The 72,089-nt window shown below is 45.3% G+C and overlaps 1 protein-coding gene across 2 annotated transcripts; it reads left to right on the top strand.

The window, feature by feature from the left end:
• The first annotated feature begins 52,308 nt into the window (after positions 1-52,308).
• Positions 52,309-69,167, top strand: LOC144753822 (uncharacterized). 2 transcript variants are annotated; one of them, XM_078641387.1, is made up of 5 exons: positions 52,309-52,547; positions 57,478-57,513; positions 63,716-64,153; positions 68,156-68,371; positions 68,857-69,167. In XM_078641387.1, the coding sequence occupies exons 3-5, from the start codon at positions 63,716-63,718 to the stop codon at positions 69,139-69,141; spliced, it is 939 nt and encodes a 312-aa protein (XP_078497513.1). In that variant the 5' UTR covers positions 52,309-52,547; positions 57,478-57,513; the 3' UTR covers positions 69,142-69,167. The 2 variants fall into 2 exon arrangements, with proteins under 2 accessions (XP_078497513.1, XP_078497512.1); XM_078641386.1 differs by lacking the exons at positions 52,309-52,547; positions 57,478-57,513 and having other exon boundaries at positions 63,534-64,153.
• The last annotated feature ends 2,922 nt before the right edge of the window (positions 69,168-72,089 follow it).

Genomic DNA, 72,089 nt, shown 5'->3' with positions numbered 1-72,089 from the left:
GGGACTCACGTCTGAGCATACCCAGCCCACTCGGGGTGAAAATTACAAAAAACACAGTTGATGGACAGAATGTAGAACAATGTCATAAATTCACCCCAGTACAAGGATCTGGGCCTAAATCCATCGTTTTTTTCACTCCACACCACCCTGGGTTAGACACTGGCTATATGCAAATCACCTCTGACCCTTTGCCTCATGGGAAAAGTCCAGTCCGAACTGCCAAGCCCTGTCTTTCCCAGACCGGAATCAAGCATCCAAGGACCGGTTTCTGGCTATCAGCCTTCATTCAGCCTGGATAGCTTGACTCCAGTGGTGTGGAGAGCCTGGGACTCACGTCTGAGCATACCCAGCCCACTCGGGGTGAAAATTACAAAAAACACAGTTGATGGACAGAATGTAGAACAATGTCATACATTCACCCCAGTACAAGGATCTGGGCCTAAATCCATCGTTTTTTTCACTCCACACCACCCTGGGTTAGACACTGGCTATATGCAAATCAGCTCTGACCCTTTGCCTCATGGGAAAAGTCCAGTCCGAACTGCCAAGCCCTGTCTTTCCCAGACCGGAATCAAGCATCCAAGGACCGGTTTCTGGCTATCAGCCTTCATTCAGCCTGGATAGCTTGACTCCAGTGGTGTGGAGAGCCTGGGACTCACGTCTGAGCATACCCAGCCCACTCGGGGTGAAAATTACAAAAAACACAGTTGATGGACAGAATGTAGAACAATGTCATACATTCACCCCAGTACAAGGATCTGGGCCTAAATCCATCGTTTTTTTCACTGTGTGACATTGATCCACATTGATCCACATTCTGTCCATCATTGTTGTGTTTGCAGGTACCGCTCTAAGTGTACTGGGGATGCTCAGACGTGAGTCCCAGGCACTCCACACCACTGGAATCAAGCTAGCCGGGCTGATGAGAGGTGTTACCTCGAAACCGGGCCGGTCCTCGGATGCTTGTTTCCGTTCTGGGAAGGACATGGCTTTTGTAGTTCGGACTGGACTGTTCCCAAGGGGCACAGGGTCAGCGCTGATTTGCATATCGCCATTGTCTAACCCAGGGTGGTGTGGAGTGGAAAAACGATGGATTTGGTCCCAGATCTTTGGACTGGGGGTGAATGTGTGACATTGATCCACATTCTGTCCATCATTGTTGTGTTTGCAGGTACCGCTCTAAGTGTACTGGGGATGCTCAGACGTGAGTCCCAGGCACTCCACACCACTGGAATCAAGCTAGCCGGGCTGATGAGAGGTGTTACCTCGAAACCGGTCCGGTCCTCGGATGCTTGTTTCCGTTCTGGGAAGGACATGGCTTTTGTAGTTCGGACTGGACTGTTCCCATGGAGCACAGGGTCAGCGCTGATTTTCATATCGCCATTGTCTAACCCAGGGTGGTGTGGAGTGGAAAAACGATGGATTTGGGCCCAGATCTTTGGACTGGGGTGAATGTGTGACATTGATCCACATTCTGTCCATCATTGTTGTGTTTGCAGGTACCGCTCTAAGTGTACTGGGGATGCTCAGAAGTGAGTCCCAGGCACTCCACACCACTGGAATCAAGCTAGCCGGGCTGATGGGAGGTGTTACCTCGAAACCGGGCCGGTCCTCGGATGCTTGTTTCCGTTCTGGGAAGGACATGGCTTTTGTAGTTCGGACTGGACTGTTCCCATGGGGCACAGGGTCAGCGCTGATTTGCATATCGCCATTGTCTAACCCAGGGTGGTGTGGAGTGGAAAAACGATGGATTTGGGCCCAGATCTTTGGACTGGGGTGAATGTGTGACATTGATCCACATTCTGTCCATCATTGTTGTGTTTGCAGGTACCGCTCTAAGTGTACTGGGGATGCTCAGACGTGAGTCCCAGGCACTCCACACCACTGGAATCAAGCTAGCCGGGCTGATGAGAGGTGTTACTTCGAAACCGGCCCGGTCCTCGGATGCTTGTTTCCGTTCTGGGAAGGACATGGCTTTTGTAGTTCGGACTGGACTGTTCCCATGGGGCACAGGGTCAGCGCTGATTTGCATATCGCCATTGTCTAACCCAGGGTGGTGTGGAGTGGAAAAACGATGGATTTGGGCCCAGATCTTTGGACTGGGGTGAATGTGTGACATTGATCCACATTCTGTCCATCATTGTTGTGTTTGCAGGTACCGCTTTAAGTGTACTGGGGATGCTCAGACGTGAGTCCCAGGCACTCCACACCACTGGAATCAAGCTAGCCGGGCTGATGAGAGGTGTTACCTCGAAACCGGGCCGGTCCTCGGATGCTTGTTTCCGTTCTGGGAAGGACATGGCTTTTGTAGTTCGGACTGGACTGTTCCCATGGGGCACAGGGTCAGCGCTGATTTGCACATCGCCATTGTCTAACCCAGGGTGGTGTGGAGTGGAAAAACGATGGATTTGGGCCCAGATCTTTGGACTGGGGTGAATGTGTGACATTGATCCACATTCTGTCCATCATTGTTGTGTTTGCAGGTACCGCTCTAAGTGTACTGGGGATGCTCAGACGTGAGTCCCAGGCACTCCACACCACTGGAATCAAGCTAGCCGGGCTGATGAGAGATCTTACCTCGAAACCGGGCCGGTCCTCGGATGCTTTTTTCCGTTCTGGGAAGGACATGGCTTTTGTAGTTTGGACTGGACTGTTCCCATGGGGCACAGGGTCAGCGCTGATTTGCATATCGCCATTGTCTAACCCAGGGTGGTGTGGAGTGGAAAAACGATGGATTTGGGCCCAGATCTTTGGACTGGGGTGAATGTGTGACATTGATCCACATTCTGTCCATCATTGTTGTGTTTGCAGGTACCGCTCTAAGTGTACTGGGGATGCTCAGACGTGAGTCCCAGGCACTCCACACCACTGGAATCAAGCTAGCCGGGCTGATGAGAGGTGTTACCTCGAAACCGGGCCGGTCCTCGGATGCTTGTTTCCGTTCTGGGAAGGACATGGCTTTTGTAGTTCGGACTGGACTGTTCCCATGGGGCACAGGGTCAGCGCTGATTTGCATATCGCCATTGTCTAACCCAGGGTGGTGTGGAGTGGAAAAACGATGGATTTGGGCCCAGATCTTTGGACTGGGGTGAATGTGTGATATTGATCCACATTCTGTCCATCATTGTTGTGTTTGCAGGTACCGCTCTAAGTGTACTGGGGATGCTCAGACGTGAGTCACAGGCACTCCACACCACTGGAATCAAGCTAGCCGGGCTGATGAGAGGTGTTACCTCGAAACCGGGCCGGTCCTCGGATGCTTGTTTCCGTTCTGGGAAGGACATGGCTTTTGTAGTTCGGACTGGACTGTTCCCAAGGGGCACAGGGTCAGCGCTGATTTGCATATCGCCATTGTCTAACCCAGGGTGGTGTGGAGTGGAAAAACGATGGATTTGGGCCCAGATCTTTGGACTTGGGTGAATGTGTGACATTGATCCACATTCTGTCCATCATTGTTGTGTTTGCAGGTACCGCTCTAAGTGTACTGGGGATGCTCAGACGTGAGTCCCAGGCACTCCACACCACTGGAATCAAGCTAGCCGGGCTGATGAGAGGTGTTACCTCGAAACCGGGCCGGTCCTCGGATGCTTGTTTCCGTTCTGGGAAGGACATGGCTTTTGTAGTTCGGACTGGACTGTTCCCAAGGGGCACAGGGTCAGCGCTGATTTGCATATCGCCATTGTCTAACCCAGGGTGGTGTGGAGTGGAAAAACGATGGATTTGGTCCCAGATCTTTGGACTGGGGGTGAATGTGTGACATTGATCCACATTCTGTCCATCATTGTTGTGTTTGCAGGTACCGCTCTAAGTGTACTGGGGATGCTCAGACGTGAGTCCCAGGCACTCCACACCACTGGAATCAAGCTAGCCGGGCTGATGAGAGGTGTTACCTCGAAACCGGGCCGGTCCTCGGATGCTTGTTTCCGTTCTGGGGAGGACATGGCTTTTGTAGTTCGGACTGGACTGTTCCCATGGGGCACAGGGTCAGCGCTGATTTGCATATCGCCATTGTCTAACCCAGGGTGGTGTGGAGTGGAAAAACGATGGATTTGGGCCCAGATCTTTGGACTGGGGTGAATGTGTGACATTGATCCACATTCTGTCCATCATTGTTGTGTTTGCAGGTACCGCTCTAAGTGTACTGGGGATGCTCAGACGTGAGTCCCAGGCACTCCACACCACTGGAATCAAGCTAGCCGGGCTGATGAGAGGTGTTACCTCGAAACCGGGCCGGTCCTCGGATGCTTGTTTCCGTTCTGGGAAGGACATGGCTTTTGTAGTTCGGGCTGGACTGTTCCCATGGGGCACAGGGTCAGCGCTGATTTGCATATCGCCATTGTCTAACCCAGGGTGGTGTGGAGTGGAAAAACGATGGATTTGGGCCCAGATCTTTGGAATGGGGTGAATGTGTGACATTGATCCACATTCTGTCCATCATTGTTGTGTTTGCAGGTACCGCTCTAAGTGTACTGGGGATGCTCAGACGTGAGTCCCAGGCACTCCACACCACTGGAATCAAGCTAGCCGGGCTGATGAGAGGTGTTACCTCGAAACCGGGCCGGTCCTCGGATGCTTGTTTCCGTTCTGGGAAGGACATGGCTTTTGTAGTTCGGACTGGACTGTTCCCATGGGGCACAGGGTCAGCGCTGATTTGCACATCGCCATTGTCTAACCCAGGGTGGTGTGGAGTGGAAAAACGATGGATTTGGGCCCAGATCTTTGGACTGGGGTGAATGTGTGACATTGATCCACATTCTGTCCATCATTGTTGTGTTTGCAGGTACCGCTCTAAGTGTACTGGGGATGCTCAGACGTGAGTCCCAGGCACTCCACACCACTGGAATCAAGCTAGCGGGGCTGATGAGAGATCTTACCTCGAAACCGGGCCGGTCCTCGGATGCTTGTTTCCGTTCTGGGAAGGACATGGCTTTTGTAGTTCGGACTGGACTGTTCCCATGGGGCACAGGGTCAGCGCTGATTTGCATATCGCCATTGTCTAACCCAGGGTGGTGTGGAGTGGAAAAACGATGGATTTGGGCCCAGATCTTTGGACTGGGGTGAATGTGTGACATTGATCCACATTCTGTCCATCATTGTTGTGTTTGCAGGAAGAGCAGAGCAAACATCCTTCGTGAAGATAGCGACATTGTCAGCGTAGGCTAGTGTTTTATAAGCCGCACCATTAACAGTAGCCGCCTGAATCCATAGATTATTGTCCAATTTACTCAAGAAAGGGTCAATATAAATTGAAAATAAAAGCGGAGAACAGGGGCACCCTTGGCGGGTTCCTCTGCTAATAGAGAGGGAACGCAACTCTTGTCCAGAGATACGGACAGAGGCCTTTGGGGAGACATATAAGGCTTGTATGGCTGTAATAAACTCTTGTGGGAATCCCTTAGTTTTTAGCAACTGCCATAAAAAGCCCCAGGAGACCCTGTTGAACGCCTTTTCGGCGTCTAACAGGATCATAGCCAAAGGTTGTTTACAGACCTGAGCCCAATCGAATAATGCTATTGCCCGTTTGTCATGGGTCACGGCCAGGTACAAAGCCGTGCTGGCGAATGGAGACCAGGGGAGCAATTACCTTTCCTAACCTGAGTGTATGGGGTATTAGTATATAAGTCAAAATTAAAATTCAAGTGAATATTAAAATCCCTGCATAGAATTTTGCGAGAGGGCCACAAAGCAAGTTCGATGCTCAAGAAATTTAGAATAGAAGGGTTGTTGAGATTGGAGCCATACAGAGAACATATAGTGTATGGTGACCCCCTAATTAGTATGTCAGCAATTACCCAACTACCTAAATTATCCACCATCACTTGCTTAGTGATACAAATGCCTTGCCTGGCCATTATAGCTACACCCCTGGTAGTTGTAGCTTGCCGAGAACAAGCAATCAGATCGAGACCAACTTCCTTTACCAGGCACAGTTGTTCCAAGAGACGTGAGTTTCCTGCAGGCATAGTAAATCCATATCCACGTGCCTAATAAGTTTAGCTAAAATGGCCCTCTTCCTTCTGTCATTTAATACATAACAGTTTAGAGAACACATTCGAATAAAGTTATGCCTACCCATCATCCTTTAAAGCTGTCCAGACCAGCCCAATGAACCTCAAGCACATCGGTCCGATGTCTCTAATCAAGGTAACGCCTAGGATGTAATTAGCCAAGTAATGCTTAAAGAACATTTTTTATTGTTTGCCATAACTGTTTTTGAAAGAAGCAATTTGTACCCACACCACCCCTTGTACCCCCCTAACTCTCCCCTTACCCTTGAACCCTTCCCACCCCTGAACCCACCCCTGCCTACCCCCATCATCAGAGGCATGAGGAACAACGGTCCCTGGTGATGCTGAGCTGGGAACCCCACTCTCTCACCACTGCACACTAAGTGTACTCCAAAATATCTTGCAAGAGCATTGAAGAGCGACTATATGAAGAGAGAAGAAGGAAAAAGGAAAGACAGAGATATTGAACCTGGAAAGGCCCAAAGAGCCCAAGTCTTACAGAAAGCAAAAAGGAAGCGGGAAACCCACTAACCCAAAATTAATTGCAAAGTTAATTAGAGCAAAAAGTCAATCAGATCTCAAAATATAGATGCTCTACTGTCCACTAGCAGCTCTGAGAGTTAAATCAGGGATTTTGTCCTGTCTCCATAGAAAGTAGGTACTCTTTAGCCTGAACCTCTGATTGAAAAAAGTGAGTTTGCCCTTTTTATATCACTTTTAATTTGGCCGGGTTCAAGAGAAACATCTGAGCACCCTTCACCTGGAATTCTGGCATCAATTGTCGAAGGTGCCATCGCAGTTCAAATGTCTTCTGACAGAAGTCAGGGCGCAAGAAGAAATTACAGCCTTTCCCGGATCTTTTGCGGTCGGGCCTGGCCAAATCATACAGGAATTCCCGGAACAAAAAGTTAGTCAGGGAAATCAAGATGGCACAAGGGCGATTGTCGGATTGACCCCCAGAGCTACGTTGGTTAAATGGAAAGCGATGCGCCCTTTGAATTTGGGTCTTCCAATCCCATTGATTTTTTTTTTTATAAATTATTATTATTTTTTTTTTTACAACCCAGCACATTGTTTTAAACGAGCACAATACACAGTAATATACAATCTATTCACTTACAAAGAAGAAAGAGAAGAGAAAAAAAAAAGAGAAAAAAACATAATACATATGCAGCCTATGTAATTCATATTCGAAAACAATTGACATCAGATACCAATAAACATAAACCAAAAAACGGTTCCCCAAATTCTCATCCAATTTTCTGTTCTCCAAATGTATCCTATCCTATCCCACTACGCCAATCTGCTATTGGTTTCCAGATACGCAACCCTCTTTCCCTTCCCCTCCTGCCTTTCCTTGCATAAATTGGCTTTTCCAAATTATATGTGGACAATAAGTTAGCCAGCCATACTTGTAGTGTAGGAGGGTTAGGGTCTAGCCATGCCCTAGCAATACACAGTCTATATACTGCCATAGCCAAGAAGACAAACTCTTGATACCCTTCCCCTTCTTCTGGTACTATTCCTAAGAGTATATGTACTGGCTTAAGTTTTAGCTTAATCTTTAATGAAATCGTTAAGAAGTGTTCCAGGTTTCTTAGCAATGTATATAACTGTGGACATAGCGCAAACATATGTATTATGTCCGCATCTTCTGAATTACAACGCGGGCAGGTTATGCTTTCCGTTCCTCCCCATTTTGCTATCCTTGCAGGTGTGTAGTAGAGGGAATATATAGTTTTGTAATGCTGCGACTGTAGAGATGCCGAGCAAAGAATTGTGCGTCCTAAGTCCAAAGAGTCCTGAAACCACCCTGAATCCCCTTCTAATTTTTCTACCCACTTCTCGCTAAATTTATCCAAATCGTCCTGCATACCACACACAAAACTGGCGTATAGGCTTCTTATTGAACAATCTCCCCCTACTCTTATCTTTTCCATAATCTCAACTTTGTTATACCCAACCAGCCCGCCTTGTTTGTTTCCCAAAAAAACTCCTAATCTGCAAATACTTAAAGAAATCCTTATTGTTCAACCCAAACTTAATACTCAATTCCAAAAAAGTGTCTAAGCCCTCCAGCCCCCTGAGATCTCCAATACATACTACTCCCTTTTGCATCCATCTCTCCATTGTTATGTCTCCAAACACCTCATCTGGGAATGACCTGTTTTTGAACAACCTCGTGTATCGGTTAAACCTTCCTAATCCCATTTTTTTCATAAATGCCATCCATATCTTAACGCCTGCCTCCACCGTCTTATATCCAGTCCTTTTAAAGTGCCCGTATTCTACACAGGCTATGAAACAGTTTTCCACCTCTTCACCAAGTACAGCCTTATAGATTCTGGAGGAGCAATCCCTTACCCTTGGATCTTCTCCCCCCCTATTAAGCTTTGCAGATATTGAATAGCCGCAGCCCAATAATACAATTTGAAATCGGATGCCCCCCAACCGCCTCTTTCTCTGGGAAGTGTCATGTACCGATAAGCCCTGCGTGTTTTGCCATGAGCCCAGATACATTTATTAAGGATTCTTTCCAGTGCTGAAAACCATTTTGCTTAAAAAAATAGCGGGATTGCCCTAAAATAATACAAAAATTTTGGGAGTATGAGCATTTTATTACATTTGTACACCCATCCAAGGACAGGTGTAGATTATTGAGTCGTTCCAAATCCGATTTTACTTTCGCCAATAGGGGGCCCACGTTATTCTGCACTACTACTTCCAAATCCGCGGTTATTTCCACCCCCAAATATACTGCAGATTTTACCACTCTTGAATCTACTCCATATTGTACATATCGATTGCATACTATTTGGGTCTTGGCTTTGTTTAAGCTATAACCGGAGACTCGTCCAAAAATTTCGGCCTCCCTCTCTACTTCAACCATCGCCTCCTCCGGATATGGGGTTAAGATAGCCACATCGTCCGCATAAGCCAGTGTTTTAACTTCACATCCATTCAGGCTTATCTTAGGTATCCCATAATTCAGTTCAAGCCGACGCAGAAAGGGATCCAAATATAGTGCGAATAAAAGAGGTGACGATGGACAGCCCTGCCTTGTTCCTCTTTCAATACTGATTCCTGATGAGTGCCCCCTACACACCCTAATTCTAGCAGTAGGATTTTTATACAGCGTCTGCATTGCTTTGATGTATTTCTTGCCAATGCCATTCCACCTCAATACCCCCCATAAGTACTCCCAGGAGACTCTATCAAAGGCTTTTTCAGCATCTAAAAAAATTGCTGCCATAGAGTCTCCTGGGATACTGGCTGCATCAAAGAAAGTTAGTACCTGCCTCGTATGTTGCGTGGTCCCCTTGCCTGGTATGAACCCATGTTGGGAGTTGACAACTAGCTTTTCAATAACTACTGCCAACCTTCTAGCCAAAATTTTAGAGTAAATTTTCACGTCCGTGTTCATTAACGTAATTGGCCTGTATGATCCTGTTTGATTTGCAGGTTTCCCTTTTTTGAGGGTCACCACTACATCCGCCCCCCCCCCAAGAATCAGGAATTGCTTCCACCGTTTGTGCCTTACTCATAACATCAAACATATCCTTACCTAACACACCGAAGAATACTTTATAAAATTCCACAGGTAGCTGATCAGGACCAGTAGCTTTACCAGGAGGGAGAAGGTTTAGTGCCTCCGTGAACTCCTCTTTCTTAAACGGCTCCTCTAGCTTCTCCTTACTTTCTGGAGAGATGCCTACTGGAACTACACTCCTCAAATACCTCGCTGCTTCTTGAGAGTCCCCCTCCGTATTTTCTTTATATAGGGATGCGTAGAACAGCCTAAAAGTTTCCGGATCCCATCAGCCCCTACTACTCGATTTCCATGCTGGTCTGTCATCTCCAAAATGTCAGCTGCAGCCACTCGCTGTCTAGTACGTGTAGCCAACAGGTGCCCAACTTTTTCACTAAATTCATATATCCCCTCTTTTTTAGCCAGATATTTCCCCACCGCCTTCTTTGATATATACTCTATAGCTTCTGCCTTAAATGACACAATTTTCAGTAAGTATGGCTCAAGAGACAGCTGTTGAAGAATCGCCTCTCCCAATCCCCTCTCCGCCTCCAGGAGTTTCCTATTCAGTTCCATCATCCTATTTTTTTCCTTTGCCCTTGTAGATAACACATAACTCAAGGTCTCCCCCCTTACTCCAGCCTTAAAGGCGTCCCAAACCATCCCCGAGCTAGCTGTATCCCTATTAATATCCCAGTAGCTTTTAATCCAGGATCCCATATGCTCTTTATAACCCTCCTCCTGCAGTAATGCCCTTTCAAATGTCCACTCCCTTATTTCCCTCCTATCTTGGCCTATTTTAATAGTTAACACCAGAGGGCTATGATCTGAGAGTTAAATCAGGGATTTTGTCCTGTCTCCATAGAAAGTAGGTACTCTTTAGCCTGAACCTCTGATTGAAAAAAGTGAGTTTGCCCTTTTTATATCACTTTTAATTTGGCCGGGTTCAAGAGAAACATCTGAGCACCCTTCACCTGGAATTCTGGCATCAATTGTCGAAGGTGCCATCGCAGTTCAAATGTCTTCTGACAGAAGTCAGGGCGCACGAAGAAATTACAGCCTTTCCCGGCTCTTTTGCGGTCGGGCCTGGCCAAATCATACAGGAATTCCCGGAACAAAAAGTTAGTCAGGGAAATCAAGATGGCACAAGGGCGATTGTCGGATTGACCCCCAGAGCTACGTTGGTTAAATGGAAAGCGATGCGCCCTTTGAATTTGGGTCTTCCAATCCCATTGAGGGAGATCCGGGAAAGCTTCCTCAAAAAGTTAAATCACGAATTGGCGGATGTTAGAGCCTTCTTGGCCTTCAGCAATACCCAGAATTCTTAAATTATTGCGCCTCGCCCAGTTTTCCAGCTCAGTCAGTTTGAACAGAGTGTCCTCTCTAATCGATTGTATAGTTTCCACCTTAGATTTCTGCAAGACCAGATCGTCTTCAAGTTGGGAAATCCTAGTTTCTGCTTCTACTATTCTTGAGGAAAAGTCCGAACGTGTCTTAGCGATCCTTCGGATGGAGTTTAGTAGTTTCCTACAGGCCCCTTGTGTGCGGGAACTTTCAGCCCTTGACTTCTCCCTATGTGCCATCATCACCTGGTAGATAGTAAATAACGTGATTTACTCAGGACAAGTGATAGCTGTGGCACTGCTAACAGGCACTGCGCCGTCCATTGTGTTGTTTTTATCTCCCAAGCCTGGTGAGTAAGAATAATCCCAGGACATAGCTCCTGTGGTCACCTCAGTCAAGGTAGGACAAGCAGAGAATGCTCTCTTCTTTTTAACAGTCTCTGAACTCAACTGAGAATGATCAGCATCCCCCTCCCAATGAAAGCTACTAGTGTCACTTCCATCACCAGCCCAGTCCTTATCATGAATTTCATCTTTTGAGGAATTAGAAACATCAGATAGAGAAAATAATGTGTCAGCTGGGTCATCCTCCCTGTTAGAATCAAAGTCTTCCTTCTGGCCATTCAAAACTCTTGTTTTAATTGTATCCGAGCACTCTAGCGCTTGTATTCCAGCTGAGGGGACTGCATTAACCAGAATGGGGAGAGGGGTTGGCCTAACGGCTAAGGCGCTCAACCTCGGACCTGGGGATCTGGGTTCGAGTCTCGGCAACGACGCCAAAAAAAACTCTGTGATTCTGGGCAAATCACTTAATCTCCCCGTGCCTAAAATGAAGTGTGTCCTCATGTAACATAACTGGTGCTATGTAAAGCGCTCTGATAACTGATTCGGTTCAGTTCTAGTTCGCGCTATATAAAACTCTGCAAAAAAAAAAAATGCATCTTGTTTGCTGGATGGAAAGTGGGTCAATTTCTGGCCTTTCTGGGGAGACATTCAAAGTACAGCCAGAGTCTTCACCTGATACTACACGAGCAGACACTGAAGACTCTGCATTCTTGAGTGACGATTCACACACCGGCAGAAGCGTAGGTACAGAAGGGGACTCCCTACATGAGTCCCTACATGACATGAGTGGCCAGCGCCTCTGCACAGCCATCTGAGGTGAGAACAGGCGATTTTGATGGACCAGATCCTCTGACCCCGACGGGAGCATTGATCGGCGGCTTAACTTTCAGTGTCTGCGCTTTGAACAGCGCTGGGACAGTCTGATTTCCCCGGACAGCAATATGATTTTTGCCGGTCTCCGTCGCGGAAGCAGGCGCTGCTTGAAGGGTGCCGATCTCCCTGCCCTCTGCGCTGGTATCAGCTACAGGAGTCTTTGGCAGGGTTCCCGGGGCAGACGATGAACCGCGGCCCCTGACACTTTTGCTGGATGCCTTTGGCGGCAAAGTAGCTGACAGCGGCGTCCGTACCGCAGACTGTACAGCTGACGCAGCAGATGCAGAACTGACCCGGCACCGAGACGCTAGATAGCAGGGGAGCGGAATGCTCCACAACCAAGGCTGAAAACGCCAAATCATCCAGGTGAGCCAGCCAAGACAGCGTTAGTGAGTACCCGGCTTTTTTCAGTGCAGGTAATTCAGGCAACACAGTTCTTCATTGCAAGAGAGGCAGGTCAGCAGTGGGGAGTGAGGGAGCAGCTCATTCAACTGTCCATGCGGCCGCCATCTTGCCTCAACATGTCGCTCGAAGGTTCAGTATTTAGATGTTATCAGCTGGAGATAAACAGTACCTCCCCTCAAAAAACTCTGTAAGCCAATCCTTTTAGTACTTGGGAATGGGGTCTCATCCTCCACCCTTATCTCAGGTTCCGGTGAAAATATTGTGGTGTACCATTCTCTAACTTCGAATTGGTATTAATCCAGGCTGGAGAATTTGTGGCTACAACAGGAGGGTGTTGGAAATTAGCAGACACTGCTTTTGCAAGTTAAAAATTAAGTATTCTGTAACCTACTTGCGGTTAGATTACCCCCTCTTTTTGAACGAAAGAAGTATGGGTTATGATGACGGAACTAAGCACATGCCACTTTGTTTGCAATTAAGCATTCTGATAGTGTTATTGCTGTAGCTAGACATGTACTGCTTATTCAAAATGCTTTTATTTCGGCCATAGCCAATAAAAAGTGTCACAATAAAACAATATAAAAATATTTCCACATCCAACAATACATCCTTCATGACGAGTTTCCGCTCAGTGCATTTTACATATGTGTCATTTACTGCTTATTCAAAAACGAGTTTTAATGCGACAGCAGGTTTTTAGTTCTAGGAGTGTTGTATTATTCATGGCTAGGTCCAGCAATGATTATGGTAATGCTACCAGGGAACATTTTAAATTCCGTATGTTTAGGAAGATATGATGAATTCAATTGATTTCAGTGATTTAATTTGTATATTGCATTTGAACTGCTTTAAAGATGATACTTCAAAAGGAATTATAGATGATTTTGGTGAAGGAATTTATATATTGTATTGGTATTATTCTGAAGACGATGTTGAGTGTGTATATTTCTATAAGATGTATGTTTTAAACATAAAATGTATTTTTCTACTTCTACAAACATCTGTAATGGCTATTTAGTAAACAAAAAGATTGAAACTTCGGTGAACCAGAAGAAAGACTATCATAATAAAAGAGCACTACAGTGTGTTATAGGTGTGGGTATACAGATCATCTTTGGAAATGTAAAATCTGTCTAGCTCTTAGGGTCTGTCATAGCTGAAAAAAATGGTCATTTGTTCGAGTCTGTAGAACTGTGTTACCCTTGGTGATTACAGGTCTCTAATAAGGCTTCAGACAGTTATTTTAACCCCATGTTAATGTTCAGCATATGTGATGAGCAGAGAAAGATAAAGATGTCGTTTCTTGTATGATTTGATAGAAAGGAAGTCGTAGTCCTTGTTTATTCATGTGCAGAGTGTATCATTCTTAGTAACGCAAAAGTGGAAAATGTTTGTCTGATGTAAACCCTGGTGGTTACACAATCCACAATATGAATTTGCTTTGTTATTTTTCGGGAAATCTGGACTTTAAACATGAGCACACACACGGGTAACTATATGCCTCAGCGAAAGAGTAGTCTGTTGGGGTATCCCCATCAAGATGAATTCGACATTAGTGGTTCGTCACTCCCCGTCCACACTATAAGTAAAGAGAAGGTGTTTTCAGATCAAAGTCCATTTAGCATCTGAGCCAAATAACATTTTACTTCTTTTCTTTCTGATTTCACATTATATTGGTCCGTCCTTCTTTTGTCAGAAATGAATAATACAATTTCTTCTTTATAAGTATCTGAATCTCCATTAGAATTGTTTTCATCGTCAATCCTTATCTCATTTATTTTCTTCATACCTTTTCTTAACCTACAGCACTTTGTGTGATAACCTCTTTTCCCCATTATTCTTACACTTCATTTTCCATCCCAAACAACTTTTACTGTTGGCCATGTGTCTAATTTCTCCTCATTTGTAACACTGGCCCACATTTTGACCATTCTGATTGATGTTATATGTCTCACTATTTATTTGTTTTTCACTATGCTTAGCACATCTCTATTTAAATTAGACTTTCTAATTTCTATCACCCATGCTAATCCATGTGAAGACTTTTATTGCCAATATTATTTAATTCACTAAAGTGTCATCTCTCACCCATAACTCTTCTTTTACTTTCACATTGTCACATCCTAAAATAAATTGATCAAGCAACCTTTCCTCCAAGCTGGTACCAAATTTGCATGACGACACCAATTTCCTAAAATCAGCTATATAATCTTCTACCAACTCTCCTTTCCTTTGAATTCTCTTTTCAAAATGAAATCTTTCTAAAATCATAGCCAATTTTGGTAATTAATGACTATACTATTTGTTTTTGCATATCTCGTTCATTCAAATCTTTTGATTTCTAATCTAATAATTATGGTAAATGGTCAAATACGTCTTGGCCTTCAGGAACTAGACAATGTAACAGACGAGAACATTTCCTTTCTGCACTTAAACTGGCACCACACACTCTGGCATATTGTGAAAAATATTTTTTTTAATTTTTCCTATCTTATTTTAGCTTACTCAGAAGATATTAATAAAATGGTGGCACTGTTACAATTTTCATATTTCTACTAACTAACAACAGCAAACAAATTTGTAAGAAAAAAGTTTACAAACACAGTACGCAAACGTACAAGAGCTGCTATCAACGCTATCCGATTGATGCTCGAATATAAATGTCACCCACTTCCAAATTGATATCCAGGAGTGCAGGTTCTGAAAATATTGCTTCTGCTTTCACAACATGATGTTTCAATTCTTGTGTTTCTATTTCTTGAAGTGGAAGTCACATTGCCTGTGTTGTAATACCAATATAAAAGTATTTAAATATTAATTATGTCTACCTCCAAGAGATGTTTCCTTCTAATGGTGAGTCTCTGATCTTTCAGATTATATTGGTGAATAATATGACTTAAATGTGTACTTGAATACAAGAAAAACAAAAAACCTTTCCCACAATGTACTGTCAGTATTAGCATGGCATTTTCTTCCCAATGCACGAAAAGTATGTGTTAGACCTGGCACCATTGGCGGGGGTCTTCCTTCCATTTTTTGTTGCAGTGCCTCATGTGTTTTGCTGGTGTTAGTTGCTCAGAGCACTGTGCCACTGCCAATCAGTGCCACAGTGCAAGTGCTCCCTATGAAAAGTGTATATGTGATTGGATTCCATGATTGGCTTATTTGGGTTACTGTCAGAATCCAGTAAAGTGCACCAGGAGTGCCAGGTTCTGTAACTCCAAATGCTGCTAGTGGGCTTGCAGCACTGGTTGTGCCACCCACAGAAGCAGCCTTGTAAAATGTGTCTAGGTCTGCCACTGCAGAACATGCGTGCAGTCTGGTACTGTCATGCTGACTGGGCAAGTGCACTCACTTGCCAGTCCCTAAACCTTCCCTTTACTTCATTTGAGTCACCCCTAAGGTAGGCCCAAGGGCAGGGTGCATTGTAAGCATAAGGTAGGACATGCCCTGATGTGTGTGGCATGTCCTAATAGTGAATAACAGCCATTTTCGTGTTTCACTATTGTAAGGCTACCTGTTCTCATAGGCCAGAATGGGCTGTTGGAATTGTTACATCATACATTTCTAACAGACTCAGGGAACATGGTAGAAAGTCAAGTTTAGTATGCCTGGACTCAGAATAATAAAATACATCTTTTAGTAAAGTTTATTTTAATATCCTGTGTTTGCAAATACCACTTTTAGGAAGCTGGAATTTGCTTGCCTAACCATTTCAGCCCGCCTCTGCTAGGATGTGTATCTGCTGTCTGGTTTGTGTGTGTGACAGGGCCCGGGAAATTCCAGGAGACAGGCTGGGGCTGCCAGGTGGTGAAGAGAGAGATTACACCAGGATAGGTGGGAGGAGTGCCCCTGGGCTCTGAATAGGGCTGTGCTCTGCCACCACAATGCTGGCTCCACCTCCTCCGGAGCGTCTGATGTCTCTGCCCTGCACCTTGTAAAGAGAGAGGGTAGACTATCAACAGAGTACTCCTGGACTGTACTTGTCATCCACAATGCTGGGTCCCCCTCCTGGTGAGTGTCTGATGTCCCTGCCCTGCACACTGAAAGAAGAAGCCAGAGTCGGCAAAACAAAGTGCTCAAGGACTGGACTGGATTAGGCAAAGGCCCCCCTGGCATGAAAGAGCAAAGGATTTTGAGTATAAAGATCCTATTTGACCACGACGAACCTCTGCCCGACAAGAAGGACCTGGAAGAAGCTGTGAGGAGGAGTACTGTCCCTGACCTGGTGGATTGGCCAGCAGTGGGTGCCTTGCTGAAGAAGGAGAGGAAAATACTTAAAGAGACTTTGCAGAACTTGTGCATTCTAACTAATCTCCAAGGGCTTGTGGGTGAGCTTGCCCCATGAATGGAGTCCCAGGATTATTGGACTCCTCCTGCCTTCGCTGTCTGCTGTTGACCTTTGGCCTGGCTTATCGCTGGAAAGCTGCGATCCCCAGTGCGCCTCGCCCCCCCTTCTTGCCGTGACGCTGGTGCCTGGCCGCCCCCGCATCATGTGAGCCGCTCAAGCTTCGAGCCGCGCTGTGCACGTCCCGCTGGGCCGCCCGCACTCCGCCTTACTTTGCCCTTACGAGCCGCACTGCTCGCATCGCTGCTCTCCCCCACCCCTGGAAGCGAACCAGAGTGCCTCCCTGATCGCGGGACGACCCGTATGCCTGAAGCGTACACGCCCCCTCGTACCGCACTTGCAGTCACCGGGGCCACGCTGCACGGCAAGAGCCGGCCTGTACGGCTCGTACCGGCTGCCTTGTGCCGCGCCACCCGCCTTCTCCAGCAGCCTCCGACCCGAAGGTACGCCTCGTATGCCGTGACCGTGACCAGCAACCCGCATCGCTTGCCCCACTCCTTGAGGTCCGCCCGCTCTTTGCCGCACACTGAGACGCTGCCAGAGCCGGGGCCGGCCTTGTGAGGAGCTGCCAGCATCTTGAGGGTGCCTGCACATCCGAGCACCGCCTACAAGCTGGACTCCCACACAAAAGGTACTGTTGATACAACGCGTACTACAGAGCGTGTGCCACGGGCCCGAGAGCCCGCAACCTTTGCGTAAATACTTTTTGTGACATTGTTTCCACATTGGGAGTCGGGCAAGAGTGCGCAACACGCATAGAAACAATGAACTACGCGTCTTAACCAGGAACCGTATTTTGATTGCTAAAAGAGTATTGTGGCCTAATTTACAACGTTACTTGGGTCTTGTATTAAGTCTGCTTAACTATAAATATAAAGTACCTATTTTTGATATAAACTAGACTGGTGTCCTTTTGTGGTGGATCATTGAATCACTGTATGTTGTCATAAATGCTTAACCCATAACGAACTGAAGTTTAGCCTTGTCTGCTCGCGCCACACTGCCTAGAGGGTGAGCAGGGGTTATTTTTAGGAGCAAGTCCCTTGCCCTGACTGGAGGAGAAAGTCCCTGCTTGTCACAAGTACTTACCTGTGCCAACCAGAGACCCCCAAATCTAACAGTATGTACCCCGAAAAAGAACATTTTTACATAATCAACATCAACCTGATGACTGTGTCTCCTTGTCAAGCCTTTGTTTATGTTCCATTTGGGATGCTGTTATACAATTAAATGAGTGCTGATGAATGAACACATTAATGCTAATCCTGTGGGTGCGTTCGGTGTTGCATTCCAATCCTGCGTAAGCCCTCCAAGCTGGGTTATAGCATTGGCACCTTGTGTGGCATTCTAGTCTTACATATGTGCTCCATGTTTTCTGCGTATGTGCACGCTAACTAGTAAACATGCTCAGAGCATATATCCATAAATGTCATTAAAAAAAAATACTAATAATAATTACCTTTCAGACTCTAGGTGCGCCCGCCTACAAACTATTCATGGAGTGAAGTACTCTTGCCTCATACTCCCCCCAACACCTGTCAGGCGTACCAGGAAGCATTTTGTTTTATTTATGTGGGGTTAAATACCACCCTGTTATTGTCTTTATTAAGGATTCTGCTTGGGATATTCACCTGTCTTGATCCCTCTCTCGTCTCAACTCATCTCATAATCCGATCTCTCTTGTATTGGGGGCGTAGGTTGCATCGTTTTCAAGTTGTAGATCCCACTACTTGTTCCCTGGTACGTCTACCTTCACACCTCATCACAGATGCCCTGATTTCTTGGTGTATCACCCAACACCTTATTTGTTGATACGGGAATCATTTGGATTCTGTTAGCCCATGTGCTTGTTTCCGGTTTTCAAAGGACCTATTAAAACATTAATAAAACATATCCTATTTCTTTCTGCAATCACAATCGTTGCGTATCTGGAAGGCTCCATCATTGCTCACTGGCCCAAACTGGGGACTATTTTGTATAGGTATGAGTAGGGACGGAATACACATGATATACCTTGGCAGTCCCCCCCTGTCACATGTGGTAAACAAACTTTTAGTGACTTGGGAGCTGTGCTTTTGGACAGCAACATTTAAGTTCTATAGAGATTATCCTACCACTGCGTGATCCACATGGACCCAGTGCTTATCAGAGCCCGTGTATAACTATTCCCCCACAATCCACAGCTGTGCTGCCTTATAGTAATCTGCCCACTTGGAAATCCTAGTCTTCCCTGTCTCTCATGGCTGTCCTGAATTTACTTAAGGCTCTCAGGGTTTACCTTGCCAATCAAAGTGCAGCAGGCTTTTCTCAATGTCATTGAATGCATGTTTCCCTCTTTTGAATGGCTAGGCCTAGAATACATAGAGCAGCTTGACATTTTAATCACTGCCATCCAATCATCCACCGCCTTAGGTTGTATTGTATGCTTTCAATGAAAGTGGGTATACGCTGAATAAAGCCTATGGATTGATCACGTCTAATCCCCATATATTTGATCGAGTCATTGGTAATTGTGAAAGGCATATAATACTTGTTATCAGTTCTATCCATCTCAGGAAGATTTGTAGGCTAGAATTTATATTTATCATTAATCTTGTACTCCGATACCATCTCAACTCTTCCAGTGTCTCCAGCAGTGGAGCCTATGACAATATTTGGTCTCACAAGGAAAACAACGAATCATCAATGAATAGGGACGCTTTGTGCTCCCTGTTTCCAACAAGGATGCGCCTAGTAGTTATCTCTGATCTCACTGTGATTGCAAAAGGTTCGGTGACCATGACAAACAGCAGGGGGGATAACGGAGGCCTGACCTTGTACCGCTTCAAGGTGAGTGGGCAATAGAGAAACTTGTACCATAACTCTTCTTTTAAACGTGGGGGTAACTCGCTAACACCATATCCATAAATGGCCATCCAACCTAAACCTATCATCAGCTTCTAACATAAAAGATCATCTTTCAACGCTGCGTTCACTTTCTTTCGCTTAATTTTTTAGACAAGGTAAACAAGCCTGCGGAGATTATCAGACATCTGTGTCCCTCAGGGCGAACGCTGGTTGGTCTTCATGTAAAGGGGGAAAGCAGTAATGCAGAACATCTGTTTGCCATGATCTTCATGTAGATAATGAAGTCTGCATTTAGCAGTGTGAAAGCTCTGTAGGTGGAGGGCTGGGAATGCTCCTTCCCTGATTTGGGGATAACCATGATTTTTGGACTATCCCTGGAGAGGGCCACCATTCCAGTCGTAGGGACTAAGCAAACACCTCAGTCATAACTGGGCGTCAATTTGGAAGATAAGGTCCTATGAAATTCTGTGCTTAAAGCATTGGGTCTAGAGCTGTGTTTACTTTCATGCCTTATTATGGCCTTTGCAGTAATGTAATGTAATGTAAAGTAAACTTGTATAGCACACAGCTGCCCCAGCGAAGGGGTGTCCCGGCGTTAGCGGCAGGTTCAGTAGAGAGCGAGGGGCTAGACCGTAGGGAACAGGAGAGTTGTGATGGCCCTGCGGAAAGGTAACAGGCAGTCTAAGCGGCGGATCTGGACAGGAAGAGAGTTGCACAGTTTTGCGGCAAGACAGCGAAAGGACCGGCCTCCTGCTCTGAGGTGTTTCACATGAGGGACAGTAGCCAAGAATTGCTCAGCGGAGCGTAGCTGGCGTGCAGGTACATAGGGGACCAATAATTGGACAAAATCTCAGGAGATGAAAGTTTTAGTATTTCGAAGGACAGGCAGAGTGCCTTGAATTCGATCCTCTTAGGAACGGGTAGCCAGTGGAGGCGTCGTAAAGCACTTGTCGTAGAGCAGGTTCTTGGGAGCCTGAGCAGGACTCGGGCAGTGGCATTCTGGACTCGCTGAAGGAGATTTACTTCCGCCTTATTGGCGCCTAACATTAGGGAGTTAGCATATTCCAGTCTGGACAAAATAGTCGCCTGTACTATCACCTGACGTGTGGATGGGTCAAAGAAGCCCAATATGGTCCTTAGACCACGTAGGAGTCCAAAGCAGGTACCCACGATCTTTTTGGTATGCTCCTGGAACCCAAGAGTGGAGTCGATCCAAATCCCTACGTTCTTCACCACTGACTTAGGGGTGAGGGCACTGCCCAAGGACACTGGCCACCAGTGCGTGCTCCAGAGTCCCTTGTCTTTCCCCACCAACAGCACTTCTGACTTGTTGGCGTTAAGTTGAAGGCAGTTGGTGGTCATCCCGCGTGCAACTGCCTCTAGTCCGTTCCGGAACTGTGTGGCGCCCCGAGAATGGTCATCGGAGAGGGCCACCACCAGCTGCGTGTCGTCAGCATACGACACCATGGTCATGCCATGGTCCCGCGCCACTCCTGCCAAGGGTTGGACATAGAGGTTGAACAGGACAGGGCTTAATGCAGAGCCCTGGGGGACTCCCTGCTTGATGAAATGGGCGGGAGAGAGGAGGGGGGGGTGGAGACCCGGAAGGCTCTGTCACAAGTCCAGTGTCAGGCCGGTCACCCCCGCCTCCTCTAAGCGACACAGGAGGATCTGATGGGAGACCGTGTCAAACGCGGTGCTGAGATCGAGCAGTATTAGCGCCGCAGTTTGTCCCTCATCCAGTATGGTCCGCAGATGTTTACTCACCGCTAGAAGTGCGGTCTCGGTACTATGACCGGGGCGGAAACCATTCTGGGAACGGTCTAAGATACCGCTGTTGTTTAGGAAGGCCGAAAGGGTGTCATTAGTGTGGGCCTCTGCGATTTTAGCGGCCCAAGGTAGAAGAGAGATCGGTCGAAAATTTTCCGGCTTAGTGGGGTCCAGTGAAGGTTTCTTTAGCAAGGGGACCACCCTAGCTTGCTTCCATGACGAAGGCACCACCGCCGTAGTGAAAGAGAAATTAATTATCTGGCACAGAGGCCTGAGAAGTATCGGTAAGCAGTCTCTGAATTGGGCAGGCCTTATAGGGTCCAGAGGGGGACCTGATTTGATCTTTGTGCTCAATGTCAGAAGCTCTTCTAGAGAGATATGGGGTATTGCTACTAGGGTGGTAGTAGGAAGGGATGTGAGTGGAGCCACAATATCCACCGGACATGTGGGGGTAGGATTTATAAATGACTTCTACCTTCTGAACAAAGAAGGTGGCCAAATCCTCGCATTGCTGCCTGGACGTGATCACCGAAGAGTAGGGATCTCTCCTATTTTTGAATTGGTTGATTATTTTAAAAATGCTTTTCGCCAGGTTTTTGCTGGACTTGATCTTGTTAGTGAGGTAGGCCGCTCGTGCCAGATGTATGGCCTTGTGGTATCGTTTAATCTCGTCCTGGTACAGCTTTTTAGCTCCAGGGTCGTATTCCTTTCTCCAAGCCCATTCTAGCTTTTTGCACGTTCTACGCAGGGTGGCTAGAGAGTCGTTGTACCAGGGATTGGAGCTCGAACAACGACCTTTGGACCATTTAGCAGGGATAAGTGTATCTAGGGCCTGTGTTATCCAATCACAGAGTCCTTTATACGATTTATCTGGGTCAGTGTCTAAAATAGGAGGACAGGAAGCCAGGCAGGCGAGTAGGTCCTTTAGTTTGAGTTTATGCCAGCATCGTCTGAAAGAGGCTTTAAGATAAGCTCTGCCCGCTGACTCGGGAAGCAGGAGGGAGATGGAGACTAGGAGGCGATCGGACCAACATATAGGGCTAGGTGTTTTGACCGTGAGAGTAGAGATGTTGGAAAAAACTGGGTCAAGTAAGTGTCCAGCGGTGTGGGTAGGGCCCACTACCAGCTGACTTAGTTGACAGGAGGCGAAGTCAGCGAGCAAGCTGCTGATTTAAGGGTCGGAGGGATGGTCACAGTGCAAGTTAAGGTCACCAATGAGAGTAAAAGTAGCGCTGTCAGTGCTAGGGAACTCACAACCTCCATAATGACTGACTTGAATTCCGAGGTCGGTCCTGGGGGGCAGCAGTCCAGCAGACCTGTGATGGAGGAATGTGCACTAAAGGAGATTACGAAGCGGGCGCATTTGCACCCGCTACATCCTACTTAATGAAAGTGCAGTGAAAGTGGGACTTAAAAATAACAGCTATGCCCCTGCCTCTAGTTTCCCTGTTAAGAGTCCGAATACTGAACCCCGGGGGAGAGCAAGGCCTGGTTCAGCCACTGTGCCATCAGTTAGCCAAGATTCCGTTATGAAGAACACGTCAGGAGATTCATCCTCAATGAGGTTGTGGATCTCCATATAGTGTCTCACCAGCGAACGGACATTGAGGTGTAAAATTTTCATGGTGACTCTAGGTGGGACAGGGGGCGGTGAGGGGCAGGAGTTATAGCCACACGTGCGACAACAAAAAGGCCCTTCCTCTGCAGCCCCTAAGAGCAGACTGCATGGGCTCATCTGTTGGCTAATGGTTCTCCAGAGCTCCCTGGTATAGAACGGCACCCCTGGATGGAGACCGCCAGCATGTCTGGCGTCTGGCGACGTCCAGGCGCGGACGGGCGCAGACTGGCTTGGCTTTGGTGCGCCGCCGGTGCTCCCGCACCATGGGCAGCAAAGTAGTGTGTTCTGGAGCAGGGGGAGGTAGAGACTAGAATGCCACCCTGTCAAAATGGCGGTCGCGAGATAGCGACCGGAAGTGGGTGAGAAACCACGCCGACCGGGTCAGGGCAGTACTCCCTCCACAGCAATCAGCCCTAAAGGCTGTGGTGGACCGGGGAGGTGCAGAGACCACGTAGTCACCGCGGGTAAGTACACTCAAAATACAATTAGAATAACGCAGCGTAGGTGCAGTCAAAATTCAGATGTTATTTGTCAGTGCACATCAGAACACAAATTTTTAAAAGCAGATAATTGCATTCATGGGGTTCCACCCCATGCACTGTAGACAGTTAGTCCAGAAATGAGAGCATGTGCACCCTCATCTCCTCTTTCTAATATTAAACTTTTCATTCAAAGAGCAGACCCTACCTAATGTATGTGATTATTATGATCATAGTTTTTCCCTATTCTTCAGGCTGAGCATATTTTAGCAACAGCTTGGCTTTGTGTTTGTTTGCCATTAAGATATGAGCTTTATTACCTATATAATACCAAAGGCCAGGAGTGTTATTTCGGATTTATTGCCCAACTATTAGCCTTTTATGGTGTTCTCTCTTTTAACATATGACCTAGAACCAGATTCCTTATACGCAAGTCCCCTTTCTTATAAGTCTGCATAAAAACTGGCTTGTACTAAGACCCTTTCTTGTTTTACAGTGGCTACAATGGCTATCAGGTGGCTCCTAACCACCAACTTCAAGGTACCTCACCGCTTCAGGAGTTTCATGGAGATTGTTAGACTGCATACAGTCATTGATGGCTTTATCTCCCTTTATCCCCACCTTGTATAATATATCTGCCTCAAATCAAAAGTAGCTTTATTCGGGGGCGTGGCTTGGATGCCGCGCAAGATGGCCGGCTAGGTGCTGAGCTCCGCCGCACCGTATCGCCTCAGAGCAGCTTTCCCGATGTGAAGGGGGCTGTTCCTACACCTCTTTGCCGGATTTCTTAACCGGAACACGAGGAGAGCAAACGGAGTGGCTTTGCGGCTTCCAGAGTGCCGCCCTTCATCTAATTTCGCGACGTGACTGTCGCGCCTCACTGAACCGCCATCTTCGACGCTCCTCACGCTACCGGACCTCTGCCTCCACAAACCGCCAGGATACATTTCTTTCACCATGTATTATCCTGCATCAACGGACTTTGGGGTGAGCAACCGGGACTTTCAATAACTTTTTCCTTAGCCTTTATTGCTCTGTCTATTCTGTGGAGTGGCTGCTTGGAAGCTGCGTCATGGCGCCACCTGTGCGAGATTCGCCATTTTAGGCGCTCCGTCTCTTCAGCGCTGCAGACTCTCCTACCTTATGCGCCCTCCTCCTCACCGACAGTGCACCAGTGCCTCTCATAATGGATTCCTAATGAATAAATGCTTTATATCATCAAGCCTCAGGTGCCCCACGATATCGCGCCTTATAATACGCCATCCCCAGCATTTCTATACATGGCTGCCATTTTAAGCGTTCTGTCTATTTGGCGCCGCTAGCGTATCAACCATTCAATCCACTGGCGCTGTTCTAATGCAACTTTCAAGTGCATCCTGAGGAAAATAATTTTCATTTCGTCCGCCTCATGTTGCTGCATCTTCAAGTACTTTGTTTTTCAATATATACACTCCCGGTTTTCATGACACGCACAATCATTGTGCCCACTGGCGGTGTCTTAGTGAACCCTGCTATGGTCTCCTAGGGCTTTCAACGCTGCTACTTCTCTTCCTGTTGGAGTTACTCATACTACTATATTTCTGGAGCATCTTGTAGTACAATATTATTGACCTAATTTATGCTGGAATGACCTTCTGAGACACATTTACTTTGATTACAGAAGCGTGTACCTTCCGCACACTTTTGTCTTCTTCTCAGAGACTTGAGATTAGTTATTCGACTAGAGTGCAAACTTCCTATGGTAAGGTTACGTAAACCTAAGTTTGTTTTCACTCCTTCTGTGATTACCCCGGTGACCTCTTCAACTGTTGCGTCTACATCTATTCAATCTACCAAGATGGCGACTTCTTCTTCTCAGCGATCCCCTTCGGGACAATCTTCATCTAATAGATCCTCCCCTCCTAATACATCCAGTAAACGACCTAAACAAGATTCTCCTACTCTAGATAACTCCTCTTCTTCATCCTCCATTGATCTAATTTTGGAAGAAATTCGTGCAATGCGCCCTTTCATCGAAGAGACGAGTAAGGATATGCAACTTTTAAAAGATAAATGGGAGACCATGGATGCACGACTCTCTTCAGTTGAACAACAGATCCCTGAAGTTCAGTCCAACACGCAACGCATTGTAGCATTAGAAAAGACTGTCCTTTCTCTACAGGAACATACGGAGGATTTGGAAAATCGCAACAGAAGAAACAACCTTCGTATTTATGGTTTACCAGAGAATCTTGAGGGTGACGAGCCAGTGACTTTCTTTACCTCCTTCCTCCCGAAACTTCTAGACATGCCCCTTTCTACGTCCATCAGTATTCAAAGAGCTCATAGACTGGGAGCACGAACAACTTCATCTACAAAACCTCGTGGTGTTATTATTCTCTTTTTGAAGTTCACAGATCTTCTCTCGATTCTTTCAACAGCAAGGACCAAGAGGCAAATAACTTTGCTGGGTCAACGAGTCTACTTATCTCAAGACGTATCTAATGCTACTGCCTCCAGGCGTAAGGAATTTCTAGCTCTCCGCCCTTCTTTGCGCTCCCTTGGAGCACGATATGGCTTGTTCCATCCTTGTACCTTCAGAGTTACTCATCGGAATAAGACATGGTCTTTTCAAGATCCTGGTGAACTACGAAACTTCCTCCTTCTGCAGAGTGAGGAAGGAATGGAAGCCTCTCCCTCAAACAGTGGCTGAAATGTTTTGTTGTATTTGTATAATGATCTCTAGTTGTTTTCTCTAGTCTCATTTACTCTTATCTAATTCTTTTCTTCGTCTTTCCATTCTTTGCTTACTACCCAAGTTTCCCGTTGTAACCTTGTCCTTCTTACTTTTCTTGTGTCCCCTCCAACATGTTCTAAACTGCTCTTCTTATCTTTCACTTCTTTTTTCTTATATCCTGTCTTTGGTTATATGCTTTGTGTCACAGGTTCCGTGATGTACTAATTATTTTCTTTCTTCCCCCATGCAGATATGTATCGGTTGTTCCCTTCATCATCATGTTCCACCCTTTGTACTTTTTGTGAGGTCTTGGTGCGGTTGTGCTTCTGTTCCTGGTCTACCCGTCTTGTAACGCATCACCACCTCCCCACTTCCCCTTTGTGTATTTCCCCCTTCAGGTATGTCTCTTACAGTCATCTTTATGGATTTGTACTGTCTTCTATGCCTTCTTTCTTTTCTTCCTTCTCCTTCCTTTGCTGCTCCTCTTTCCTTTCCCTTTGTCTTTTTCCTTTCCCTTTCCTTTTTTCTCCTCCTTCCTCCTATTCTTCCTTCTAATCTTTTAATTGTTTGCTTATTTTCTCCTTCCTTAAAGTTTGACTTATTGCTTGTACAGTATATTTTTGCATTTTTCAATTTTGAACAGTTTACTATGTTTTCATCTTCAAAGTTGTTTCATGGAATGTGAAAGGATTTAACCATCCTATTAAGCGGCAAAGAGTACTTTCACACCTCTCCTCTTACAATCCTGATATTGTTCTCATTCAAGAAACCCATCTTTCAGATATTGAATCTATGAAGCTAAAAAGACTATGGGTTGGTACTGTCTTGTTTTCTCCAGCGTCTCATAAAAAGAATGGTGTTGCTATTTTGATTCAGAAACGTCTCAAATGTAAAGTACTTCTTGAAGAAAAGGATGATGAGGGTCGTTGGATTCTAGCTAAATTACTTATCAATGCTATCCCAAGTACTCTGTTCAATGTTTATGGCCCTACATGCTTTGACTCCTCTTTTTGGCCCTCGATTACTGCAAAATGCATCCAATACAAAGACGATTCTTTCCTATTAGGCGGAGACTGTACTCAGATTATCTACCCTTTTTTAGATCGTAAGTCCTCTGTTCGTTTCACCCCTCACAAGCCCCATAAACAGTTTCTTGATACTATTACTCAAGTTCATCTTGTAGATTCATGGAGACTCACTCACGACACTATAGATTTTTCTTTTTTCTCTCCTCCACATGCTTCTTTCTCTCGTTTAGACTACATCTTTCTTTCCTCTTCTTTATCTCAAAATCTTTTATCCTCTTCTATTGAACCCATTGTTATCTCTGATCATGCTCCTATTATTACTGTATTTGATCTTCTTCCTCCTACTCCTAAATCCTCTCGCTGGCGTTTTAATTCTTCTCTTCTCGCTGATCCTCTTTTTTCTTCCTCTTTTCGTTCTTTCACTTCTGAATTTTTCCAACTTAACTCTGATCCTGATACCCCTCCCCATGTTCTTTGGGATTCTTTCAAGGCCACAGCCCGCGGATTTATTATCGACTTTGTCTCTAAAAAGAAGAAAAAATTCCTTCAAAAACGTAAAGTTGCCCTTGCGCATATTAAGTCATTAGAACATCAATTCTACACTTCCTCTCCAAATCATATGTCTCCTGACCTTCTTCGAGCTAAAATTGCTTTTAACAAACTTACTACGGATTCAGCTTCTTCTTTTCTTCTTCGAAGTAGTGCACGGTACTATGGAGGTCGTAATAAATCGGGCAAATTACTTGATAATTATCTAAAATCGCGTAAAGAACGGACTATCATAGACTCTATCTATTCCCCTTCTAATGTCCTTTTACATACAGACGCAGACATTTTGGACCAATTTCAATCTTTTTTATGAATCCTTATACTCTCCTGAAAATCCCCCTACCCCAGATCTCCTCCAATCCTATTTTGAGAACCTGCCTAAACCAGATACTTCCCAACTTAATTTTTCGGACATTGATACTGATCTCACCATTTCTGAATTATCCACTGCTTTGTCTTCTCTAACCAAAGGCAAGACTCCTGGGCCTGATGGCTTTCCAGTTGAATTTTATTTACACTTTTCCGACCTCCTCCTACCCAAACTTCTCTTTCTTTTTCAGTCTTTTTGTTCTGCCGGTCTGGCCCAAGGCTCATTCCAAGATGCTACAATATGCCTTATCCCTAAAGAGGGTCGAGATCCCAAATTTTGTAAGAATTATCGGCCAATATCTCTAGTTAATGTAGACTATAAGATCTTTGCAAAATTATTAGCTCTTCGCCTTGACCCACTCATGCCACATCTCATTGGGAAAGAGCAATGTGGTTTTGTTAAGGGCCGCCTCACCTCAGACAACTCCAGACTCCTCCTTAATGTTTTAAGTAAGGCCCCCTCTCTGTCTATTCCCATTGCAGCTATTTCGGTTGATGGTGAGAAAACCTTTGATCGGGTTGACTGGTCCTTTCTGATGGCTTCACTGAAATGGCATGGCTTTGGTCCTAAATTTATTTCTTATATTTCTTTAATATATTCTATGCCCAAGGCTTCAGTTCTCGTCAACGGTCAACTTACTCCCCCTTTTACACTTAAACGTGGAGTTCGTCAGGGCTGTCCTCTTTCATCTCTCTTATTTATTTTAGCTCTCGAACCCTTCATATCTTCTATTCGTAACAATCCCTCCATCTCTGGCTTCCCATACGGTGATCATCATCTTAAATTATCTGCTTACGCGGATGACATACTTTTATTTATTTCAGATCCTGTTGCCTCTGTCCCTTCTTTATTAGATGAATTTGAGAAATTTTCCCTGGTTTCAGGATATAAAATAAATTCGGATAAGACGGAGATTCTTCCTCTAACTAAATTTTGCCTTCCACATTTCTTTACTTCCACTGGCTTTGCTTGGAATTCTAAGAAAATAAAATATCTTGGTGTTCTTTTCTCTAACTCTATCTCATCCTCTATCCAACTTAATATGAATGCAGTCATCTCTAGAATAGATTCTTTACTCTCCTCTTGGAACCCTCTATTTCTTACCTGGTGGGGTCGTCTTGATTCCATCAAGATGATGATTGCTCCGATCTTAATCTATTTACTGTCCATGCTCCCAATCCATATCCCAGCGCTCTACTTCCGTCGTATTGACTCTGTTTTATCTAAGTTTCTCTGGAAGCAGAAAAAGGCTCGTATATCTCTCTCAGCCCTTCGTAAGTCTAAATTAAATGGTGGGGTTAACTTTCCGGACTTCCGTCTTTATCATAAGTCCTTCTCACTTCGCCAAGCTTCTCGCTGGTTATCACAGGATATCTCCCCTTTTTCTCCCCTTTGGCTCTCTGTTGAGCATGAATTATTACTCCCTTACTCTTTTCAGGAGGTCATTCGCTTCACTGCTAAGGCTCCATGTCTTAATCCCCTCTTATTTAAACACACTTCTTCTCTTTTACGGCCCTTGGTATCCACAGCTTCTGTTTCTCGGGAATCCTTCTTATTATTACCCATTTGGTATAACTCACTTATTTTAATACGCAATAGACCTATTGCCTGTCCTTCGTGGAGATCGAAGGGTATTATCTGGGTTCACCATCTTTTTGATGGTTCATCTCCTTGCTCCTTTCCTCAATTTCAATCCCAATTTCACTGTCCTTCCTCGTTCGCAAAGAAATATTTCATTCTTATGGAAATCGTTCTTGATCGATACTACTCTCTTATTCCTGATGTACTGCCCGGTTCGTCTTCCTCTCTACTTACCATTCTTTCTAATACCCCTAAAGCTTCCCTTATTTACCGATACTTCTCAGCTCCTGATCCTGATCGTCCCAAATCGAAACTGGAGCTTTCTTGGGAAAAAGACTTAGGTCACTCCTGGCCGACTTCTCTTTGGGACTAACTCTGGGCTAAATCCTTGAAGACTTCCCGTGCTGCATCTCTAACTCAATCCCTATTTTTCTTTTATCATAGACTTTACCTTTCTCCCCTTTCTCTCTCTCGTTTTCTATCCTCTTCTACGGCTAACTGTTGGACCTGTAATGCCCCCAATGCTGATCTTTTTCATCTCTTCTTCCTCTGTCCCTCAGTTCGACTTTTCTGGACACAGATATGGTCTCGTGTTTCCGGTATCTTTGATCTCTCTATTCCTTTTTCTACCTCTTTAGTGTTTCTGGGTAGCCTTTCAGAATCCTTGGACCTCCCTCCACATTCACATGGTCTTTTTGACCTTATGCTAGCCCTTGCACTACAACATATTGTTTCGAATTGGAAATCTCTGACCAAACTTTCCTTAATTTGCTGGTGGAACCTACTATGTCATTCACATAGACTTGATGTTGCTTTCGCGTCCTCCTGCAAACCCTCTTGAAATGTTGAACTCTATTGGTTGCCTCTCACCCTATATTTGGATCAGTCCACCAAAAAGAAATACTCTCCATTTTCCTCTGACAATTTCAAACCCCCTTGAACATTCGTACTCTTGCTTGCAGCTACAGGTTTTTAAATTTCACTAATGCAGTTTCTATTCTTTATTCATGTTTTTCCTAATGTTCATATTTCATATATTCGCTAGATAAGTGTGTATTTACTGTACTTTATTGCCAACATTCATTATGCTTATTTCTGTTTCATTTTTGGATTGTATTATCATGGTTTTATTCCCCTCCCTTCCCGTCTCCTCCCCCCCCTCAAAATTCAAAAATGCTTTGCTTTTTCATTGTGCCATCGGCTGCTTATGTTTTATCTCTCTCATAATTTACCTTTTCCTATTGCTTTGCTGATGTCACCTTATTGTATTGACAATTTTACCTTAAATAAAGCTTTCAAACACAAAAAAAAAGTAGCTTTATTCGGGTTCAAAATTCAGAATCCATAAAAGCACAACATTATATCTGTCTAATCTCGAGTCTCTCTTTGTAATGGGGACCACCTCACCATCCACCGTTAGCCACATATACCACTGAAATAGTGACTATTTCCTCTTCCCTGTCCTTGTTTTCTATGTTGCTGGACAGTAAATCATTGTGATCCTCTAATATTCGTGATATACAGAATAATAAAAACAAAACTATTTTTCCCAGTCATCTTTCATTCTCCATATGTGTACAACTCAGTGAGTAGTTCCTTGATTTCCTCTGGGGCATCCCTTGTCAGGCTTCTTAATAAATGTGTTTTATCTGGTCTCCATTCCCAAACTGGAGCCTCCATCTAGTACCAAAGAACCCTTAAATCCTGCAACCGAACGTGGAGTTTTTCCCTGAAACTGTTTCTGATTCTGACTGGGGGGGTGAAAAGGGCTAATCTCGCTCCCCAACTTCCCCTCTGCTATGGTATACTTTCTTTCCCTATTCGGTTGATTCAAATCCCACAAATTAAAAATAGTAGTATATCAAGAAAGTCACACCCGCGGCCTTAGACTGCAGTGATGCATGTATGCTGATGGACCCTAGTTAGAATCTGAACCTCCGTGAGCCTGCCTAACGTGTGTTTCCTGCAGTACCACAGTGTCTGCATTTGGATATTAAGTAATTATGGCCCAGGTGTACGAAGTCATTTAGCATCTCTTAATGGACCAAATTGCATCTGCGGGCTGTTAAGAAATGCTAAATGGGCTTTCCATACGTACAAAAGGGGAAATGCGGTCGCAAAATGCAATTTCTACCGATTCCCAAAATATGAAATCTCAAATAGGGATTTCCTATTTGCCATTTCACCCAATGCACATAGCATTTCCTAAATGTGAAATGGGCATTTAGGAATTGCTATTACCATCTGATTCACTTTGATGGTAACCAAGTGCAATTTCCAAAAATGCACCTAAAATACATTTTTGCCACAGAGCGCCCACTTGCCTTGAGGGCATTTGGGCACTATACACGAGCACCATTTTTTTAACGCTTTGTTTAAGGGGACTTAAGGCCCATAGGTATAAATTATATTGCATTTACGAATTTGGGATTTCCTATTACGAAATCGCAAATTTGGAAATTCAAATCCATTCTTACCTTTGGGTCTTAGGCCCATACGAACGAATGGGTTTGCATTTTCTAAATAGCGATTTCCTAATAGAGATTGCTACTCTGTAAGAATCGCTATTAGGAAATTGCTATTTTAGTATATACCATTTTGCATTTCCTAAATAGCAATTTCTTAGGATTCGCTATTTCGGAAATGCAAAAAGGAACATTTGTACATATGGGTCTTAGTATCCTGTTGGCTCGTGGTACATGTAGAATGTTATCCTGTTACTATGCTCTGTTTCCTCTTAAGTCTGCTTGTGAACCTTCCCCCCCTGCATCTCCGAATACAGAATCAACATTGTAAAAATTACAAAGAGGAAAACAAGACTAAAAGGAAAAGCACAAAAACGAAATCAGTCATCGCTTAGGCTCATTGTCTGCAGGAAGGTTCAAGCCCCATTCATGGCCCTGGCACAGGATTGATTAATGTTACCCTGTTGACTACTGATGTCCCCCTCTATTGGGAAGCATCTGGATATCCGCAGCCAGGGACTGCAATTGTACCTCATGCAGTAGGTGAAATCACATTGTTCCAGTGATCATCCTATGAACCTTGGCTCTCAGTGCCTTCTTCGAAAGAATGTCGCGAGGCGCCACCTACTGATTTCTAAAGGACTGGCATCAAATGACAGGAAAAAAACCAATTTCACCTGCAAATAATTTCTTGAAGCATCAGAATGTGTTGCTGTGGGCTCTTTCTTTCTGGCCTCACCATGTCTCTCCATCATCTTCAGCCACTTTGCCTTACCAAGGCATCACTGGCAGGTCCATTCCAGTGGTAGGTGAGGCTCCCCTCTACACAGAGCCTCCCAGAGCTGCTCCCACGGTTCTCTCACCCATTTCCTGGAGAGGGCAGCTGAAGATGCCCCTCTGTATCACCAATTCTGCGTTGCCTCATTTCATCTCTATTGTGGGCATGCCTGTAGATATCTCTTTTTCACCATTTAGTGCATAAAAGGCACCTTAGCTCATAGGGATGCGAGAGGGGAATCTCTGCACGTGTCCACTGGTCCTTTGCTGTAGAAAGGTTATCTCGATTGACTCTGAACCCCTTTCCCCAGCCTTAGCTGATGCCATTGTCCACCTTAGTGACCCACTTTTACCAATAGCATTACCAGGTAGGGCCAGTGGGCACAGCCTCAAAGGTTGGCGCCTGCCATTTTCTCCACTTTCATTTTGAAACAGATTGCCACACTCTGCAGATCTTTCCCCTGCATCGCTCATAGAAACTAAGAATGCTCTTCCTTTTCAAATCTATAACTCATTCATAAATAATTTGCTCCAAGAGAATATGTGCATTTGCATGATTACTCATGTAACCTCTGAGGACTTGTCATCAAGCTCATTGCTCTCTTTCCCAAGGTTTATTGGGTTGGTCTAATCCTCTTCTCTCAACCTATACAGCTTTGCCTGACTCGAACATTTCTGTCACCCCATCTATAAAGTTGCAATGTCTATCTTCGATTATTTGGGCGTCAAGCCATGCAAGTTCTCCCTCTTTGTGCCTCAAGTTGCTTGTCACTCCTACCACTCATTCATGTGCCTCTACTCCTCCCTATCCACTGTATTTTTTAACCTGCTAGGTTGGCTCGCGTGTTATTTTAGGTCAACTGTTGGTCTTCACTATGTCAATGCCCACGTATTTAGCACCGCAACCTTGCATGGGTGTCTCCTTCCTTTTTAAGTTGACAACAGTTATGCTTCATTACATGCCCTGCCAGCTCAGAGCTTTGTAACCATGTTTCACACTCACCCTGCTATTACAACCCCCTGTGATCCTTTCTTGAATTTTTATCCGATATGTCGCTAGCCTTGCTTACTGTAAGTCTGCCACTCCCTTATTGCCTCTATCTGCTGCTTCGAATTTATTTGTGTACCTGTTGCCCTTGTAAATCCCTACCCTGACTGTACTGTGCTCGGAAGCCTATTTTGGGTGTAGTTCCTGTTACATAAGTAAATAATTAACCTCTTTTACTGTGAAAACTGTATCCTGTGGGTTAACCCAAGCTCCTCTTTACTTCAATAAACGCGCAAAACTTTGGGCTCCAAAGAATGCTCCAATTATGTTGCATCCACGGTTCTACCATTTAGTCAATGCATGGCTTCTTGGCAGTATGGGTTTAACAAGTAGAATGTCTTACCGGTTCTTTTTATAATATGTGAGAGCTATCCTTGTAATCTAAGGGGTCTCCTGCCCCGTAGAACAGTGGGCCGCAACAGTACCTTCAAAACCACATGGCTTTTTATTTTAAGAATTCTGCCTAAATCTTGCTATACACTTAACATACTAATATTCCCTCTGAGCAGAACTACGTTCTATGGTAACAATGGTTTATAACGTTATTCTGTATATAAAAGGAATACATAATTAAAAATAGAGGGAAGAAAATGTAAAAAAAGAGTAATGACCAAGCTTAGTAAAAAAATAGAATAGTGTATATTCCTTAGAATCTGTTTGAAGAAAACAAATATGAAGCAAAGTAAATGGATCTCCACTGTACAGAAAATCAAGGTTGATTCTACTAAAGTTTTTACTGTTGTTTAAATAACAAAAGCCAACTATAAAAAGCCCTTTCACCAATACTAAGCAAACTAATTAAAAGACAGAAAACAAAAATAATGCATCTAGAAGATACGTCCCAATACATGTAAGTTTAAATTCCCTCCTTGTCCTCAAACAGAATTTGACATTCAACACAAGTATGATACCTAATACTCAATACAGTAAAATAAAAAATATTTTAGAGGTCTTGCCTCTTCCTTTAATCCTTTGGTTCAAATATACACTCTTACCATAAAAGACATGAACTCTAAGGCTATTACAAGAAACCTTAGTATTTTGATGGATTTTTTTGCTCTTTTCAACGATTTCAAGATCTATCTGAATAGATCAAAAATTGTAGAGATTTTGTATATGACTTCACAACAAAGATGAATAATATCAATTGATAATACAGTTGATATGTTTGTTGGAAACTCTAGGAAGTATATATCTTACAACAGCTTCTAGATGTACCTTTGCCTCAAGTATGGTTACTAATATGATACTTAATAAGCTTGATCTTTTCTATTTTAGCGGCCTTGATGTCCTTCCAGGGAAGGATGTATTTGCTACCTCTTTGGTTGCCACAGAAAGTTTTTTTAATGAATTATACACTGCAGAGAAGTAGGCACTAGAGTCTTTTCCGTCCAAGATGAGGAAAATCTAATTATCAAAACCCAGTCTCGGCCTAAAGGCAGGATTGTGAATATAACGAATAATGTCAAGAAACTTAAGGCCTGCTTACGATGCCAGTCAGACCAACCGTCTGACAGCCGCGGCTGAGGCCTGGTTTTGACCAGCCAGACCGGGAAAGTTCCCCTCCACCGTTTTACGATGCTGCAGCTGCTATCACAGCGGTCTCATCTATGGCAGTGCACATACCTCCACATACTGCAAGTGCGTGCAAAATCACAGGAAACGTGTTATGTACACACATGCATGATATATGTGGGGATATGCTTTGTGCACCTTGTACCCCGTTGCTGGAGTGTGGTGATCTGTGAACAAAAAAGTCAATGGAGATACATGCCACCTACATACTTAATTGCATTCCGGTGCCCACAGGGTCATATTCTCGGGGTTCAGCTGCTGCGGTGTAAGGGGGACCTTGAGAAAGGGATCCTCCCCGTAGACTGCTGGGAAGAAGCTGATTTGGGTGAGTATGCACCCCAAAGCCATTGTTTCTGATGTCTCTAGGCAGGCGGTCGGACCGCCACAGTTGGATCATCAAATACACATCGTAATCTGGACGGCCGTTGGAGATCCCTGTACTGCTTTATGGATGCTGTTTTCCTCCGACCGCCATGTCGGTAGTCAGAGAAAGGCTGTCGGAGTCGGCAGTCTTTCAGCAGTCGATCTGAGTGCAGGAAACCTGCATCGTAATTTGGCAGTCGGATCCACTGCTTCCGACAAGACCACGGCGGTCGGACTGCCTCCGGCAGGACCGCGGAAGCTGATCCAACCAGCGTCATAATCAGGCCTTAAATGGAAAAAACAAGGATTCACAACCCTGGTCTTAACTACCAGCTGATCAGATCTCTGTTCTATAAAATTGCTTTAGTAAAGACTTCTCATTAGAAAAACTCTAAAAACCGAACAAACAATTTTAGAAAAAAAACACTTCAACTATTTAATGGTACTGTCAAACAATTTGTAACAGACAAATATGTTAAAGCTATGAATCGGACCATCTAGATTTCTCTATGACCTTTGATTGGCTTGATAGGCCCTCTCTCTGACAGAAATAGCTTGATTCAAAAGTATATCAGTGGAATTTCAAAGATGTTTGATTGAAATACATTATGACAGTTGGAGTGGAGTACTCTTGGGGGCATATAAAGGTATACCAAAAATAGAGACAAAAAGTGGCCTAAAACAGGGATGCCTTTTGGGACCACTACTCTTTTACCCCTATATGTATGATTTCCTCTCAGATTTTTAAAATATTAGAAAATTGCCTCCGAGGCTAGGTTCCTATGCTATAAATACACTGATGTATTCTAATGATGTGATAATTATTGACCAGCCCCAAAAAGACTACGACATGGGTTAGATGCAATATTTACTATTCTAAACACTTTAAAATAATATATTCACTTAAAAGCAAAATCAAGAGTTTAACAAAGAGATGGAAACAAGTTGCTTTTACCTGAAAATGTAAGAATGAAAAGTTGCAAAAGGTCCTTTGCTATATTTATCTCAGGATTTTTAATGTCTTAAAAGCTCTCTGATTTTCCACATATTGAACAATGGTGTGAAGGCTTTGGCTCAAAGTGGGGGCAGTAGTGGTGCTACATTCAGTGTACCAGTCTTATGGTAAAATACATTTTGTATCTCTTCTTCAAGTGTACAAAGCAAATATTCCTTACGATCCTGTAATATGGCATTGAGAATGTAGATATCTCACGCCTAACGTTTCTTAATAGGATTGAAGTGAAATATTAAAGAGTTCATGTAATTTGAATAAATGAACCCCAGTTAGAGGCACTCCGTGTGGAATTTGGGTCAAATGGTGCCTTTATGAAGCTTTTCTTGCAATTATCCATGGTGGCCATCGTATACATTCTGTGAAGGACAGCACATTGGGAGATTATTTAAGTATTGTATTTGTCATCAACACTACGATTTTTAAATACTACATGGAATGAAGGTCTTACAGTACACAAATGTGTAGGGACTCTGCAATCTACAAAAACCTTCAAGAATATGTGAAAATACAGACCAAATATGAGCCACACCTTTTTTTTATTTCTTATAAGAACGGTGTGCTGCTTTTAAAAGTTACAATAGGGAGATGGTCTGGTTAAAGTCAGCAGCAATGTGTATGTCCACTGTGCAAAGAAGGGATCAAGGATGAGGACATGGAATTTTCTATTGTCCAATGTTGAAAATGGCACGTAGTAAACTTCTTCGTCCTACTTTGGTTTCTAGGAATTTCTACACCAATAAAGATTTTGTTTGTTCTACACTCCTACAAATGCTAGAGAATGTTATTGCCTTTTTAACTGTTTTAAGTGTTTTCAAACATTTAGGATTGTCCTTTGACTGTTGCAATGCTTGTTTTTTAACGTAAATTATGAAGCTAGATTTGTAATAATTATGTGTTTTTTAACCTCAATTAGAGGTTTAGAATCAAATAATAAAGAATTGAATTTCAAAATGTAAATAGACTGGCTCCCACCTTTTATTTTAGCTCAGCTGTTGGTCTTCACAGCGTCAATGCCAACCTATGTTTGCATTACAGATTAGCGCCGGCCATGGCTGTCTACGTGAGTTTTTACTAACTTGTTTAAGGTGACAAAACTTATCTTTCATTACATGCCCTGACTTGTCAGAGCTTTGTAACCATGTTGCACACTCAGCTGTATAGTATTTTGTCACCCTGCTATTGCAGCTCACCGTGACCTTTTGTTGCATTTTTATCTGATATACTGTAAACATGCCACTCCCTCATTATGTCTGTTTTCCACTACACATTCTTGTGTGTACCTGTTGATACTGTACATTCCTCCTCTCATTGTACGGTGCTCGGAAACCTGTTTTGGGTGGAGTCAATAAATAAACTACCTTTCCTGTGGGTTAACCCTAACTCTCCTTTGCTTCCAGAAATGTGCACAGCTTTGGTTTCTAAAGAGTGGTAATCGCCTTGCATCCACAGTTCAATAATTGAGTGAAATCTGTATGCAGAGCTACAGTTCCTAGGAAGACATCCTGGAAGCATGGGGTGGCCAAGTGTAATTTCTTGCAAGCCTTTTTTAAAACACATGACAACTGTCTTTGCAGTCTCAGGAGTCTCCTGTCCCCTCAGCATATTGTAACAGTGGGCCACCAGTGAACAACAGTACCTTCAGAAATCCAATGGTGTTTCATTTTAACAATACTGCCGAAGTCTTTCTATACACATACAATACCTACATTATTTTCTTCTGGGCTGAGCTACATTGCGTGGGAACCACAGTCTGTCCTGAAGAAAAATGTCTCATGACACAAGGAGGGTCTAAAATGTTTTCATATCACACCCTACTTAACAAGCAAAGTGACGGTTTACCCTGAAGAGGTGTGGTCATAGAAATCGAATAATAGAATGCTGGCAGTTAGTGGTGTTTCTGTGCCTTTGCTAATACGAATGGGTTAAAAAATGCAAGGAACTTCATGTGTGATGAAGATCCAAGAGTATTGTTTCGAAAGATTTCAATGTGAGAGTGGGCAATATTCTTACGACCCTTTAAAACACAGCATTGTATGAGATAGTGGGACATTCTGGGAGACTTTACGAGCAATTATGAGACATCCAAAGACATTTGAGTTTATCCATACAGTCCTTCCAATATTCCTGCCCCCAGAAAGACCCTCCTTCCTTGACCAAAGCCACAACTCCATAACTCCTCTTAGCATTTGATTCTGCGGCTCCATTTGTACAAAGAACCTGTATATGTATGTAAATAACTCCCATTCATGTTCCCGACTTCAAAATGCGATGCACAGGTCTTTTATAGCAGAACCCAGGCTCACCATGTGCTAAATAGCTATATATAAAATAGCCTCGTCAAGCATCTAAGGAATCCATGTGCACATCTGATGCATTTGTCAACTCACTATTAAACTCAACTGAATCTAAATACACGACCATCCAAATCTATTGAATGCACACGCAATATATGGCCCTTGTCCAGCAACACTTTCGTATGTACTCTTAAAATCATACAGTATAGCAAACTAGTTATTAACTACCTAACTTTAATTGTCCTTGTACTGCAAAGCTAAAATTCAATCTCATCCACAAACTCTCGCATCTGGCAATACTTAGAAGCTGACAATGATCCTAAGTCCAAATAAAGGATGGTTTGGGGTGACATGTCCTTCACAGTTACAATTGACTAACCTTCTCCTGACCAACCAAATGTTCTCAAAATGCCTGTCAAGGCCGTTTGGCTAATGAAGCACACACCCAAACCCGCTCCATTGTGGTCTGTGGATCACAGCAATGGGAAATGCAATGTGATATACTTTTGTCGTTTTTACTGTGTTTGCACACTTCCATCCAAGTACATGATCATCAGCCAACACCATTCGTCCCCAACTAGACTTTTTTAAGGTGTGTGCATGCATACTGTATTTCTTATTCCTCTAACAATAATACATTCATATTTTGTAAACATTAATAAGGCGAAACCTCTTGATATTTAGCACATCCATGTAATTAATGAGCCTGGCTTCGGCTGGACCACATTGTCACCCATGTGTCAATCTAGTAATGACACAAGATTATAGGCCGCAAGCCCTAAAAGTGTGTTATATTCTTATTATACACATTCTTGGGGTGCTCTGTTTCTCACAACACCAGGCTTCTCACTAAGCCATCCCTGACTGAAACATAGCTAATTCCTGCTCCAAATAAAACTATTCAGGTTAAGGGCTCATGGCAGGCAGGTGTAGGGTGTCTCTCGTAGATTTAGAAATGGATTTCAAGGGAATCGCACATAATTTAATAATATTTGATTTATTATAATTGGTAATTGTGTTTGTGATGTTATTTCCTTATTGTTGCCTAGTTGTGCTGCCACTGCTGTCCAGCATTATTCACATTATAGTTGTTTATCTAGGAAGGCTTAAAATTAGCAGGTATTTCAAGTGCATTCTAGCAAATCCTGATAAAATGCCAGACCAATAATGTTCGGCTGGCTCCAGTGTGTATGATGTCTGGACAAGATCAGACTCCCAAGCATGTTCATTATATAGATTTTTTTCACAAGGTGTTCTCTGGAGCAGCCCTCTGGGACGACACGATCCTTGCTTGGCTAATATCTCTGTGCAAGAAAATGATTTGCATATTTTATTTGAAATTGAAAGTTCTTTGCGCAACAGAACTACTTGGTATGCAGTCCCATGATGCTAACGACACACTCGAACGGCTGCTCCGTCCCGCGTCTTGCTCAATAGCAAAGGTCCCAGATTGAGCGTATGGGTATGGCCTTTACCGCTAACCTTAGAGGCAAAGAGACAGCTGCATATGAGGAGGAGGAGAGGGAGAAGGAAAGGCTTCACATAACCAGCCTGGCCTCCCCTAACAAACATCAACCCTAGTAGTAATGTTCCGGATCTTGACAACACTGAGTCTGTGGTAAAATTTATACCATTGAGATCTGATGATTTTTGTAAGATGTGGTTCTAAATTGTCTTCAGTTAAATAATATCAACGGTACAAGTTCAAATTCATGTACGCTCTGGATTTATTTGCAGTGTATACGTTTCTCTTGGGAAAGGAGTAGTTAAAGGTAACTTCTCACACAGTTCTAGTCCTCATCTCGAAACGCACCAAAGCGCTTGCATGTCCTCTCTTCAGTGCCTGGAGCCTGGCTAAGTCAGGATAAAGGTGGGAGGAAGACCGCGTCTGCTCCTTGGGTATCACCCCAATATATGCATTGAAAATCTCTCTCGAAAAAGCACAAAGGGCAGCCGCTGCGGGTAGGCCACACCTGTTAGGGGGTCTAGTTTCGCCCCAGGTCTTGGTGTATTTGTGAGATGGGCTAATTCGTGCATTTAGGGACCCTTCACCAAGTCCTGCAGGCGGATGGACGACATCAATTTACTTTTTGACCTCTGTTACAGAAATTAGCATTTTTCGGTCCAGAAAGCTTTTCAATTGAAGTTGCCTTCACCACCATGGGTAGTTGGTGGACCAGCCTGAAGAGAATGAAGGTCTGTTCCTGTCCATATGCTCCCTCCAGATCAATCTCCCAGCCTGGGCCTAAACACACAGTACCCAGTGCCAACTAGAGGGCAGTGTCATTTGGTGGCAACACAAGAGCAGCCTGCCGAGATCTTTGTGTGCCCAGTGATTTTCAGGAGATAATAAAAACAGTGAGATAACTCTGGTGGTTAATGCACTTAGTAGGAAAGATCTGCGATTTGTCTGATCTCAGTTTTGACTCCTCTTACCATGGAGTTAATGTTCCTGCTGCAAGCACAACTTGTAATGTAGATCACAGATTTGTATTTTACGTAGCTAACTTGGTGCAATGCTGCTTTTGCCATAGAGATCCCGTTGTTACTTGTAGTTCATACGTTACAAACCTTCTAATATGGCATAATGAGCTATAAGCAGGCATCAAAGAGCTGCAGGGAAACTGCGAGGCATAGGACCATCTTTTTAGGTCTCGCCTGTCGATGCGCATGCGCATCGAGCAAGCGAGACTATAGGGGCTCATCCAGACTTTATCTAACTTGCAAGGAATCGTGGCGATTCCTTGCAGTGCCCGTGACTTTTAAGCTCAATGCGCATGTGCATTGAGCTTAAAAGCGCGTGCACAGCCGCCCGCATTCCTCCGACACCTTTGAAGTGAAACTTAGCTTCACTTCAAAGGCCCGGCTTGTTCACACCCACATGCCGGCTCATCCAGACTTTATCTAACTTGCAAGGAATCGTGGCGATTCCTTGCAGTGCCCGTGACTTTTAAGCTCAATGCGCATGTGCATTGAGCTTAAAAGCGCGTGCACAGCCGCCCGCATTCCTCCGACACCTTTGAAGTGAAACTTAGCTTCACTTCAAAGGCCCGGCTTGTTCACACCCACATGCCGCTCTGCCCCGCTCCGCCCCCTCCCCTGAGTCATCCTGCCTGCCCCTTCCCGCCGTGTCGCATTTCTCCTCCCCCCTCCCCTCTCCCCTCTCCCCTCTCTTCCCTCCGTCTTGTTTTCTTTGATGCTGGTATTGCTGGCAGCGGCATTGCGCTTGGAGGGACAGCAACAACATAAAACTGACCATGAAGTTAATCACAGGACCCTGCAGCCGAAGGCTTCGTGCACTGAGCCCTCCCGGCATACACATAATTTTATCGCTCTCTTTCTCTCGCGCTCTCCCTACATCTATAGCTCCCCCTCCCTCTCTCCTGTCTTCCTCTGTCTCACTCTAACTGTGTTCCTCCCTCTGTCTCACTCCCCCTCTCTTTTTCCTCCTCTCTCCCTCCCTCTCCGTCTCGCAGCTTAGATTCACGTTTCTGCCTGTTTCACTCTCTCTTCCAACTCTCACCCCCCTCTCCATTTACTTACACATATCTCGCAGATACCCCAAGCAGCGTTGCACGCAGTACCAATCCTTCTGTTATGCCACATCTCGCAGCTTAGATTCTTTCGCTCTTTCTTTTAACTCTCCACGTTTCTGCCTGTTTCACTCTCTCTTTTAACTCTCACCCCCCTCTCCATTTACTTACTCAAATCTCGCAGATACCCCAAGCAGCGGTGCACGCAGTACCAATCCTTCTGTTATGCCACATCTCGCAGCTTAGATTCATTCGCTCTTTCTTTTAACTCTCCACGTTTCTGCCTGTTTCACTCTCTCTTTTAACTCTCACCCCCCTCTCCATTTACTTACACAAATCTCGCAGATACCCCAAGCAGCGGTGCACGCAGTACCAATCCTTCTGTTATGCCACATCTCGCAGCTTAGATTCATTCCCTCTTTCTTTTAACTCCCCACGTTTCTGCCTGTTTCACTCTCTCTTCCAACTCTCACCCCCCTCTCCATTTACGTTTCTGACTGTTTCACTCAGCCACGCAACGCCACTCAGCCACGCAACGCCACTCAGCCACGCAACGCCACTCAGGCACGCAACGCCACTCACCCACGCAACGCCACTCACCCACGCAACGCCACTCAGCCACGCAACGCCACTCAGCCACGCAACGCCACTCAGCCACGCAACGCCACTCAGCCACTCACCCACGCAACGCCACTCACCCACGCAACGCCACTCACCCACGCAACGCCACTCACCCACGCAACGCCACTCACCCACGCAACGCCACTCAGCCACGCAACGCCACTCAGCCACGCAACGCCACTCAGCCACGCAACGCCACTCAGCCACGCAACGCCACTCAGCCATGCAACGCCACTCAGCCACGCAACGCCACTCAGCCACGCAACGCCACTCAGCCACGCAACGCCACTCAGCCACGCAACGCCACTCACCCACGCAACGCCACTCAGCCACGCAACGCCACTCACCCACGCAACGCCACTCTGGCACGCAACGCCACTCTGGCACGCAACGCCACTCTGGCACGCAACGCCACTCTGGCACGCAACGCCACTCACCCACGCAACGCCACTCACCCACGCAACGCCACTCCCCCACGCAACACCACTCCCCCACGCAACGCCACTCACCCACGCAACGCCACTCAGCCACGCAACGCCACTCAGCCACGCAACGCCACTCACACACGCCACTCACACACGCAACGCCACGCACACATGCAACGCCACTCAGCCACTCACTGGCACTCTGCCACGCAACGCCACTCAGCCACGCAACGCCACTCAGCCACGCAACGCCACTCACACACGCAACGCCACTCACCCACGCAACGCCACTCACCCACGCAACGCCACTCACCCACGCAACGCCACTCACCCACGCAACGCCACTCACCCACGCAACGCCACTCTGGCACGCAACGCCACTCTGGCACGCAACGCCACTCAGCCATGCAACGCCACTCAGGCACGCAACGCCACTCACCCACGCAACGCCACTCACCCACGCAACGCCACTCAGCCACGCAACGCCACTCAGCCACGCAACGCCACTCAGCCACGCAACGCCACTCAGCCACGCAACGCCACTCAGCCACTCACCCACGCCACTCACCCACGCAACGCCACTCACCCACGCAACGCCACTCACCCACGCAACGCCACTCACCCACGCAACGCCACTCACCCACGCAACGCCACTCACCCACGCAACGCCACTCACCCACGCAACGCCACTCAGCCACGCAACGCCACTCAGCCACGCAACGCCACTCAGCCACGCAACGCCACTCAGCCACGCAACGCCACTCAGCCACGCAACGCCACTCACCCACGCAACGCCACTCACCCACGCAACGCCACTCAGCCACGCAACGCCACTCACCCACGCAACGCCACTCTGGCACGCAACGCCACTCTGGCACGCAACGCCACTCTGGCACGCAACGCCACTCACCCACGCAACGCCACTCACCCACGCAACGCCACTCCCCCACGCAACGCCACTCCCCCACGCAACGCCACTCACCCACGCAACGCCACTCAGCCACGCAACGCCACTCAGCCACGCAACGCCACTCACACACGCCACTCACACACGCAACGCCACGCACACATGCAACGCCACTCAGCCACTCACTGGCACTCTGCCACGCAACGCCACTCAGCCACGCAACGCCACTCAGCCACGCAACGCCACTCACACACGCAACGCCACTCACCCACGCAACGCCACTCACCCACGCAACGCCACTCACCCACGCAACGCCACTCACCCACGCAACGCCACTCTGGCACGCAACGCCACTCTGGCACGCAACGCCACTCTGGCACGCAACGCCACTCTGGCACGCAACCCCACTCTGGCACGCAACGCCACTCTGGCACGCAACGCCACTCAACCATGCAACGCCACTCAGCCACGCAACGCCACTCAGCCACGCAACGCCACTCTGGCACGCAACGCCACTCACACACGCAACGCCACTCACCCACGCAACGCCACTCACCCACGCAACGCCACTCACCCACGCAACGCCACTCACCCACGCAACGCCACTCACCCACGCAACGCCACTCAGCCACCCAACGCCACTCACACACGCCACTCACACACGCAACGCCACGCACACATGCAACGCCACTCAGCCACGCACTGCCACTCTGCCATGCAACGCCACTCAGCCACGCAACGCCACTCACACGCAACGCCACTCACCCACGCAACGCCACTCAGCCACGCCACGCCACTCAGCCACGCAACGCCACTCAGCCACGCAACGCCACTCACCCACGCAACGCCACTCACCCACGCAACGCCACTCACCCACGCAACGCCACTCACCCACGCAACGCCACTCACCCACGCAACGCCACTCACCCACGCAACGCCACTCAGCCACGCAACGCCACTCAGCCACGCAACGCCACTCAGCCACGCAACGCCACTCAGCCACGCAACGCCACTCAGCCACGCAACGCCACTCACCCACGCAACGCCACTCACCCACGCAACGCCACTCACCCACGCAACGCCACTCACCCACGCAACGCCACTCACCCACGCAACGCCACTCAGCCACGCAACGCCACTCAGGCACGCAACGCCACTCACCCACGCAACGCCACTCAGGCACGCAACGCCACTCACCCACGCAACGCCACTCAGCCACGCAACGCCACTCAGCCACGCGCAACGCCACTCACCCGCGCAACGCCACTCACCCACGCAACGCCACTCACCCACGCAACGCCACTCACCCACGCAACGCCACTCACCCACGCAACGCCACTCACCCACGCAACGCCACTCACCCAAGGAACGCCACTCAGCCACGCAACGCCGTTAGTATGTATAGCATTGCACCTAAAAAACAGTTAATATTACAACCCACAAACGCCAGCACCTCTCCCCTCTGTTCCCGTACACATCCAGGCTCGCAATTCAACTCCCCCTCCCCAGACGCCAGCACCTCCCCTCTCTGTCCCTGCACACAGCCAGGCTCTCAGAACACAAAAAGACTTGAAATTGAAATCGTCTACAAAATGAAATAATGACAGACGCATTACAAGCTACATGGCCTTGTACATTCCCTAATCAGCAGACCTACTATTCCCACCCCTCCCTCTACAGCCTGCTACGCCAAAAATAGCGCTTGTATCTATAGCATTGCACCTAAAAAAAATGTAATATTTTGACATGTTTATAAACGGAATGAAACACACAGAGTCAGTTCAATTCAACGGGCCTACTATTTCCCTCCTCCGACACAGAGTGACATCACAGAGCCTCTAGCACATCCACGTGACTAAACAGTCCTCGCAACCCGCCATAACCCCCAACAATACGACGGACCTGCTGGGACCATTCTTTAATACCATTTACATGAACACAAAGCCAGGCCACAGACTCCAAGGCTTTCGTTACCAAAACTCCAGGATGCTAGACTACTTTAAGCGCCGTGTTCAAGATTGTAATCACTTGTGAAGTTCCTTTGGGGATGTGCTAATTTAGAACAGCAGGATGCGAGCCGGTTGTTACCTCGAGAACAACAACAAACCCCCCCAAAAACAAAGTCACTGGAAGAAAATACTAACACTAGAAACGTGATGCTTTTTCGCTAAACTTAAACAATCCCACTGAACGAAAATACTAACACTAGAAACGTGATGTTTTTTTAACAAAAATTATTTACTTCACATAACCATGTCTAGTATTTCACAACTTCCCTCTACAGCGTGGTATTTAAAATCGGCCTATTCTACGTCGACGCTTGTACAGACTAAAGATTTCTTATGTTGCCTTCAGTGGAACATTTCCGATGTTGCCTTCTTTTGGATAACTACCATATTTCTTATACACACACATTAAGGGGCGCATCCGCAGCAGCCTCACCCTCACTCACCCTCACTCACCCTCAACCCCTCATGCTATTTTGAAGGGTAACTTGGAGCAGACAGTTCAAGTCGAATTACGGTAAGGCCACTCAGCCACGCAACGCCACTCAGCCACGCAACGCCACTCAACGCCACTCACCCACGCAACGCCACTCACCCGCAACGCCACTCACCCACTCACCCACGCAACGCCACTCACCCACGCAACGCCACTCACCCACGCAACGCCACTCACCCACGCAACGCCACTCACCCACGCAACGCCACTCAGCCACGTAACGCCACTCAGCCACGCAACGCCACTCACACACGCAACGCCACTCACCCACGCAACGCCACTCACCCACGCAACGCCACTCAGCCACGCAACGCCACTCAGCCACGCAACGCCACTCAGCCACGCAACGCCACTCAGCCACGCTTCGCCACTCAGCCACGCAACGCCACTCAGCCATAACACTTCACGAGCAGTCCCGGCCTTTTAGCTACAACATTGCATTCTGGGACTCGTAGTTTTGTTTCTTTTAGTAATAAAACGCTAGCAAATAATGGAAGGACCGGCTGAATGCGTTACACAGATATCTCGAAGACCTCGTTAGAATAACACCGCTCCAACAATACGTCATAGCACACCGTCATGCACTGCCTATGGAACCAATTCATACCGTGCTTGAAAGTGTATTAAAGCCAGTCTTAACACAGGGACATCAGAACAGCAAGCATGTTGGCGGCAGCAGCCCGCAATGTGCATTTCTCCTACACCCCCTCCCCACAGCAATGCCCTCCGTCTGTTTTACAATTTGAAGAGGTGCCTCCTCACATTTCACTTCACTGCCTTCCAACCTCATGTTTGAAACTTTAGTCACCATCTCCTGTTTGTCGTACCCCAAGCAGCGGTGCACGCACTCCAAATCCTTCTGTTATGCCACATCTCGCAGCTTAGATTCATTCCCTCTTTCTTTTAACTCTCCACGTTTCTGCCTGTTTCACTCTCTCTTCCAACTCTCACCCCCCTCTCCATTTACTTACACAAATCTCGCAGATACCCCAAGCAGCGGTGCACGCAGTACCAATCCTTCTGTTATGCCACATCTCGCAGCTTAGATTCATTCGTAACGCCACTCACCCACGCATCGCCACTCAGCCACGCAATGCCACTCAGCCACGCAACGCCACTCAGCCACGCAACGTCACTCAGCCACGCAACGCCACTCACCCACGCAACGCCACTCACCCACGCAACGCCACTCACCCACGCAACGCCACTCACCCACGCAACGCCACTCACCCACGCAACGCCACTCTGGCACGCAACGCCACTCTGGCACGCAACGCCACTCAGGCACGCAACGCCACTCAGGCACGCAACGCCACTCACCCACGCAATGCCACTCAGGCACGCAACGCCACTCACCCACGCAACGCCACTCACCCACGCAACGCCACTCAGCCACGCAACGCCACTCAGCCACGCGCAACGCCACTCACACGCGCAACGCCACTCACATGCGCAACGCCACTCACCCGCGCAACGCCACTCACACGCGCAACGCCACTCACACGCGCAACGCCACTCACCCGCGCAACGCCACTCACCCACGCAACGCCACTCACCCACGCAACGCCACTCACCCACGCAACGCCATTCACCCACGCAACGCCACTCACCCACGCAACGCCACTCACCCACGCAACGCCACTCACCCACGCTACACCACTCACCCGCAACGCCACTCACAAGCAACCCCACTCACAAGCAACCCCACTCACACACGCAACGCCACTCACACACGCAACGCCACTCACACGCAACGCCACTCACACACGCAACGCCACACACACGCAACGCCTCTCACACACGCAACGCCACTCACACACGCAACGCCACTCACACACGCAACGCCACTCACACACGCAACGCCGTTAGTATGTATAGCATTGCACCTAAAAAACAGTTAATATTACAACCCACAAACGCCAGCACCTCTCCCCTCTGTTCCCTTACACATCCAGGCTCGCAATTCAACTCCCCCTCCCCAGACGCCAGCACCTCCCCTCTCTGTCCCTGCACACAGCCAGGCTCTCAGAACACAAAAAGACTTGAAAGTGAAATCGTCTACAAAATGAAATAATGACAGACGCATTACAAGCTACATGGCCTTGTACATTCCCTAATCAGCAGACCTACTATTCCCACCCCTCCCTCTACAGCCTGCTACGCCAAAAATAGCGCTTGTATCTATAGCATTGCACCTAAAAAAAATGTAATATTTTGACATGTTTATAAACGGAATGAAACACACAGAGTCAGTTCAATTCAACGGGCCTACTATTTCCCTCCTCCGACACAGAGTGACATCACAGAGCCTCTAGCACATCCACGTGACTAAACAGTCCTCGCAACCCGCCATAACCCCCAACAATACGACGGACCTGCTGGGACCATTCTTTAATACCATTTACATGAACACAAAGCCAGGCCACAGACTCCAAGGCTTTCGTTACCAAAACTCCAGGATGCTAGACTACTTTAAGCGCCGTGTTCAAGATTGTAATCACTTGTGAAGTTCCTTTGGGGATGTGCTAATTTAGAACAGCAGGATGCGAGCCGGGTGTTACCTCGAGAACAACAACAAACCCCCCCAAAAACAAAGTCACTGGAAGAAAATACTAACACTAGAAACGTGATGCTTTTTCGCTAAACTTAAACAATCCCACTGAACGAAAATACTAACACTAGAAACGTGATGTTTTTTTAACAAAAATTATTTACTTCACATAACCATGTCTAGTATTTCACAACTTCCCTCTACAGCGTGGTATTTAAAATCGGCCTATTCTACGTCGACGCTTGTACAGACTAAAGATTTCTTATGTTGCCTTCAGTGGAACATTTCCGATGTTGCCTTCTTTTGGATAACTACCATATTTCTTATACACACACATTAAGGGGCGCATCCGCAGCAGCCTCACCCTCACTCACCCTCACTCACCCTCAACCCCTCATGCTATTTTGAAGGGTAACTTGGAGCAGACAGTTCAAGTCGAATTACGGTAAGGCCACTCAGCCACGCAACGCCACTCAACGCCACTCACCCACGCAACGCCACTCACCCGCAACGCCACTCACCCACGCAATGCCACTCACCCACGCAACGCCACTCACCCACGCAACGCCACTCACCCACGCAACGCCACTCAGCCACGCAACGCCACTCAGCCACGCAACGCCACTCAGCCACGCAACGCCACTCACACACGCAACGCCACTCACCCGCGCAACGCCACTCAGCCGCGCAACGCCACTCAGCCGCGCAACGCCACTCAGCCGCGCAACGCCACTCAGCCGCGCAACGCCACTCAGCCGCGCAACGTCACTCAGCCGCGCAACGCCACTCAGCCGCGCAACGCCACTCAGCCGCGCAACGCCACTCACACGCGCAACGCCACTCACACGCGTGACGCCACTCAACGCCACTCAGCCACGCAACTCCACTCAGCCACGCAACGCCACTCACCCACGCAACGCCACTCACCCACGCAACGCCACTCACGCAACGCCACTCACCCACGCAACGCCACTCACCCACGCAACGCCACTCTGCCACGCAACGCCACACACGCCACTCACACACGCAACGCCACACACACGCAACGCCACTCACACATGCAACGCCACTCACACATGCAACTCCACTCACACACGCAACGCCACTCACACACGCAACGCCACTCACACATGCAATGCCACTCACACACGCAACGGCACTCACACACGCAACGCCACTCACACACGCAACGCCACTCACACACGCAACGCCACACACACACCCACTCACCCACGCAATGCCACTCACCCACGCAACGCCACTCACACACGCAACGCCACTCACCCAAGGAACGCCACTCAGCCACGCAACGCCACTCACACGCAACGCCACTCACACACGCAACGCCACTCACACACGCAAGGCCACTCACACGCAACGCCACACACACACGCAACGCCACACACACACCCACTCACCCACGCAATGCCACTCACCCACGCAACGCCACTCACACACGCAACGCCACTCGCCCAAGGAACGCCACTCAGCCACGCAACGCCACTCACACGCAACGCCACTCACACACGCAACGCCACTCACACACGCAAGGCCACTCACACGCAACGCCACACACACACGCAACGCCACACACACGCCACTTACGCAGCAATGTTCACGATTTTCATAATAAAACGAAGAACACAACTTTTATGGCAAACATTGCATCCGGCCTCTGACCCGTTCAGCACCACACCTGTCTTTACATTTATTTTTTGCCAAAGAAAATCATCGACCATCTTTCTCATTCACCCAATGTATTTTCACGTTGGCACACACACATTTATGGACGCATCCGCAGCAATTTTCAGTATTTTCATACTAAACATAAACGCCACAACTTTGAGCCAGTATATTACAAGAGTTGTATGTTTAAAAGTGAAACTTTGTATACTTTGGATGCTTTATATATGCCATTTTTAAGTGTAACTTCGAGCAGACAGTTGAAGTGTCATTACACTAACGTAAAAAAAAAAGGCCCTTTGCTTTGTCAGTTCCGAGCAAAATCTTATGTGGCCTTAAGGGAGTTGCCCAGGGAAGTCTACTGGCGCGCCAATGTCGAAACTCCATCTGCATACACATTCAAACATTCACACTTCCAAGTCGCGCACATCAGCTAGTGTGACTTTTCCTTGGGGCAAGGGAAGGACTAAAAGCTTTGATCCTTTCTTAAACCAAAAAAAAAAAAATATATTCTTGCATCGTTACCCCCTATTTAAGCAGAGGGACGGGTCACTTTAAGTCATACTCTCTTTTTACCTGCGAGGACAGAACTTCGACTTACAGAACGGCGCTGTACTTGCTGCTATCGACCAACAGCCACTGAAAATTTACGGCATTCAATCTTAGAACGTAAGTGCATGCAAGTTTTATTTCTATACATCTAAGGGACAGTATTGATACATTTACTTGCGTTTATTACAACTGTTACTATATCAACATCGCACCTCTGTTAAATTATTCTGCGACATGTTTGTTTGCAAATCTACATTTTCTATGGTAATACTTAGCAAAGGACTACGTAATTTCTCAAACAGGTCATACCTTTGTTTAAACCAACCGATACATATTGTTTTTTTTATCGTTATCTCTTGTAGGTTATTGGTACGCTTTCAACATTTCCTTGATAGGGGCAAAGAAACTGCGCACCAACATATATCATGTAAGTACAGCCAACTGTTCACTCTTCTACACAATTTTTACTTCCGTTCCTAACACTCCGACTCGCCACACAGAACATTCCTTCCAATAATTCAAGGCACAACATAAGTTTGACACACACCCATTCTTTCTTATATTTAATGCAACACAGTAACTACTCCTAATTACAACATGACACACACACCTTTTTACGTCTGTTACTATTACCTTTTCACGCACACACGGTTAAGAACACATACTATATAACACGCACGGCGAATTGAGTGCAACCACAACAGAACACTCCTTACTATTTTTTTCACTGCTTCACAGCAATACAGTAAACAGGATGATCGGACTGAACAGTGAACAGAGCTCCAGCTTACACTACTCACACACACCTTGTCAGATTATCTGTCAAGATTACATGCATACCGCTTCCATTCTCTGATTAAATGTAACACAGTAACCAGTGCAAGTTACAAGATGACACATACCCACCCTTTTTTTTACATCTATTACTATTAACTTTTCATGCACACACTGTTAGGAACACATACTATATCACACGCACGCCGAAATGAGTGCGACCACATTAGAACACTCATTATGCTTTCATTTACAGCTTCATAGCAAAACAGTAAACTGGATGATTGTACTCAAGAGTCAACAGAGCTGCATCTTACACTAATCACACACAGCCTGTCACATTAGGCAAAACACTGACTGCCACCCTTATACAGCACGTGCGACTCAAACGCAATCTAAGATCATAGCACTTCGCCACTACAGCACCAAACTTTCAGGAACAACTTCAAATTGCACATTTATTTGTACGCAAACAGGCTACACTTTACAACATTCACCCGCAGCTTTACTGGCACACATTAAGTAATCCAAGTTACTAGCTGACACACGAAAACATCCGCTCGTACAACTACTAGTATTACCTTTCCACAAACACGCACCCAATAACACATTAGCCAGGATTTGCGGCCTACAAAAATAAACACTTCACTTTACAGTTACTACACTATTCCCAGGCACATTGTATCATTCGGGAGAATAGTACAGCCATAAACCGTTCGCAACACTTCGCCACACCACAAAAAAATTTCATGCACACATTCCACGAACAAGGGCACTTTCACACACACCATCTATTACATGGCTACTCACAATCTTTCTCTCAGGGGACAAATTTAATGTTTACTTTGTGTCCAAGGACCGCATCGGTGGGGGCAGGGTCAGTGGTTAAGGGTCGGGTCTACAGCAACAACATAAAACTGGCCATGAGGTTAATCACAGGACCCTGCAGCCGAAGGCTTCGTCCACTGAGCCTCCCGGCATACACATAATTTTCTCGCTCTTTCTCTCTTCGTCTCCCTCCCTCTCTATAGCACACTAATCACACACACCCTGTCACATTAGGGAAAACACTTCATCTTACACTAATAACACACAGCCTGTCACATTAGGCAAAACACTGACTGCCACCCTTATACAGCACGTGCAACTCCTACGCAATGTAACATCATAGCACTTCGCCACTACAGCACCAAACTTTCAGTCAGAACTTCTAATTGCACATTAATGTGCACGTAAACAGGCAACACTTTAGAACATTTACGCAGAATGCATTCATTCGCAGCTTTACTTGCACAGTTAGTAATCCAAGTTACAAGCTGACACACGGAAACAGCCGCTCGTACAACTACTAGTATTACATTTTCACAATCACACATCCAATAACACATTAGCCAGGATTAGCTGCCTACCCAAAATACAACTTGACCTTACACTTAATACACTATTCACAGGCACATTGGAACATTAGGGGGAATAGTACAGTCATAATCCGTTCGCAACACTTCGCCACACCACAACAAACTTTTCATACACACGATCAAGGGGACTTTCGCCCACACCCTCTATTACATGGCTACTCACAAGCTTTCTCGCAGGTGAATAATTTACTGTTTACTTTGTGTCCAAGGACCGCGTCGGTGGGGGCAGGGTTAGTGGTTAAGGGTCGGGGCGACAGCAACAACATAAAACTGACCATGAAGTTAATCACAGGACCCTGCAGCCGAAGGCTTCGTGCACTGAGCCCTCCCGGCATACACATAATTTTATCGCTCTCTTTCTCTCGCGCTCTCCCTACATCTATAGCTCCCCCTCCCTCTCTCCTGTCTTCCTCTGTCTCACTCTAACTGTGTTCCTCCCTCTGTCTCACTCCCCCTCTCTTTTTCCTCCTCTCTCCCTCCCTCTCCGTCTCGCAGCTTAGATTCACGTTTCTGCCTGTTTCACTCTCTCTTCCAACTCTCACCCCCCTCTCCATTTACTTACACAAATCTCGCAGATACCCCAAGCAGCGGTGCACGCAGTACCAATCCTTCTGTTATGCCACATCTCGCAGCTTAGATTCTTTCGCTCTTTCTTTTAACTCTCCACGTTTCTGCCTGTTTCACTCTCTCTTTTAACTCTCACCCCCCTCTCCATTTACTTACACAAATCTCGCAGATACCCCAAGCAGCGGTGCACGCAGTACCAATCCTTCTGTTATGCCACATCTCGCAGCTTAGATTCATTCGCTCTTTCTTTTAACTCTCCACGTTTCTGCCTGTTTCACTCTCTCTTTTAACTCTCACCCCCCTCTCCATTTACTTACACAAATCTCGCAGATACCCCAAGCAGCGGTGCACGCAGTACCAATCCTTCTGTTATGCCACATCTCGCAGCTTAGATTCATTCCCTCTTTCTTTTAACTCCCCACGTTTCTGCCTTTTTCACTCTCTCTTCCAACTCTCACCCCCCTCTCCATTTACGTTTCTGACTGTTTCACTCAGCCACGCAACGCCACTCAGCCACGCAACGCCACTCAGCCACGCAACGCCACTCAGGCACGCAACGCCACTCACCCACGCAACGCCACTCACCCACGCAACGCCACTCAGCCACGCAACGCCACTCAGCCACGCAACGCCACTCAGCCACGCAACGCCACTCAGCCACTCACCCACGCCACTCACCCACGCAACGCCACTCACCCACGCAACGCCACTCACCCACGCAACGCCACTCACCCACGCAACGCCACTCACCCACGCAACGCCACTCACCCACGCAACGCCACTCACCCACGCAACGCCACTCACCCACGCAACGCCACTCAGCCACGCAACGCCACTCAGCCACGCAACGCCACTCAGCCACGCAACGCCACTCAGCCACGCAACGCCACTCAGCCACGCAACGCCACTCAGCCACGCAACGCCACTCACCCACGCAACGCCACTCAGCCACGCAACGCCACTCAGCCACGCAACGCCACTCACCCACGCAACGCCACTCACCCACGCAACGCCACTCAGCCACGCAACGCCACTCAGCCACGCAACGCCACTCACCCACGCAACGCCACTCACCCACGCAACGCCACTCACCCACGCAACGCCACTCACCCACGCAACGCCACTCATCCACGCAACGCCACTCAGCCACACAACGCCACTCAGCCACGCAACGCCACTCACACACGCCACTCACACACGCAACGCCACGCACACATGCAACACCACTCAGCCACGCACTGCCACTCTGCCACGCAACGCCACTCAGCCACGCAACGCCACTCACACACGCAACGCCACTCACACACGCAACGCCACTCACACACGCAACGCCACTCACACATGCAACGCCACTCACCCACGCAACGTCACTCACCCACGCAACGCCACTCACCCACGCAACGCCACTCACCCACGCAACGCCACTCAGCCACGCAACGCCACTCAGCCACGCAACGCCACTCAGCCACGCAACGCCACTCACACACGCCACTCACACACGCAACGCCACGCACACATGCAACGCCACTCAGCCACACAACGCCACTCAGCCACGCAACGCCACTCAGCCACGCCACTCAGCCACGCAACGCCACTCAGCCACGCAACGCCACTCACATACGCAATGCCACTCACACACGCAACGCCACTCACCCACGCAACGCCACTCTGCCACGCAACGCCACTCAGCCACGCAACGCCACTCAGCCACGCAACGCCACTCAGCCACGCAACGCCACTCAGCCACGCAACGCCACTCAGTGAATAATTTACTGTTTACTTTGTGTCCAAGGAACGCGTCGGTGTGGGCAGGGTTAGTGGTTAAGGGTCGGGGCGACAGCTACAACATAAAACTGACCATGAAGTTAATCACAGGACCCTGCAGCCGAAGGCTTCGTGCACTGAGCCCTCCCGGCATACACATAATTTTATCGCTCTCTTTCTCTCGCGGTCTCCCTACATCTCTATAGCTCTCTCTCCCTCTCTATAGCTCCCCCTCCCTCTCTCCTGTCTTCCTCTGTCTCACTCTAACTGTGTTCCTCCCTCTGTCTCACTCCCCCTCTCTTTTTCCTCCTCTCTCCCTCCCTCTCCGTCTCCCTCCCTATCACCCTGCATCTCACTCCCTTTCTCTTCCTCTCCCTCCATTTCCCTTCCTTTCCCTAACTTTCCCTTCCTCTCTTTTTTTGTATATAACTCTCCATTTGTCTCCCCTTTATTCCCTCTCTATCTTTCTACATTACTTGCACACTAACTGGGTACATTTTCAATATTACACGCACAGCGCATTCATTCTCAGATTCAATGCAACACATTAACCAGTCCAAGTTACAAGATAACACACACACATTTTTTTACGTCTCTCAGTATGAACTTTTCACGCACTCACTCACTCTCTCTCTGTCCCCCTTTTCCTAACACTCCCTCTCTCTCCCTCTATCATCTCACCCTGCCTGTGTGCCACCCGTGGCGCATACACTCACAGCAGCACTAGAGCTCTTAACAGGTCTTTAAAACACTATTTACATGTTAATGTGCCCTTTATGGGAAAAATTCGAAAAAATCTCTTCTAAACATTATGTATTTTTTTTCTCCTTTCAGATTATTAAAACAACAACAAAAGAAACAGAAGTTAAGGTAAATACTACTTTGCCACTTAGTTTAAAATTTTTTAAAAGTTCTGACCTTACAGTCCCCAAAAAAAATTGTTAGTTCACAAACCTTCTTAATTTACATTTGTTGATAACAACATTTCAGTATAACTTACAAAATGCAGAGATGCTTGAAAGCAAGTTACCATCAAGGGAATAGCAAATTTAATAGCAAATCACAAGGTAAGCAATGCTTACCAAATAGTGCTTTTGCTGTCTTGCACAATTTATGCAAGCCAGTAACTACTTGGAACTCTAATGATCTGCATTATATCATGGACCGTGGGGACGCTTTATATCTCCAAATGCATTCTATTAACAACGAAACACTTATGCATCCAGATGACCTGCCAAGGTATATAGACCACAATCAAGAGATATATTCACTTTTGCTACGGAATGCTTACTACGGTGATGTCCTTAAACGTTTTGATAAAGCCTACCCAGATATTAGCACAGCATTAAATGTTACTATTAATAAGCACTGTGGTGTTCTACTTTGTATGAATGTTTATGTAATAGCTATTTTCAAACATATGCAATCATACTTTGTATTTGATTCACATAGTAGGGACCATGAAGGCATGCCTCATTCAAACGGAACATGTGTTACAATTGCATTTAATTCGTTTGAAGGCCTAATTCAATATGTTATGAAACTAGCATATAACTTTACACATCAGGCTGAGCAATGTGTCCAATTTGAATTAACACCAATAGATATAAAAGTCATTCAAAGGAAATCCTTTACAAAAGCACTTACTGTGCATAAAAAAAATAGTCACCTACCGCAAGAAAGAAAAATTTGGGTACATACTACTGAATGTACTCCTAATCAGACGATAACATCAACATCAATGTCTTCTGATGATTTACTGAATAAAAGTAAGGGAGGGAATAGCAATAGTAATCATTTAGCACAATTACCAGGTAATAGTAAAGCTATACAGGGAACAAATAAACAGTCTCGGAAAAGAAAAAGGGATTCAAGTACATGTCCAACTAAAGTTGTACAAAGAAAAAAAGTTAATACAGCTGAAGAAGACATTACCAACAGTCAACTAAGTGCTACTGATAATAACATCCCCATCTTCACGCAGGGCCAAAGACAGAAACGAGGTAAACAAATCCATACAATCATTCGCAAATTCCACCGGGAAATATTGCATGGCCCAGAGTACATTTGTACTCTTTGCAATCAACTGTGGCATAAACAAACGTTGCAAAATATACGCAGTGTTAGCCAATCTGAAATTTTCAACAAGTGTAACATTAGTAACAAGAAAACCAATTTTATATGTAAGACTTGCTATTATTACATTCGCAAAAACAAAATACCACCATGTTCTATTGTAAATGGCATGGGCTTCCCAAATGTACCAGTTGAATTAGAATTATATGATTTAGAAGAAAGATTAGTTTCACCTAGGATACCATTCTTACAAATTCGGAGTCTGCCACGCGGTTTTCAAAAATCATTATCAGGAGCAGTAGTTAATGTACCTGCAGATGTTATGACAACTGTTACAATTTTACCAAGGCAAATTAATGACGCCATGACAATCCCAGTGAAATTAAAAAGGAAATTAATCTATAAATCATATACACATTATGAGAATATTAGACCAAATACAGTAAAAAAGGCAGCTACTTGGCTAGCTAAAAATAGTACAATGTTTAATGAATATGGTGTTACGATTAACCCTGACTGGGAGTATATACCTCCAGAAATAGAATCTCACAATGAGACTTCTGAGACAAACAATTCATCTGATAGTTCTGACAACATAGAAGCTGGGAATTTGGATACTATGTTAACAAATGAAACTATTACTAGTAATTCGCTGAATGTGTTAAGTTTCGCTCCAGCTGAACATAACACGCCAAGAGGTTTATATGAGGATAAAGATTCAGAGTTTTTGGCTTTCCCTACTATTTTTTGTGGTGAACGAAGGCCTAACAATAAGGAAAGACACATACCGGTACATTATAGTACTATTTGCCAAGCAGAGTTAAGGAGTTATGATAGAAGAGTCGCTAAATCTATTAGTAATATGTTTTTTAAACTGAAGAAATTACATATTAAGCAGATCCATGGTAAAATCAACATTTCCATCAGAAAACATTTTACAGATGGGAATAAAATAACTGCTAAAGACATTAAATGTAATATTGCCAATGTTTTTCAGTTTAATGAGGGGTACAAAGTATTAAAAACTATACGCAGTTCACCTCCATATTGGGAAGGTTGCAAAAAAGATATTTTTGCAATGATAAGGCAACTTGGCATACCCACTTTCTTTTTGACTTTATCTGCTGCTGAAACAAAATGGCACCATTTAATAAATATACTATTGAGAGTTAGAAACTTAAAGGAATGTACAGAGGAAGAATTCTTAAACATGTCTTGGGAAACTAAAAGTAAATTAATACAAGAAGATCCAATAACATGTGCAAGACAGTTTGACTATCAAGTTAGGAAATTCTTTAATTGTGTTTTGCTGAATGGCACTAATCCAATTGGGGAAATAGTAGACTACTTTTACAGAGTCGAATTCCAACAAAGAGGTTCTCCACATATACATGCATTACTCTGGGTAAACAAAGCACCATTGTATGGTGTTTCACCAGTCGAAGAAGTCAATAGCTTTATTGACAAATATATCACTTGTCATAAGTCTGAGGACCCTGTTTTACAACCGTTAATAAATCTACAAAGGCATGGTCACACCAAAAATTGCAGACGTAAACAGCAACGGACATGCAAATATCAATATCCCAAATATCCAATGTCAAGAACGCTCATATTAGAGCCATTAACACTTGAGGAGACAAATAAGCAATGGCAAGATAATATGAAAATAATACATGAAGCTATGAATAATACTACTTTTAATACACTTTCTTTTGAGGACTTTTTAGAGTTCATTAAAATGGATGATAAAGAATATATTACTTCTATACAAACTAGCTTACAAAAAACAACTATTTTTTTAAAAAGAACACCAGGCGAATGCTTCATCAATAACTACAATAGTACTCTTTTAGAAGCTTGGCGAGCAAACATAGACTTGCAGTTTATACTAGACCCTTATGCTTGTGCAGTCTATATTATCTCATATATCAGTAAATCGCAAAGAGGAATTAGCAAACTTCTAGCGCAAGCTGCTAAAGAGGTAACAAGCAATAGTAATATCAAAGATCAACTTAAACACATAGGAAACAAATTCCTCAACTGCACAGAAATTAGTGCTCAAGAAGCAGCATATCTAATTCTTCAAATACCATTACGGAAAAGCTCACGATCATTTGTATTTATTAATACTAGCCGTCCAGAGAAAAGAACTTATTTAATGCGCGATATCGAAACTATTAATAACTTGCCCGAAAATTCAACTGACATTCAATGTGAAAATATTATTATTAAGTACTGCAAACGGCCACAATCATTAGAGATGTGCACGTTAGCAGACTATGCGGCTGATTTCAACTATGTGAAGAAAAAAACACATGGGAAAGAAATAAATGATTGCGAAGATTTACTTGCAGAACAAAACTTTTACAGCTCAGATGAGGAAGAATTAGAAATAGAATGTAGTCACGGAAATAAACAACAAAAGAAACAGAATTATGATTATGCTTTAAATAAGCGCAGACAAGGGAAAATAATACGCTTTTGCAGATTTAGCAAAAATAATGAACCAGAAGAGTATTATAGAGAAATATTAATGTTGCACTATCCATGGAGGGAAGAAGAAAAAATACTAATCAACAAGGAAACTTACTATGAGAGGTATCTGGAAGTTAAATCATTTGTTGACACACAACTAAAAATCTATAACAAACAGCATGGCGAAGTTACAAACATTATTCATGAACAGTGTCATGAAAATGTAATTTCACCTCCTCTATCACCAACTGTTAATATACAGACAGAAGACCAAAATCCAGAACATAATAATAGATATGATTTGGCTCTAGATTTAGGAATTAGAACTACAACTGAAGAACAAAGCTTAACTAACGTTATTTTACCCAATGAAAAATACCAACAACTTATGCAAAACTTAACGGAGGAACAACTTAATTTTGTTTACCATCACTTGCATTGGTTTAAAACTACAAGCACTCCATGCTATACTTTTTGCACTGGAGGGGCTGGTGTTGGGAAAAGTTTTGTAATATCTGCACTATATCAAACTTTACTACGCTATTATAACACTAAGGCCGGTGAAAATCCAGATAATGTTTATATCTTACTTACTGCTCCAACAGGAAAGGCTGCCCATAATATTAATGGAAAAACACTGCATAGCACTTTCAAAATACCTGTGTCGCAAAGTTTGACTTATAAACAACTGAGTCATGAACATAGAACTGCTCTACAAATGGAAATGATGCATGTTAGAGTTGTTATTATTGATGAAATTTCAATGGTAGGACACAATATGTTGAATTTTATACATAACAGGCTTCAAGAAATTAAATCATCTAATGAACCATTTGGAGGAATTTCTATTTTAGCCATTGGTGACTTTTACCAATTAAAACCTGTATTTGACAGATACATTTTTCAGGATTCTACACAAATGTATGGTCCTTTAAGTGCTAACTTATGGAAAGAACATTTTAAAATTTTTGAATTAACAAAAATTATGCGCCAAAAAGAAGATCTACAATTTGCTGAATTACTAAACCGATTGAGAGAAGGCAAGCATACTGAGGAAGATATTTCACAAATTAAGCAAAGGGAAATACAACCTGATGAGACTTTATTAGAAACAATTCCATATATCATGTCAACTAATCTAGAAGTTAATGAAATTAACCAAAAGGTTTTAGAACAACATTGCAAAGATTATCCAGTCTACATAACAGTAGCAAGCGATACCGTCAGTTCAGATTTGTCTGAAAATGTGAAAAAAACGATTCTTAAGCAACTGCCCAAAGATCCACAGAAAACAATGGGCCTTTCACATACATTACACATTGCCTTACAACTTCGTTATGATTTAAGTTGCAATGTGGATGTCAATGATGGTTTAACAAATGGCGCAACTGGTGTTGTACAATTAGTTGAATTGATTAACAATACACCTATTATCGTTTGGTTGTTATTTGACAATCCCACTATAGGACAAACAACCAGACAACAATATAAACACTTATTTCATTCACAAATACAAAATACATGGACACCAATACATGCTATAGCTAGACATTTCCAATACACTAAAAAATTTATTACCATTATACGCAAGCAATTTCCTTTACGCCAAGCATCAGCACGCACTATACATCGCACACAAGGTGCAACTCTCGAACCACTTTATATACACTTTAATAACAGCAAGATTCATCATTTGCATTATGTTGCTATTAGCAGGGCAAAATCAATACAAAATGTATATGTACACAATTTTGATGAACGTAAAATTGTAGTACATCCACAAGTTAATGAGGAAATGCACAGATTAAGGACAGAAATGCCACTTGAAATACATATCCCACAGTTACATACATACAGTGCACATTTCAATATCATTGCACACAATATCAGATCACTACAGAAAATTTTTTCATCTATGGTAGCGGATAGCAATATATTACAAGCAGACATTATTTGCTTAACTGAGATCAACACTACAAGAAATGCTACAGCTAATGATTTCACGATAGAACAATATCATCACATTATATTTGATAAATTTCATACATACAACACAAACCATGGAATGATTATGTACTACAAAAAAGATTTATTTATATTGCCTATTTATGAGACACTTGAAGGGATTGACATTTTACATTTTACTCTACAGATTGGTAACACAGATTACCTTATTATTATTTTATACAAACCACCCCTAAAAAGTATAACTTCTCTTTTTGATTTCATCACAAATATTACGGATTTTTACCCCACACACAAATTCATTATTATAGGTGATTTCAATGTGGATGTATCTCAACAAAATGCAAACAGCAAGCAATTACTTGGATTCTTTGAAACGCAATTACAATGTCAACAACTCATTAACAGTTACACAACTAACTACCAATCCATTTTAGATCATATATATACAAATGTCCAACTACACAACTATGGTACTTTAGAATGCTATTACAGTGATCATAAAGCAATATGGGTTTGTATTTAACATGTTATGTCACATTTTCTATTTCAGATGATGTCTATTGAAGAAATTATGAACATTAATACCGATGACAACAAACCATACCAGAAACCAATAAGAGTTAATGTCATCAACTGCTCAGGGAAAACTACGTACAAAAATGCTAAACAAGAGCAGAAAATTTTATTCCATTTGGCTTTAGCAGATAAAACTGGAACAATAAAATGTACTTGTTACCAAGAAAATTTATATGAGCAAACGAAAAATAACTGTGGACTACTGATACGAAACTTTATTATCAAAAACAAAACAATTTTAATTACAAAACAAACTAAAGTAACCAAATTTCCTGCAATGGCAATCGAGGATGGCCTGATCCAACAAGCAAACAACATTTTGCATCCGCCTGCACCATCGGCTTCTCCCATCAAGGAAATAAAACGGGCAAGTCTAAAAAGCCTGATGACCGTTTCAGGGACAATAATTGCCGTAAGTATGAACACAAACATGTCATCATGTCAACTAAAAAAAAATATTGTCTCGCATTTGAAAAGTTGGACTTATTAGTATTGTAAATGACATATCTTATTTATTTTTTACTTTTTTAAATTGCAAGTCTAAATAGCACACCTATGTCATGTGACAGGCAGACCTGCTCTTAGGGCAGGTATGCTTGCCACATGGCACCTGTGCCCTTTTTGGGGATGCCAGAGGGTGTCAAAGTGACACCCCCTGCACCCTTCTGAATTCTTTAATTACCGATTCGGTAAATAACAAATCGATAATGCCTAATCATTCCTATGGGCTTCAAAGCCCATAGGAATGAATGGGCATTACCTATTCGGTATTTACCGATTCGGTATTTTAAGAATTGTTAAGGATTCGGTACGAATACAGATGTTGGGACCTACATACCATTTACCCATTTTTAAATACCAAATCGGTATTATTCGGTATTTCAAAATAGGTAAATGGGATTTACCTACATCGTGCCCTTAGTAACTTCACTAACAAGCTCAAAAAAGGTTGCATTATACACTCTTTCACACTATGTTGAAAGTAAGAGTTTTGGGAAATATAATAGGCCAGTGCTTTGGGCTATACTACAAATTCAAGTACTCTCCACAAAGCCTTTTTTTAAAAAAAAAAATGCAATATGGTAGAAAGGATGTTCATTTGGGTCGTGAAATCTAATACATTATATTGCCAGTCATACAACGCACTACTACTATGTGGTTTTACTGTCACTATTTTATAGATTTGCTCTTTTTGGGTTTCCCAAAAGAACGCAAAGACTGTCTTTACATCAATGCCTCACCCTCAGTCACCCTGACTCACCCTCAACACCCCACCCTCACTCTCCCTCAACACCTCACCCTCAACAATTCACCCTTAATGCCTCACTCACCCTCAATCTCACTCAACATCAATCACCCTCAACACCTCCTCCTCACTCACCCTCAATCACCCTCACTAGCCCTCAACACCTCACACTCAAAAACTCTACACTTCTCCCTCAACTACTCACTCACCCTCACTCTCACTCAACACTTCAACACCTCAGCCTCACCCTCAACATCAATCACTCACCCTCACTCACCCTCATCCTTACTCACCCTCAACTTCTCACCCTCACTCACCCTCAACACCTCACCCTCACTCACCCTCAACACCTCACCCTCTACAATTCCCCCTTAATGCCTCACTCACCCTCAATCTCACTCACCCTCAATCACCCTCAACACCTCCCACTCACTCACCCTCACTAGCCCTCAACACCTCCCCCTCAAAAATTCTACACTTCTCCCTCAACTCCTCAGTCACCCTCACTCTCACTCAACACCTCAACACATCAGCCTCACCCTCAACAACTCACCCTCACTCAATCACCCTTACTCACCCACACTCACACTCATCCTTACTCACCCTCAACTTTTCACCCTCAATCTCTCACCCTCAACACTCCCTCACTCTCACTCACCCTAAACACCTCACCCTAACTCAGCCTCACTCACACTCACCCTCACATAACACCTCATCTTCACTCATCCTCACTCACCCTCAACCCCACCCTCACTCACCCTAACCCTCACTCACCCGCAACACCTCACACTCAATCACTCACCCTCACCCTCACCCTCACTCATGTCATCATATGTACTAAAAAAATGCATACTTGCCTTACACACACAGTACACCCAAGCAGCGGTGTACGCACTACCAATCCTTCTGTTATGCCACATCGCGCAGCTTACATTCCTTCGCTCTTTCTTCTAACTCTCCACGTTTCTGCCTGTTTCACTCTCTCTTCCAACTCTCAACCCCCTCTCCATTTACTTACACAAATCTCGCAGATACCACAAGCAGCGGTGCACGCACTACCAATCCTTCTGTTATGCCACATCTCGCAGCTTAGATTCCTTCCCTCTTTCTTCTAACTCTCCACGTTTCTGACTGTTTCACTCTCTCTTTCAACTCTCAACCCCCTCTCCATTTACTTACACAAATCTCGCAGATACCCCAAGCAGCGGTGCACGCACTACCAATCCTTCTGTTATGACACATCTCGCAGCTTATATTCCTTCGCTCTTTCTTCTAACTCTCCACGTTTCTGCCTGTTTCACTCTCTCTTCCAACTCTCACCCCCGGCTCAATTTACTTACACAAATCTCGCAGATACCACAAGCAGCGGTGCACGCACTACCAATCCTTCTGTTATGCCACATCTCGCAGCTTAGATTCCTTCGCTCTTTCTTCTAACTCTCCACGTTTCTGCCTGTTTCACTCTCTCTTCCAACTCTCACCCCCCTCTCCATTTACTTACACAAATCTCGCAGATACCCCAAGCAGCGGTGCACGCACTACCAATCCTTCCGTTATGCCAGATCTCACAATCTTCCATCACACATGGAGCTGGTACAGCACAGGCAACGGCAATGCAAGCTTCACTCAAACACGGAGCAGGTACAGCACAGGCAACAGCAGTGCAATCTTCCCTTACACATGGAACAGGTACAGCACCGACAGCAGCAGTGCAAGCTTCCCTCACACATGGAACAGGTACACCACCGACAGCAGCAGTGCAAGCTTCCCTCACACACCGTCACACACCCTCAGCTTCACACACCCTCACTCACCCTCACACACACACACACACACACACATACAACAACAAAAAGAAGAATAGAAATAAACTATCCTAATCCACACTCTAACTCCTAGATTGAAATCCTGAGTCCTAATTCACCCTACAAATACACTCTTTCACTCTATGTAGAAAGTACGCGTTTTGAAAACTATAATATGCCAGCGCTTTGCTGTATACTACAAATACAAGTACTCTCTACAAAGCCATTTTTTGCAATAAATATTGCTATCATTTAGGAAGGATGTTCATTTGGGTCGCTAAATATAATACATTATATGGGCATTCATACAACGCACTAATAATATGTGTTTTTACAGTCACTATTTTATACAATGCTTACTTTTTCTTTAGGAAGAGAACGCAAACACTGTGTTTACCTCAATGCCTCACCCTTAGTCACCCTCACTCATCCTCAAAACGTCACCCTGACTCACCCTCAACACCTCACCCTCAACACTTCAGCCTCAACGCCTCACTCACCCTCAATCTCACTCACCCTCAATCACACTAAACTCCTCACCCTAACTCACCCTCACTAGCCATCAACACCTCCCCCTCAAAAACTTTACCCTTCTCCCTCAACTCCTCAGTCAACCTCACTCTCACTCAACACCTCAGCCTCACCCTCAGCCTCACCCTCACTCACCCTCAACACCTCACCCTCACTCACTCACCCTCACTCACCCACACTCCCCCTCATCCTTACTCACCCTCAACTTCTCAACATCAATCACCCTCAATCTCTCACCCTCAACTCCTCACCCTAAATGACACTCACTCAGCCTCACTCACACTCACCCTCATCCTTACTCACCCTCAACTTCTCACCCTCACTCACCTTCAATCTCTCACCCTCACCCTCTCACCCTCGCTCACCCTCACTCACCCTCACTTACATTCACCCTCACACTCACGTAACACCTCATCCTCACTCACCCTCACTCACCATCAACTCCTCACCCTCACTCACTATCAACACCTCACACTCAATAACTCACCCTCACCCATGTCATCATGTCTACTTAAAAAATGCATAGTTGACTTACACACACATTACACCTTTAGTAACTTCAATAAGTAACTCAAAAAAATTAGAATTATACACTCTTCACACATAGTAGCAAGTATGACTTTTGGAAACTAAAAGATGGCAGTGCTTTGGTGTATACTACAAACACAAGTACTCTCTACAAAGCCATTTTTTCAAATAAACAATTCAATCTTTTAGAAAGGATGTTCATTTGGGTCGTTAAATGTGATACATTATATTGCCTTTCATACAAGGCACTAGCAATATGTGTTTTTACAGTCACTATTTAATAGAATGCTTTCTTTTTGTGTAGGAAGAGGATGCAAAGACTGTGTTTATCAATGGGCAAGATACCCCACTCAAATCGATTACAATAAAAGATGCAACTGATGATATAAAAGTGACACTGTGGAGAGAAGCGTCACAATTTAAACTACATATTGGGAAATATGTTACCCTGACTCACGTCACTGTACATGAATTCAATTGCCAAAAAATATTGAATACAACGCGCCATAGCAAAATGGAGGTAAGCACAACAAACAAAACTTTTGTCAACTATCTCTGCTCAGCCACTCTTGGACTTTCACCCAGTCTTGCCCTTTCACCCACTCTGCCCCTTGCACCCACTCTGGACCTTTTACATTTCACCCACTTGGGACCTTTCACCCACTCGGGAGCTTTCACCCACTCGGGAACTTTCACCCACTCGGGACCTTTCAACAACTCTGGCCCTTTCACACACTCTAGGCCTATCACCCACTCTAGACTTATCACCCACTCTAGACCTATCACCCACTCTAGACCTATCACCCACTCTAGACCTATCACCCACTCTCGACCTATCACCCACTCAAACCCTATCAACAACAGGGACCCTTTCACCTACTCAGTCCATTTCACCCAATCTGGCACTTTCAACCACTCTGTTCCTTTCACCCACTATAGGCCTTACACAAAACATAAAGTATACAAATTTAAAAACTAATTGTTGCTTTTGTTTTCTCTCAACAGGTAACAGCCCCACCAGAGGAAAAGATGGACATTCTAATTTATGGTGTTGAAAGCTCTACAGAGCAAAATAGTATTATCACAATAAAAGTGACAAACACAGACGAATATCAATCTATGCCCATCGAAAACCAGATCTTAATTAAATGGTTTATGTTAGATGAGGAAGTTGACAACATCGGAGATGCCCTTGTCCACTTTTTGCCACAAACTTTTGAAGTTGTCTTTTGTAATGGCCAAATCATAAAGATTCTGCACGAAAAAAACGATGACATATGTTCTGACTAAATTTTGCATGTTGCCAGGATATCTTATTTTTGTACAAAGTTAAACAATAAAATTTTTTTTTTTTTTAAAATAAATAAATAAGTGTGGGATACAAATTTTACAACTTCTATGGTATTTTTTGCTCTACAAAAGGCAAATTGTAAGTAATACACTCAATTTATACAACATAGTCACACCCACATACAACATTCAGCCTATCCATTTGACATTACAAACACATATACAAAATACACATACTTTGTAGCTTGCACGCACTACGGTAGTATGTATGAATGAGACTGTTGTTGTGCTAAATACGCCTGTGCTGGTGCCGAGTTATGCTGTGTTGTTGCTCAATGTTACTGTGGGGGGGCCGAATGATAAGGTGGTATTGCTGCGTGTTGCATTGGTGGACATCACAAATTAGGTTGTTGTGAGAATTGCAACTGTTGTTGGGATGAGTTATGCTGTGGTGGTAATAGTTGAACACTAACAAACCACAACTCATCATCAACACATCACAACAACAGCATTAGGAAGCACCACACTAACATCACTCATCAACACACCAACATCACTCTACACCACCACAACAGCATCATTCTACTACAACAACATACAAAAACACAAACACACTTCACATTAAAATAACTATTCACACATGCAAAACACTCACATTTGCCAATCACACCCTCACTCACACTCACTCAGCCTCAACTCATCACCCACCCTCAATTACACTCACTCACCCTCAACACCTCACCCTTACTCTCCCTCAACACCTCACCCTCACTCACCCTCAACACATCACCATCACCCTCAACCACCTTCAATCACCATCAACACCTCACCCTCACTCACCCTCAACACCGCACCCTCAAACCTTCAATCACCCTCACTCTCAACACCTCTCCCTCACTCACCCTCAACGCCTCTACCTCACTCACCTTCAGCCATTCACCACCTCACCCTCAATCACCGTCATCCTCACTCACACTCAAGACTTCATCCTCACTCACCCTCAACACATCTGCCTCAATTACCCTCAACCACACTTACCCCCAACACACTATCACACTAAAACAACACACAAACACTTACCACCACTGCACCACTTCACTCACCCTCAACACCTCACCCTTAAACTCTCACTCAAACTCACTCTCACTCATCCTCAATAACATACAACACCTCAACCACACTCAGCCTCAAATCCTCAATAACACTCAGCCCCTCACCCTCACTCACCCTCAACACCTCACCCTCAAATACAATCAACACCTCACCCTCACTCACCCTCACTCATCCTCACTCACCCTCACTCACCGTCAACACACTATCACACTACAACAACAAACAAATACTTACCACCACAGCAACACTTCACTCACCCTCAACACCTCAACCTTAACTCCTCACTCACCCTCAATCTCACTCATCATCAATCACCCTCAACACCTCACCCTCAACACCTCACTGTCATACTCACTCACCCTCAATACATCACCCTCATTCACACTCACTCACCGTCAACACACTATCACACTACAACTACAAACAAACACTTTCCGCCACAGCAACACTTCACTCACCCTAAACACCTCACCCTTAACTCCTCACTCACACTCACTCTCACTCATCCTCAATCACCCTCAACACCTCACCCTCACTCACCCTCAACGCCTCACCCACACTCACCCTCACACCCTCATCCTCAGCACCTCACTCTCTCTCACCTTCAACGCCTCACCCTCAACGCCTCACCCACACTCACCCACAGCTCCTCACCCTCAACACCTCACCCTCACTCACCCACAACGCCTCACCCTCAGTCAACCTCAACACATCACTCACCCTCAATCTCACTCATCCTCAATCACTCAACACCTCACCCTCAACACCTCACTCACCCTCAGCCCCTCACCCTCACTCACCTCCTCACCCTCACTCATCCTCACTCACCCTCAACACCTCCCCCTCATTCTCACTCACTCTCACCCTCTCACCCTCATACTCACTCACCCTCAACACACTATCACACTACAACCACACACAAAAACTATTACCACCCCAGCACCACTCATCACCACTGCAGCAAACAAAGGTCATACAATAACAACATGTACGCTTTTAACAGTCACACACACAACAACAGCTATCAATGGCCACTTTCACCAGGCATACACACACAACAGTCATCAGTACTGCAGTATTATGTCTAAATGAGACTGTGGGTGTGCAAAATACGGATGTGAAGTGCAGAGTGAAGCAGTGTTGTTGCTCAATGGTACTGTGGGGCTGCAGAAAGATAAAGTGGTATTACTGCATGTTGCATTCGTGGACATCAGTGATGCCATTGTTGGGAGAACTGCAACTGTTGTGGTGCTGAGTTATGCTGTGGTGGTAAATATTAAACACCATCACAACACCACTCATCACTAGCACAGAACAACACATCACAAATACAGCATTACTAAGCACCACACACTCACATGCCCACACGCTCACACACCCCCACCCTCACACACATCCACACTCACACACTCTCACACATCCTCGCACACCCACTCACATTCTCAATAAGCCTCATAGCCTCACGCTCGCCAACAATCACTCACTCTCACCCTCACACCGTCACCCTCACACCATCATCCACTCACCCTCAACACCTCACCCTCACTCACCATCAACACACTATCACACTACAACCACACACAAACACTTACCACCACAGCACCACTCATTACCACTACAGCATTACTCAGCAGACAAACGACATACAATCCAAACATGTGCGCTTTTAACAGGCACACACACTAATAGCTAGCAATGGACACTTTCACAAGGCGTACACACACAACAGTCATCAGTGCATCCTTTCACCATGCATACACCCACACAAACAGCCATCAATCCACGCTTTCAACAGTCACACACACCACCAGCCTGAAGTGCACGCTTTAGAACAA

Source organism: Lissotriton helveticus, chromosome 5_1 (genome assembly GCF_964261635.1).
Source record: "Lissotriton helveticus chromosome 5_1, aLisHel1.1, whole genome shotgun sequence".
NCBI classification, from domain to species: Eukaryota; Metazoa; Chordata; class Amphibia; order Caudata; family Salamandridae; genus Lissotriton; species Lissotriton helveticus.
Note: the sequence above shows the minus strand (reverse complement) of the source record. Positions and strands in the feature narration are given on the sequence as shown.

What these genes read in the sequence shown, in the direction of transcription:
- LOC144753822 (XM_078641386.1), top strand. Translation starts at nt 63,695, where the DNA reads ATGTCACATTTTCTATTTCAGATGATGTCTATTGAAGAAATTATGAAC. An exon ending in TTTCAGGGACAATAATTGCC is followed by an intron (nt 64,154 to 68,155) that starts GTAAGTATGAAC and finishes CTTTTTGTGTAG; the next exon opens with GAAGAGGATGCAAAGACTGT. An exon ending in CGCGCCATAGCAAAATGGAG is followed by an intron (nt 68,372 to 68,856) that starts GTAAGCACAACA and finishes TTCTCTCAACAG; the next exon opens with GTAACAGCCCCACCAGAGGA.